Source organism: Hemicordylus capensis, chromosome 6 (assembly GCF_027244095.1).
Source record: "Hemicordylus capensis ecotype Gifberg chromosome 6, rHemCap1.1.pri, whole genome shotgun sequence".
Taxonomy (NCBI): Eukaryota; Metazoa; Chordata; class Lepidosauria; order Squamata; family Cordylidae; genus Hemicordylus; species Hemicordylus capensis.
The window spans coordinates 30,975,580-31,047,306 of NC_069662.1; the positions used below are offsets into that span (position 1 = coordinate 30,975,580).

At 43.9% G+C, this 71,727-nt stretch overlaps 5 protein-coding genes and 1 pseudogene across 5 annotated transcripts; all 6 read left to right on the top strand.

The window, feature by feature from the left end:
• The first annotated feature begins 4,821 nt into the window (after positions 1-4,821).
• LOC128331149 (olfactory receptor 1509-like) lies at positions 4,822-5,743 on the top strand (annotated as a pseudogene).
• An 11,469-nt stretch (positions 5,744-17,212) lies between these two features.
• Positions 17,213-18,151, top strand: LOC128331150 (olfactory receptor 5A1-like). The gene has a single exon (XM_053264501.1). The coding sequence runs from the start codon at positions 17,213-17,215 to the stop codon at positions 18,149-18,151; it is 939 nt and encodes a 312-aa protein (XP_053120476.1).
• A 13,601-nt stretch (positions 18,152-31,752) lies between these two features.
• On the top strand, positions 31,753-32,685 carry LOC128331151 (olfactory receptor 5A1-like). The gene has a single exon (XM_053264502.1). The coding sequence runs from the start codon at positions 31,753-31,755 to the stop codon at positions 32,683-32,685; it is 933 nt and encodes a 310-aa protein (XP_053120477.1).
• Positions 32,686-38,736: 6,051 nt separating this feature from the next.
• On the top strand, positions 38,737-39,675 carry LOC128331152 (olfactory receptor 5A1-like). Its single transcript, XM_053264503.1, has one exon. It carries the CDS (start codon positions 38,737-38,739, stop codon positions 39,673-39,675), a length of 939 nt encoding a protein of 312 aa, XP_053120478.1.
• A 7,780-nt stretch (positions 39,676-47,455) lies between these two features.
• On the top strand, positions 47,456-54,027 carry LOC128331153 (olfactory receptor 5A1-like). Its single transcript, XM_053264504.1, has 3 exons — positions 47,456-48,369; positions 51,448-51,484; positions 53,986-54,027. Exons 1-3 carry the CDS (start codon positions 47,456-47,458, stop codon positions 54,025-54,027), a joined length of 993 nt encoding a protein of 330 aa, XP_053120479.1.
• Positions 54,028-57,363: 3,336 nt separating this feature from the next.
• LOC128331154 (olfactory receptor 5A1-like) lies at positions 57,364-58,308 on the top strand. Its single transcript, XM_053264505.1, has one exon. The coding sequence runs from the start codon at positions 57,370-57,372 to the stop codon at positions 58,306-58,308; it is 939 nt and encodes a 312-aa protein (XP_053120480.1). The 5' UTR covers positions 57,364-57,369.
• Positions 58,309-71,727: the final 13,419 nt, after the last annotated feature.

The following is a 71,727-nucleotide window of genomic DNA, read 5'->3' on the forward strand; positions in this document are numbered from 1 at the left end:
GCTTGATGCCCCCCTATCTGTGCATGCCTGACAGCCTGCCTCTTCTGAGCCCAGCATTGCTCACTAATGTCCCTCCCCACTTTTTCCATCCCCATCATGGGCCATGACTCACTACTTGATTGGTAGCAGCAGCATCCTGGAGGATGGCCTGAATGTATATCAGCTCATAATTAATAAGTTTTTCTAAAAGTTAGTGGCTCCCTCTTGATGGAGTGTGTGTGTGTGTGTGTGTGTGTGTGTGTGAGAGAGAGAGAGACAGAGAGAGAGAGAGAGAGAGAGAGAGAGAGACAGACAGACAGACAGACAGACAGACAGACCGGAGAAGACCTGTGGAGGGGCAGCTGGGCTCCCGCATCTGTCTCCATTGGACCCAAATGTCTGCCTCTTCTTGGGAGAGCTAGACTACCCATAGGTTTTCTTAGAGAGCAGGTCCACCCATTGAACCCAAATGGTAGATCAGCTCTCCCAAGAAAAACAGTACTTGAACTGCACTTAATTGATTCAATTTGAATTAGGGTCAAGTCTATTCAACCTCTACAATTGCCATTGAGATCAATGGTTATTTGATTTGAGGTTGAATCCACCTAATTTGAATTGAATTGATTCATCCTCAAATTGTGGTTCACATCCACACTCCTTTGGGACAACCCAACATTGAACTGTCATGGGCTGCCTCATAGTTGAGAGAGGGAGAGGATCTGCCTTTGCATTGGGGAAGCGGATTTATCATTGTATTCCCAAGAGGTAGACACTGGACATTGCATTTCATCTGGTGGGTGTGCATGTGTGTGTGTGAAATTCAGCATCAGGGAGAGGGCAATCCTTCTGCAAGGTATTGATCTAATAATGACAATTTTGGTTATATAGTGAGCATCACATCTCTAAGGCACTAAACCAGGAACCAGAACTTTTAGTCCAAAGTAGTGTGCATGATAACTTGAAGCAGAAATGATGTTTCATCTAAATGAAGTAGAAATAACTAAAAAACATACTGTATATTTTTATTTCTCCATATTTCCTAGGTGAAGGACACATTTTCTCACACTTCTGGACTCTGTCATGAGAGGATTTTGTTTTTGTCTTAGAGAAAACCAATACAGGTCCTACTTGTTTGGTGTCCACATAGTCCATCCAATTTTAGAGTTGACTACTAACTCAGTTGTTATAGGAAGGACTAGAAATGATGGTACCAAGACAAGCACTACTTTTTATTTCCAACTGTGTTTACCAGATTTCAGAAAGGGGAAAAAATGGAAATCTCTGGCCTTGTATCCATAGTTTTTGTGAGGCAGGAAATTTTATATCTAAAGTATTTGCCCCAAAAGACATTTCATGTTAGGAGCCTATGACTGATGAAGCAACTTTACAGCACAGCCATGGATAAAGTTGATAAAACCTGGGACTAGAATTGCTTATTAATTTCAGCTAATGTGGATTTATGTGGCAAATGTAGAGGGGCAGCAGAATAATTTTAAGAAAAAAAACAGGGAGAGAATAGTGTTTTGATCAGATCAGCAGTATTTATTGGCAGGAGAGAGGTTCAGTTCATTCCTGCTTCACAGCAGAAAGATAAAAAAAGTGAGACAAATGGCAAACCAATTGTCAGTAAGTTTTCATTGGGCTCCCCAGCTTATGAGATTTCCAGGCATTCATGGATGGTCGGAGCCATAGTGCTGAAAGATCTGTGCTCATGATTTTATCCTGGAACTATTCCCATGTTCAGCCTGCCAATAACCTTGAGAATATTCAGCAATGATGTCTAGCTGCTCAGAAGAGCCTCAATAATCATCCAGGCTTTGTGGTGTCTCTCAGTATGTCTGGAGAAACAGCACTCAAGGGTTAACACAAGTTCTCTGATGCAGGATTAACACACATTCTATGAGGCCTGCAGCAAGATTTAAAGGTTCTGTTCCAGAAGGCAGAACTTTAACCTCTAGGGCAGTTACTAGGGGTCAAGAGAGTTTGTTTGGGAAGCTGGTGGTAGCAGTTGGAGGTTAGATAAGGAAAAGAAGAGATGGTATTAGGTTAAAGGTTTTGACACAGGGTAGTAAGTACAGGTGAAACTCGGAAAATTAGAATATCGTGCAAAATTAGAATATCGTGCATCTGATATTTTATATCAGATTTGTTTTCATATTTTTAGCTTAATATTTTTAACTGTAATTTTTATTATATATTTTTTAACTTTTGTAAACTGCATTGGGATTGTTTTTAATAAAAGGCGGTAGATACATTTAACAATAGATAGACAGACAGACAGACAGATAGATAGATAGATAGATAGATAGATAGATAGATAGATATCAGAGTGCAGGTAAGAGTTTGACAAGAAGAGCATAGCTGAGAGTGTAGTGATTTAATTGTTTATATAAATTTATGCAGTCTGTGGTGGAAATCTACCCTCAAATCTGGATGAAGGCTAAAAAGCATGGGAGACACAACCGATCCCTGTGGAACTGTATAGAACAACTCCCATAGTGGGGACAGCTATGGCCCGGCCCCTGCTTTGGAGATCTTATCTCAAGAAAGCCTCCAGACCCTGGCAAATATCAAAATATGTCACCACTTCAAGCCAAGGCCGATCAGAAAACATGACACCATAGAGGTTTTTCATCCAGACCTAATTCAGAATGCAGCTTTCTGAATTTCCTTTGTACGGAAGATGCTTCAGTGGCTTCATGGGGTGAAGAGCAGAAAGGAAACTGCTGTGATGCCACATCCACAAGAGGGAAAGAGGAAATTGCTGATTTAAAAAATCAGTTGTAGAAATTACCTCCTTCCCTTGTGTAAGAACTTGAAGTTGATCTTTGAAGAAATAATTGGCTTCAGAATTTAATATATTTCTACCTATCCGCCCTATGCAAAGTGATCGATACCTTGCGGACATGCCTGTCTTTTATTTTTTAAATGCTTACATCAGTACAAAAGGTGTTCTTTTCTGATCACTTTAATTGCCCTGTTACAATGAGCATTTCAATGTCACCTACAATTTCTCATACTGGAAAAGATCTCTCCAGGGCTGATTCCAGCTAGGAGAAAAACTTCTTACATTTGGTTCTTAGAGAGCAGGAGAATCCTATTGCAGCATATCAGGTACCTTTTCATTCCCTTCCCCATTATTATGATCTGTGCAGGGTAATCAGATGCAAATTCAGACAGTGTTTGTAATTGCTTAAGATGTATAACTTCTGAATAATCAACCAGCAATTGGTCCACCTAGCTGTCTGCACTGACAGGCACTGACATTCTGGGGTCTCGTCCAGCCCGATTTGGAGATCTCAGGGTCTGAAATTCAGTCCTCTGAATGCACAGTATGCATTCTACCACTGAGATACAATATCTTGCATATTAGTTTGTCTGATGCCTAGAATGGACCCAAGGTTGAGAATCCCTGAACTAGATGGCTCAAGCAGATGAGCCAATCAGCATACTTCAGAATAATGAAATCAGTAAGAATAAGAATATCTCAGGACCCTGGGAACAAGATAGACAATCCAGAGAGGGAAGATGAGTCAGCTTTCTGGAGAAGAGAGAAAAGACAGAAGGGAGAATGGTCAGCAAAAGCAAAGCTTGCATTGAAAGGGGTGGAAAATCCCTCTATACAGACAATAACTACATTTCACACTACATTTCAGCTACAATAACTAAATATCTGTTTTGGTACTCAACCCCATTGAAATCAGTGGCTGATATCCAAACCAAGTTATTCAGTAGCACTACTTGGGAGTTACTTTAAAGTTACTCTAGTAAATATCAGTACATCCTCTTCTATCAAATTTAGGCAGGAGGTCAGCCAGTAGAATTTGCTTCTTATCTAAGGCAACATACATAGGAACAGGCTACAAATTCCACTGATTTCCCTGGGTGAAACCTATCACAAATTGGCCTTGGTTGGGGATTATGAGACTTGTCCATCAACATCTGGGGACCCAAGGTTGAGAATCCCTGAACTAGATTGCTTTACAAATCCATTTAAAAAGGGGTTAGTAATACCTTTAGGGATACATCTGAAATCCTCATTCAAATTTCTCCCTGGATTTGGAATTGGTGTGGTTTTCCATGTGAAACTTGTTCATTTTGAATTCTCTATTGTTCAGCTTTTCTACAGAGCATTGTGCATGCAGTTTCTCACAGATTTAAATTGATTTCACACATCTATATCTCTACGCCACCTCTGCAGTACTAATGTACATGTGCACACTGAGAACAACAGCACAACAAAAAAGCAATACTGATGTTCTTATATAAATGATTGCATCAAGATTATCTTTGTATGACCACCACTGCCTAGGTCCACATATGCACATAGATAAAATGGCTACTACAAAAATGCACTTCTTATATGACTGCACATATAGTAGTATATCAAATTTCTTTTTGTTTTATTAATGTGCAGGATTATACAATTATATGTATACATTGTATACAATTATACAATGTGCAGGATTATACAATTAGTAAAACACTGCACAATCATAATGATGATGCTATCATATCAAGTTATATCAAAATCTTGACAAAGGAGCAGTGAAATAAATAGGAGTTAAGTTTGCTAGAACTACCTTGTCACAATTATTTGGTCAGATACTATTTCTTCGGATCCAACTCATCGCCAGCAGATGAACTCTCCATCACTATCACTGTATTTGTGTAAGAAGCTTCTAGTATGTGAGAAACATTCCTCCCTCAGAACACACACAGAAATCATCAGTTGAGACTATGACGGTGTTAATCAGACAATTCTTTTCAAAGGGATGTAGAAAATGGAATTTTGTCACATGAAGCCTTTCCCATCTTTGCAGGACAACTCTGGAAAAGGACATGGAAAATCAGACTCGAGTGACTTATTTTGTTCTCTTGGGATTTTCCCACAATCTGATCATCCAAATATCCCTCTTCCTGGCGTTTTTAATTATTTATGCAATAACACTGATGGGGAATATGTTAATCATGATAGTGGTAAAGAATGACAGCCGCGTTCAGAGCCCCATGTATTTCTTCCTGAGTCAACTGTCTTTGCTGGATATCTGCTACTCTTCAGTCACAGTGCCTAAGGTGCTGGTCAATTTTTTTTGTCAGGCAGACAATTTCATACAATAACTGTATTACCCAGACATTTTTCATCCTTCTGACACGATCTGCTGAAGTTTTCATTCTTACAGCAATGGCATATGATCGATATTCTGCCATATGCCACCCACTGCATTATGTTGAAACCATGAACATTCCATTTTGTAAACAATTGGTGGGCGGTGCATGGGCGATTGGTTTCTTCTATTCCACAGCAAACACGCTGCCTATCTTGAGACTAATGTTCTGTGGCCCCAACATTATTAGACACTTCAGTTGTGAGCTTCCATCCCTCCTTGCCTTGTCCTGCACAGAAACATTCATGAGTAAAATTATGTTCTTCATTACTGGTGGTGCTGTGGGGGGCTTCTCATTCTCTCTTACTCTGGTGTCTTATGTGAACATCATCTCTACTATCCTGAAGATTAACTCGGCAGAAGGAAGGAGGAAAACCTTCTCCACTTGCAGTTCCCACCTCATTGTTGTGTTTCTCTTTTATGGGACTGGCTAATTTCGGTATCTAAGGCCCAGGTCAGCCTCTTCAATAATTCTGGATGAACTCTTTTCTATCCAATATAGTATTACTACACCTATGTTAAACCCCATTATCTACAGCCTGAAGACCAAAGAGGTGAAAGAGGCAATTAGGAAATTAATGAGGCAAAAACTTTGATTAGTCCCATTCACTGAAACTTTTGACTGTGAAGCAAATCAAACCATAAGTTGCCTTTCAAAATCTTTTTTCTTCAGCTTAAACTTGTTTGAAGGATCCCAGAGTTAGTTCATTTTAGTTAAGGCAACAGTCACTTAAGTGTATTTAAGTCGAATAGATATTTTCCACCCTGTTCCGATCAGCTTATTGGTTAATCAGGTCCTTCCTGTTCATGCAAAAAAAAACCCAACAACCAATAAAGTCATTTCATTTATTATTTTTTAAGGACAGATTCGTATGCTTCAGGCAATTGCACTGGAAGTTTGATGTCTGTTGAGAAGGAAACCCATTTGGTTGTCTTTGTGCACTGAAATTCATTTGCACATAGTAGCTTCTACAGGTTTTTGGGACATCACAACTGTGCAAGCTCCCTAAAGGGGGAAAAGGATATACTGTTAAAATTCCAATAGACAACTTTCTGGGAGCTATTTCACACAACCAACTTACTGGGGTCGTAGGGATAATTGAGGGATGGGTTCAAATAACCCAGGCTTCCCAACTCCTGAGGGTCCCAAAGCTCCACTCCTCCCTATTTTCTTGATTATCTCCCTCACTCTGAGGGGCTACTGGGGAGGGGGCAAAAATGAGCCCCCTCTCCCCTAGCTATGCCCCTGCAATTTACAATGTTAAACACACACACACACACTGTGTGCTCTTGACAGCAATGATACCCTTCTTCTGCATGATTCCCACCACACATTAAGATCATCAAGAGAGGTCCACCTCCGTATACTGCCAGGTCATCTGGTGGTGACTTGGGAGCGCTCCTGGGCTGGGGAATGCACCCCCTATAGATATTTGTGGCTTAACGTCTTTACCAGCCTTTAAAAGAGCCCTTAAGTCACACTTTCTCAGCCAGGCTTTTAATAATCTCTGAATGTTTTAAACTTTTCATTGATGTTTAAATTTTGTAATTGTGATAACCTTTGAATGTTTCAAATTTTAATTGTTTAATCATTGGTTTTATTCTGTTTTTATTGTGTTTGTTTTTATAAACCACCTAGGTCCTTTGGAGTTAGGCAGTATATAAATTAAATAAATCGATAGATTTTTTAAAAAAATTGAACTGCCAGCATGATGTCAAGGTCGAGGCAGTGAAAACTTCCAGCCATTTGGATTGTGGTAGGTGTCAATGGAACTGGCCAGAGGTGTTTGGTCAGCACCCCAATGTTTGGACGTTGTGGGGAATTGGTTCTTAAAGGGGTCAGCTCCACCAGTTTTAATTTGTGCAAACGTTTGGACAAAAAAAATAACTGGATTGGGACAAGTAGTTTGTAGTTTCAAAATATAAAAGAAAACTCATTTAAAATAAAGGGGATACAGGAAAAGAATGGTGTGATGAGAGCAATAAAAATGTTAGGAACATAGGGAACTGCTATATACTGACTCAGAATATAGGTCCATTGTCCCCAGACCCTAGGTCCAAGAAGTCACTGACAACCAAATAGTGAGTATAAAGGGCCACAACTTTATTAATCAAATATTTTGAGTTAGTGGACTGTAGGAGGGTAAGCACTCCCCCCAGACAGTGCAGACCTGAAAAGACTGGGTTCAGACTTCACAGTCCTTCCCTGTGCCTTGCATCGGTGACACACTCGGACTCTGGAAGTAAGCAAGTAAAAACCCACTCCTTTCTCTTCATAGTCAACTCCAGAAGGGTCTGGACACTTCTAGGCCTTCACACACCCCAGATTGCTCAGCCCTAGGATTTGTGAATTCCTGAAGAAGGTTCCATTGCAAATCATCTAGGGGTGTGCAATTCGGATTTTCAGTGTTTTGATTTGGATCCAAACCGAAACACCCCCGTTCTGTTTTGAATCTGAATATTGCCCATCCGAATCACCCCTGATTCGATTCGGATCCGAATTAATCCGAATCCAAATCTCAATTGATTCAGATTAAAAAAACATGTCCTGGGGCCAAAAGAGTGGGGTGGGGTGGTAGTGCCGAGTGGGTGGAGGCTACCACCCAAATTTAAGGGGATTGGGCAAAGGGCTGATTTTTGGTGAATTTTTAAAATTTTAGTGTCTTTGGGGCAGATTGGGGGCAGAAAGTGGGATCTGGGGCAGAAGAGTGGGGTGGGGTGGTAGTGCTCAATGGGTGGAGGCTACCACCCCAATTGCAGAGTGATTGGGCAGAGGGCTAATTTTTGGTGAATTTCTGAAGTTTACGCGTCTTTAAGGTTGCCCCCCATTAGGTATAATGGAGGGTGTATCGCTTCACGTCGGGGGGAAAGGGGTGGCCTAGAGAGGTGTGGGGTTGGTGGTAGTGTCGGGTAGGGGCAAGGAAGCTACCTGAATTTTTTCAAAGGATTTGGGCAGAGGCTGATTTTTGGTGAATTGTTGAAGTTTACGCGTCTTTAAGGTTTTTCCTCATAAGGTATAATGGAGCTTTCAGCAGCCCCATAAGTGCACTTGGGGGGTGCTGGGGTGGCCCAGAGCAAGTGGTGGTGTAGTGCACATAGGGTGCCAACCACCCCCATGGGTTTCTAACCCATGGGGTACAGGGTTCTGTTGTTTCTGAGGTAATCTGAGTGTAGATTCTATGATAGCAAATGAGATTTTCAATGAGACACCATGAATCCACTCTAATTTGCTATCATAGAATCCCTGATGTCCAAGATCAAGTTCACCCAAAATAAACCTAGCTAACACTGCTTAAGCAGTCCCGCCTCAGTGACGGGCCACGCAGGGATTACAACCGTTGAATCCCTGCTCCCACCATTCCGCCCCATAGCCCTAACGACCAAGAGGGGCATGAGGAATGGTCGGCTAGTTTAGGGGCTTCTCCTCCTCCATGTCTATACATGCCTCTGTGACCCCTCTACAAAAGAAAGTACTCAAGCTCGCACTCTGCTTCTACCCCAAAATGCCTCCATCCCTCTCTCTGAGCACCATGCCTTTATGGGTCACTCTCTGCGCCGCCCAGGCAGCCAAAATTTAGGTACAACACCTTTCCTATCATTGACCACCTTGAATACCATAGTGTAGCTTAATTACCTGAATTTCTATGCCAAACCTTTAAAAGCTGTTGCTCCCGAGAGCTCGCTAACTGCCACAGCAATGGGAGTAGGTTGACCCTGAAAAACACTCTTGCTATACAAGAAATTTCTCTATCCACAACAGCAGAAGCAGGTGAAGGCAGCACATCCAAAGAGTGCCAGCACTCAGTGCCATCCCTCAGGGGTAGGGTGTATAGGCCATCAGTCTAGCAGCCTCCCAATGTGAGACAGACATGGTATCCCTCCCAGTGCCGAAATGATACCTGGCAGGCAATGTTACCTGCTTAATTAAGAACGCTGCTAAGCACTGGCAGTGCTGAGAATGGATGCAGCTTAATATCCACCTCCTCGCACCCCCTACCCCCATTCAGGCAATGTGAGGCATAGATGAGCTAATCTTGAAGTGTCTGACCTCTGTAGGTTGCTGACCTGCTTCCCACCTCTCATCAATGCCATCCGTCCAACCATGCAGTTTATGATGGGTCCAGATGGAATTACAGGGACAGTGGACATAATTTTCCCCCGTGTTTGCATATTGAGCTCCTATAAAGCAACATTTATTAAAAGGGAAGAAACCCTCAGTGATGCTTAGCTTAAAAGCAAGAACTCCATCACAATGGCAAGAATGTCCATTACAAAATGGATGTGGTCCTTCTATTACTTATCACTTCAGTGGACACCAAGCCAGGGCTGCATGCTTCCAATATTTAACAACCCTTTTTGGCTCCTTATCCTAAGTGTATTATCCAGTTAATCACTGGGCTGATACCAAACTAAGCTCTGGTTTATGGAAATGCATTAATGTAGGGATGTGAGCCTCCCCTCATGCTACATGACAGGCAGTTTAAAGAAAGGATGCAATATATCAACTGGATCAACACTGGTGTAAGGCAACCCTCTATGTCCATCCCAATTTCTAAGCTAACTGCCTGGGGAGTCCCTGAACAGGGTGGAAAATAGCATTTGTGTACCGGGTCACCTGAGCTGTATGGTGTAAGCTGCCCCAGCGCACCTGCATCCCATACTCAAGAACCTGGGGGAAGCCCCTGGGGCTGTGGGCCCATGGCACCAGAAAACCCAGGGGATACTTGCCCAGCCAGATGCACTGGAGATGAGGCCACCCCCTCAGTTGCCTATGTTAAGGCGTGGGCCCATCTGCACCACCAGTGGGTCCATCGTCATTGTTGTGGGTCCAGGCTTGTCTGTCTCAAAAGGCCGCCCCCACCTCCGATCCAATGTCCTGGTCCAGGTTTCTGCTACATGATTCAGAGCATACTGCAGGGGCATTGAGCGCAGTGATAGTGAGTAAGGGGCTCCCTGTTGTTGTTCTATGACCTCTGATATTTCCCCAGGTATTTCCTGGTGTGTCACACCCCCTCCTTTCCTCCTAGAGAGCCCATGGAAACATCTCCCTCTCTCTCTCTCTCTCTCTCTCTCCCTCTCTCCCTATCTATTCCCTATGTAGTTCTTTAGATTAGGATTAGCCTTTCCCATCCCAAATGTACTTCACCCCCAAATGCTTGGAATTTAGTTCTAGAACGATCCCCATGTGTTTTCTTCAAATATATGCAATAACTAGACTCCACCAACTGCCCTGGAACTGGAGTGTGTGCTCTGCCTTAGCTCTGCTGGTTACTCCTGAGGGTAAAATCACAACCCCAGTCAGCCAGATGCCAGCCAAGACCCTGCCCTCTTGCCTTTGACGCTAACCACAGTTGTCGTTCCCAGCATGGAAACTGCCCCATATGGAGTCAGGCCCACCAGCCCACTACTGTCTGTACAGACTGGCTGTGCTATGTCTTTAGAGTGGCCAAGCAACTTGTCCCGATCACTCATTAACCTTCCCCTTGCATTCTGAAGCCTCTGAGTTTATTTATTTGTTTATTTTTACATTTCTATACCGCCTTTCATTAAAGGCGGTTTACAAAAATTAAAACATACAATAAAAGCAATAAAAACAAGCAATAAAAACACCAAGCTAAAATCATATCAAACAAGCATAAAAAACAAGACAACAGATAAAAACACACAGAAGCAGCAGTAAAAGACGATTATGTAAAAGCCTGGGTAAAAAGCCAAGTCTTTAAAAGCTTTCTAACAGCCGTGATGGAGTCTGAGGAACGAATGGCCACTGGGAGAGCATTCCAGAGTCTAGGAGCAGCAACAGAGAAGGCCCTGTCCCGAGTGCACGACAGCCGGGCCTCCCTCATTGTCGGCATCCGGAGCATGGCCCCCTCAGATGTCCTCATCAAGCGGGCAGCAACCCTTGGGAGCAGGCCGTCCCTCAAACACCCCGGCCCCAAACCGTTCAGAGCTTTTAAGGTCAAAACCAGCACCTTGAATTGGACCCGGAAACGAAGTTATCCCTGTAGACATGATAGCCAGGCCTATCTCTGTGGAACTTGCGCCTTCTTTACAGGCAAAAGAATGCCTTTTGTTTCCTGAAACCATTGTACTTGGTTTCCAGCTCACAAATAAAATAAAATAAAATAAAATAAAATAAAATAAAATAAAATAAAATAAAATTGTCCCCTCCTTAAGCTAACTTCCTCATAGAAACATAGGAAGGTGCCACATACTGAGTCAGACCATTGATCTATCAAGTTCAGTATTGCATTCACAGACTGGCAGCAGCTTCCCCGAGGTTGCATGCGGGAGTCTTCTCACCCCTATCTTGGAGATGCTGCCAGGGTGGGAACTTGGAACCTGCATGCTCCCCGCAGAGTGGCTCCATCCCCCAGAGGGGGAACATCCTACAATGCCCACCCTTCTAGTCTCTCACCCATATGCAACCAGGGCAGGCCCCACTCAATTAACTGTAGCCAGAGGCACAAAACCTGACCTGCAGCCTCACTTGTAAATGCAAACCAGGGTACACCCTGCTTAGCAAAAGGCTGCAATGCATGCCAGCTACCTCAGGGCCAGCTATCCTTCTGCACTTATCTTTGCTCTGATCCAGGGCACCCCCAGGCGGCATGTGGGATTATGTTTTACTGCACAACCACCCTGCAAGGCAGGCCACTTATCTAGTATTGGGAACAGCAATTGCAAACTCTGATAGAACACTTACTCAGCACACTAGCATTTCACATTGCACACCACGAACAATAACCCAAACCAAATTCTTCCACTTGACTCTTAAGAATCAGCAAGTACCCTCTGCTGCAAAATTAGGCCAAAAGAAACTTCGGTAAAGGTCTTCCGTTAGGAAACCTAATACCACATGGAACATGAGCCCAGGAGCCTCTAAGGCTCAGTCATAGTGTCTTAAGGCCAAAGCCCCCAGTCACGCAGCTTATCACCCAAGGAAAAATGGGGGGCACCCTCTGCAATCCTTAAGGGCCCCCAAACGCCCTAGGAATAGGCCAGGCACATCACCCAAGAGGCTGTCACCCCCTCTGTGCCTCTGCCCACCTGCACCAAAGCAAAAGCCTATACAGCCCACCACAGTGGGCTGCTGCACCCATGGGCCTCCCTGGCCCTTGCACCATCAGGCCGCGGCCCTGGCCAGCCCTCCCACTGGAGGCTCTCCCCTTTATTTGGCCCCCATGGTCTGCAAGCAACTGGGCTGAAGCCTCAAACCGGGGTGCCACCGCACCAATCGAAGGAACTTCCTTAGAGCTCCACCGCCACCGCTGCCTCCTCCATGCTGCTGCCAAGCCTGCAGGCAGGTGTGCTATCACGCCTCAGGCCGCCTGGTAACTGGAAGAGCTGCACAAACGAGCTCCTCTCTGAATGAAAGCAAATGCTGGACAGAATGTTTGGGGCGGAGAGCTGCTGGAGCAGCCATGCTAGCCCCGCGCCCATCAAGGCCCCTGGCCAATATGGCCACACATTGAGATCATCAGGAGAGGTCCGTCTGCATTTGCCACCGGCTCGTCTGGTGGCAACTCAGCGAAGGGCCTTCTCTGTTGCTGCCCCGAGGCTTAGGAGTGCACTCCCTAGTGAAATAAGAGCCTCCCCATTTCTGACAACTTTTTAAAAGTCTTTAAAGATGCATCTGTTCACCCAGGCATTTAACTGATATTGTTTTAATTGTTTTTAATGTTGTTTTAGAATATTGTTTTTAAAACATTTAAATGGTTGTGTTTTAAATTTCTTTTTTTTGTGTTTGTAACTAATGTTTTACTTTTGTTTTTATCTTGTTGTAAACCACCCAGAGACATAAGTTTTGGGTGGTATGGAAATGTGTTTAAAAAAATCAATGTGTTAAATAAATAAATAAATAAATAAATAAATGCAATCTCAGCCTGGAGATGCAAGCCAACAGGAAGGAAGACAGGCAGAATAAGCATGGCTGATAACGTTTCCCTCCACTGATGCCTCAGCACTCTGGAGGCATCACCTTTAGAGAGGGAGTTCTGTGGACTTATGAGAGCGCACTTTAAGGTCCTGCCAACAAGCAGGTGAAGCCAATTACTATTCAAATCTCTTTACACACATCTGTTTACTCTCTAGCAGGTACCTGTGAATTCTAGACCTATGTGTGAGGTATGTGTGAGTGGAGTTCCTGTAATGGCAGGAGGGGGTTAATATCAAGAGGGACAGTTTAGTAGAGAGGAGGATTATTAGCAAAGGGATAGCACATTTCTCTGAGAGATAAATGTGAGAGATAAATATTTTGGTCTCTAACTAATCATACTAACAAAATACTAACCAACTACTAATTTAAAAGTTTAAATTAATATAGGTGTTAAATAACAAATATTACACATTTATAATAATTACTAACACTTTTAAGGTAACTTTTCGTAAAACTAGGCTTCTCCCACACCTGCATGAGGGAGAATTCTTCTATAAAATAAGGCATAAGGTTCAACCCAGCCTGGTTCTTCTTGTGATTACAGCTCTTCTTACAGCCCCAGCACTGATTCTCTCCACCTCTGCTAGCAATTCCTCAGCTCTAGTTCATCAGTTATGTCTTCAGAGAGATCCTCCCTCCTCTTTTCCAAACTGCACACTGACTTTCGCCAGGAATCTAACTTCTTCCAGGCCTCTCCTGAGGACTGACTCTCTCATACTCTCTCTATATACATATTTTTGCCCCCCAAGTTTTTCAAACCACCCAATTAGAACAATTCAAGCTTCCTTTCATTTTTGATCATATCCTTTCCCTCCAAAACCCAACTGTCAACTGATATTCTAAATGTGAAACCAAAACAAAACACAGGCATGAACTTTGGCCCAACCAACCAGCATTCTAACACATTTTGAGGTGATTCTCACAATCACCAAAAAGTGGGCTAAGGGAGCCGAGCCCAGTTGTTTTCAAGCGGGTCATCTGCTAAAACAACCCTCCCCTTAGCCGAGGTTAGGGGAGCAAGTGCTCTGCTAACCCCTCTTTTTTAATTGTGAGTTGCCACAGCGCGGGTCCACACCACAGCAACTCATGAGGAAACCCCCTGTGGGGAGGCTAAATGCAGCCTCCTGGCTCGAAGATCTCTCTAGCATGCTCTGTGCAATCACACAGGGCATGCTGGAACTTCTGGGGGGCCGCAAGCCCCTGCTGGCTCCGTATCGTGGCTGGCAGTTGTGTGGGTGGCCGGTTTGGCCACCCACAGCTGACTGACAGGTCGTCTGTGAGAAGAGCGGGCTAAGCCCGCTCTCCTCGCAAGCCCCATCTAGGCAGTTCCCACTGATCGTGGGAACCGCCTCTTTATCCACAATACCGGAAGTGGTTTGTGCCTTATTCCTGCACACACCCTCACCTCTTGCCTGTGGGCTTCTCAGAGGCATCTGGTGGACTACTGAGTGAAACAGGATGCTCAACAAGATAGGCCTGAAAGCATCCAACGGAGCTCTCCTTATGATCTTATGAGTGTTTATGCTCATATATTGAATGCTGAAATAGCTGGAATTACTCCCAATTTCTCTATGCAAAACTGCAACTTATGTTCTCTCAAGAACAGCAGAGTAATGGTAAAACATTTCCTGACATGTAAAGACACCAAATTGTCATGTGGAAAGCTCCTTTTGTGCAGTCGGGGTGGAGCAGAGTAGAATCTGTACATATAGTAAAATAGCATTTAAGTGACAAGAATCCATCTAGATCTCTCCCTGGGATATTTTATTTCTATGAACACTGATCCCCCACCCCAGAGGCGTAACTAGGGAAAACGGCGCCCGGGGCAAGCACTGAAATGGCGCCCCCCCCCACGCCCCCAACATACTACATTATACTTAGGTTTTTCCTCACAAGCGCCCGCCGCCACCGCCAAGCCAGGCCACTGACTGGCCGCCAGGCAACAGCAAAGCAATGGGGGGGCGCGGGGGGCACGGAAGGGACCGCTCATGGGGGAGGGGGCGCCGACGCGCTCCCTTGACTGCTGCAGCGCTGCTGCACGGAGCAGGAAACATTTGTATTAACAAAAAAATAACAAAACAAAAATATATATATATTTTGTCATGGCGGCGCCCCCCACGTGACCAGAAAAGATGGCGCCCGGGGCACGTGCCCCCCCTGCCCCCCTATAGTTACGCCTCTGCCCCACCCCCTGCCCCAGTGGAAGGGCATGCAACTCTCACCTACAATGAGAAGTTCTCCCATCCAAGAGTAGCTTAATGGAAGTTGTAGCATCTCAAAATTCCCAGCACTGATGGCAACTTCTCATGTAATGAATATTAACTCATTAAGCATGGTTTAGTTCACTAGTAACCCATATATCTCACTATAGATTTACTGGTAATTTTAATAGTAATAATTAATAGGTTTTTTCAGCTCAAGATGGGCTGAGGAGGGGAAAATCCAGGGAAACATTTAACAGGTGCAGCTTCCCCCATCACTTCTTCTAGATGCTCCTGTGGATTTTCTGCCTGATGAATCATTGCAGGTCACAGGGCTATCACAAAATGCCACTCATGTAGTAAATATCTTGCCTGAAATGCATTATTCCTGATAGAGGAAATTAGTTTCCTATAGAAAGACTATGCCTTTCCTCTGGCTGGATGCTTTATTACTGTTTAAATAATTTTCCCCAAAGGAAACAATTAAATATTTCAGATGGAATCCCAGGATATTAATTTGTATTTTAAATTTTATTCTGTATACACTTTGCATCCAGGGACAAATAGCATTATAAAATGAAATAAGTCTTCTCAGGAATCCAGTTGATCTTTACTTCAGGAAGGTATAAGTTTCTTTCTTTAAGTATCTAGAAAGAGGGCTGGGAGGGAGATTAAAGGAGAAATAAGCTGTGAAAACAATATTCCTCATTCTTTTGATTGCATTCATATGTATGAAGGAATTTTATACAGACCAAACCAAGTTGAGAATCAGAGTGTAAACAGTTTAAGGTAAGTTTACTGGCAATAAAGAGGTTTCTGAAAAAATATTGTCTCTCTTCCAAAATTTGGAGAGCAAGGGGAGAAAGGAAAAAAAGTATCAATTTGCTGTGCAAGCTGTTGAACAAATAAGACAGGTTGACAGAATGGGAGTCCAGAATAGATAGTAGATGTCTGGCTTGAATAGGAAACATGATAAGCAATAGATAGGATGAATGAGTAATAGGCAGCTGGTTTGTTTGCATCTGGAACAGTGATGAATATTCTTAAACTAGATGGATGCTCAATAGCTATCCACTCTTTAACTTTAAAGGGGAATATATTGTCTCCAACACAGTAGACTTCAGTGTGATTTTAATCACACTCCACAAACAGAGCTTGATGACTTGCCAACCACAATCTCCTGTATATATGGTGTACATCTCTTGCAGAATTCTGTTCTCAGTTCTATGAAGTCCGACTTCTAAATCAAGTGGTGAAATCTCTGAATATACTAAAAAAGGAAGATTATAGGCAGTCACACATTCTGTACACTTACGCCACACTCTTCTGCATTTGAATCCCACCAGTGTACAAAAAGGTCAGGAAGTGAACTAAAATATAAGATAAGATGAAAGAAGTGGATCATAAAAGTCTACGATTCTAAGAAAGACATCTCTACTTCAGGCAGATAACTCTCCAAAACATGTGATGCCACTTGGACACAGTGCATGCTTTCTCATAAAAATTGTACCCCAAGAGAGACACTGAGTACCTGAGATGGGGAGCCAAATACCCTCCCTGCAAACTATACTCACCACCACCTAACCTGCCATCTTCTCCCTCCTCTTCCTCCTCTCCGGAAGCCTTGCCATCCTGTCCTCCAATCTCTTTGCTCGGCTGCACCTAGTAGTGAGCAATTCCCTCTCCTCTTCCAAGACTTCCTAGATCTGAAAGGAAAGAGGATAATGGAGCTGAAGGGGAAATTTGTGGAGGAGAGGAGAGGAGAGGAGAGGAGAGGAGAGGAGAGGAGAGGAGAGGAGCATTTTGGGTTAAAACTGGGCTAGCTTTCTAGGGGATGAACTATCACACAGATTAACCCATACCCTCTGTTTGACTTCATGGTAATTTCTTTTTTCTTGCAGTATACACTTTTGCTGAAAAGAAAAATGGAAAATCTGACCACAGTGACTTATTTTGTGCTCCTTGGGTTTTCATACAGCCCACCAGTCCAGAGTTGCCTCTTCTTGGTGTTTTTGTTTATATATGTGGTAACCCTAATGGGAAATATTGTGATTATGATGGTAATAAGGGGCAACAGTCACCTCCGCAGCCCCATGTACTTCTTCTTGGGTCATCTGTCTTTTCTTGATGTCTGTTTCTCTTCAGTCAGTGTGCCAAAGGTCTTAATGAACTTAGTTACAAGCCGGACAATTTCATACAGTGGCTGCATGGTCCAGACGTTTTTTATCTTTCTCACAGGCTGCACGGAAATTTTTCTCCTTGCAGCAATGGCTTACGACCGATATGCTGCCATATGTAAGCCTTTGTATTATGCACAAATCATGAAGGCTGCCTTTTGTAGAGGGCTGGTGGGGGGTGCCTGGGCAATAGGTTTCATACATGGATTAGTAAATACACTGCCTGTACTGAAGCTAAAGTTCTGTGGTCAAAACATTATCAGACATTTCAGCTGTGAGCTCCCTTCGTTGCTTGCCTTATCCTGCTCAGAAACTTTCATAAGCAGGATTACGTTTTTCATTACAGGTAGTGCAATGGTAGGTTCCTCATTCTTCATTATTCTGGTGTCCTATATCCACATTGTCTCTACAGTGCTGAAGATGCATTCAGCAGAAGCTAAACGGAAAACCTTCTCCACCTGCAGCTCCCACCTCATTGTTGTGGTTTTGTATTATGGCACTGGCTGCTTTAGGTATATGAGGCCTAACTCGGCCTCCTCAGTCATTGCAGATGAATTCTTTTCTGTCCAATATAGCATTTCAACCCCCATGCTGAACCCCATTATCTACAGCCTGAAAACCAGGGAAGTGAAAGAAGCCATTAAAAAAATTATGAGGTATACACCACTGATTTCTCATATTTTGTAAAATGGTTGACTGTTAGGGCAATCAATCAGTGCATTGGTGAATTACACACTGTGTGGTTGTATTGAATTCTAGACAAATCTTGTCCCCATCTAATTATTTATATAAACTTACTCTTTCTATGTTCTGCCTTGCGTTTACTCTGGCCCATTTCAACGTTTTACCTTTGGCTGTTTTGGAGGGAAGATTTTGCTGTACTCCATATTCCCAACGGCTCTTCTCCTTCTGTTCAGGCATGATTGAGTCAGTGAAGCATGTATTACTTTACTGTATATTTTATAAAGATATACATCCTCTTCTTATTGGTTCCATTTTGTTACACTATCCAGGCAAGCTGGATGATTATAATTAAATCTCTTTCTTTCTGATTCTGATGCTGAGACTACCTATTGTGTGGCTAAATTTATGTTGTGGTTGACCACCCACAGATGAAAGTTTGGGGAGATGTACGAATTTGACAAATAAATAAATTCTATCCTACTGCCTGCATTATTAGGAAACAATTGGTTATCCCTTATGCTGTGTAAGGTATATTTGTTATTGGGTGGCAGGTTGGTAGTTCTAGTATCATTTAATGTTATTAAAGTACTTTAAGTTGTAACTTCCTGTAACTGTTGATTGTTGTAATTACTGGCTGGTTGTGGACCTTAATAAATGTTGGTGATGACATTGAATCGACAAATTAAAACTGAGTATTTTTGAAATCTTGTTGCTTTGCTAAGAGTAAACTTGAGTTTGTTAATGTTTTTAATTCATACTGATTTAAATGATCGTAAACAAAATTAGAGCCACCGATTCAGTAGAAAAGGCAAATACTACACATATTTAATCATAAATGTAGTACCTATCTCTTCCCTTCCCTAAATTATTCCTGTGCACCTCATGATGAAATTGATATATGTTACAATGCTCATCTGACCCCATTCTTGTGTCCCTTTCAGCATCCTCCCTCTCAAACTTGCTCCCCTCCACATGTTCAGCCAAGATAGCAAGACCTCCTTCATTGGCCTGAGAAGGACTGACTGATACCTGGTTCCTGTTCTCCAAGTTAAACTTTGTTCTCTTGAAGCTATTTTCACCAGGCTGCAGCAAGAGATGAAGGGCAGGGGGAGGGCAAGAGATCAAGGACCCTCCATTGGCCTGAAGGATACTATAAGCCATATACTCTATATGTTTCAGACCTTTGTGCCTCAAAGGTAGGACAGAATTCCCTTAACATAAATAGAAATATGCTTTTCTTTCTACCCAAATTAGAAAAGGAAAGAGTCAGTGTGCTACTATAATGTCCTTAAAGGTGCGTATGTCTGCTCTTAAACCAAAAGCTGTTTTATCTGAGAATTGCCTTTTTTTTAAAAGAGAGAGAGAACGAGAGAACGAGAGATATCTAAATTACACGAGTCTTCTCAGGCAGTGGAGTAGAACTGAGCTTTACCATAAGTCTAGCATACTTAACATTGTCACCAGACCCTAGCCCAAGAAGACACAGACACAAGTGTTGGGTATAAATTATTTAATTGACTTGAGCAGCAGACAATATGAGGGAAACACTCCACCCACCATGACCATGCGGGCCTATCAAGGCAGGGTTCAGACTCCCCAGTCATAGCCCTTGCCCTAAATGGGTGACACACCCTGACTCTGGAAAGAAACAGGTGGAAAACCCACTTCTGTCCCTTCACAGTCAACCCCACGGGGTCTGGGCATTTCCAGGGCTTCACACCTCCTGGACCACCAAGCCTTAGGATTTGCAAAGTCCTGGATCCGGCTCCATGGCCAACCATCCTCCCAGGGCCACACAAACCACAAGGGAGCGACTGACCACCGAACCTATTTAACTGCCCAAGGGTGCTCACTGATGTTAAATCCCTTTAGCTAACCCCCAGCCCGCACTGTCCCTGCCACCCAGGGAGGTTAGCCTAGCTTAACCTACCAGCCCCAAGATCCTCCAACACCAAGACAAGTCCCCTCCTCAAATTGGCCAAATATAAGTCACACCCTTGAACCAACAAATGCACCCCATCAGGCCGGAATAACAGTGGCTGGGAATGAACTAGGCCAGGCTGAAAAATGACCACCCGACCTACTGATGGAGGCCGAGGCTTTACGCCATGCCCGCTCCACATCCCTTAAACTGCGGGTCCTGCACCAAACACAGCGCTGCAGCCACTGAACCCATGCTATACGAACCCCAGGTATCCAATCCTTCAAGACTGCAAAATCTGAGGAGGCCTGCAAGATGATGGAGATCCCGGTCTGCTGACTCAAATCATTCCCCCCCAAATGGAACACCAAAATCTTGGGAGGGTGCCTCCTAGCAAAGTAACCCCCCAACACAGAGAGCAATTGAGACCAAAGCATCCCCCACATCCCCAGCCAGTAAATGCAGGAGCGCTGACCCGGACCCAGTTGGGTCCCAATCTGGGAAGTGCTGGCCCTCTTGAAAGCCCAGAAGACCAACAAGTGGCCGTAGATGAGGACTCGAACAGGAGCAGCTGCCCCGCCAGCACCGGCCAAGAAAATAAACACTTGAAGAACACCAACCACTGCTGGACACCAAGCAACATAGTGCACCATGTACGCAGCATCAGCTGGGAAAGCCCAGGCCCTAACACACATAGCACAAGAACATCCTGGATCATCAGCGGCTGATCCATCTAACATCTGCTTTGGGCAAGCCCAGCTGGCTGGCTGTAGTGGCAGCCCCTATCCTAAAGGAGTGTAACCTAATTCATGCACTGGTTCCCCTAGGGAGGAGAGCACCTTCTTTAGCACAGACCATAATTGATACTGGGTCAGTGGGCCACCATCCTTGTGCTTAAAGAGGCATCCTTTAGAGCTAGGCCACAGTGCCAAATAGCGCCAAAGCACATCAACAGGGCAAACCCTGTGATCCTTGGCTGCAGCAAGCCACACAACATGCCCTAAAGGCCTTGGGTCCATCTTTGAAGACTGCAGGAGCAGTTGAGCTTCCCTCCTCATCAGCTGCACATTCCCAAATTGAAGACAGCATTCTCTAGATGCACGCCCAGTGCGGGGTAACACTTCGCTCAGCCGAAACGTGCCAAAAAAGGAAACTAACATGGCAACCTGGAACAAGACCACCTCCCACTCGGAACTACAAACAGATTGAAACCTCCCCACTAACATGGCCACCAACTCAAAAGTTAAAGGCCGCCTATGATCTGAACACTTGGGGAGCCCCCGAGCCCACCCCTCCAGCATACGACGAACACTGCAATCACCTGTGTTGTCTGGGACCCCCTAGCCTGAGCTGCAAATGACAGTGCAGACATATAACCTGATAAAGTTGAAACTGCCCTGCCTGCATTGTGTAAATGAACCAAAAAATGCATTATATGAGCTGTTGGTACTGGCCAGTCCTCAGACAGACCATGGTGACACGTAAAAACAGAAAAGGCTACTACCTTAGCCGTATAGCCAACCCTGGTGCTGGGTGCTAGCAAGACCTCAATAACCCACCCAGCTTCTATTTGCCAAGCTGCCACAGGGCTTCTGGCATCGGCTCCAGCTCCGACAAAGCGTCTGGCACTAGCTCTCTGAACCTGTCCACCAGAAAATGAGACAGGGCATTGGCTATGTTATTCTGAAGCCCAGGATCATGCCATGCCACAAAAAGAATGTTAAAACAGAGAAAGCAGAGCACAAAAACCTGCAAAAGCCAATGGTGCATGCCGACCAAGAGGTCTGGCATTGTCAATATGCACTACTGCCTGATTGTCACACCAAAAATGCACAGTGGCGTTGGCCAGCTCTGGCACCCACAGGTGCACGACCACAACAATAGGAACAAACTCCAAAAAGGTCAGGTCCCGTGTCACATCCCTATCTGCCCAGTCCTGCGGCCAACGCACCGCGCAACATCTACCCCTAAAATAAACTCCAAAACCCACACCCCCTCCAGCGTCATAATGTACTTGTAGATCAGCATCCAAGAGCTGCTCGGTCCTCCAAAAGGAAACCCCATTAAAGCTCCTCAAAAAGTTCTCCCACACTGCCAGGTCTTTGCAGATGCCCAAAGTAATGCATACCCTGTGGTGGGGGGACCCGAGCCCCGTCATTAAGTCACACAGGAGCCTTAAAAAGGCACGACTGGGTGCCACCCCCTTACAAGCAAAATTAAGGTGCCCCACTACTACTTGCAGCTCCTGAAGCGTGGCTTTCTGTGCACGCCCCATGGTCCCAAGCAACTCTAGCAAAACCAGAAGCTTGTCCTGAGGTAAGCGGGAGCAGCAGGCCACGGTATCCAGCTCAGTCCCCAGAAAGGACAGCTGGGTGGAGGGGCCCTTGGTCTTATCCCATGCCAAAGGGACCCCAACTCCTGGGTTAACTGGGTAAAACAGCTCAATAAATGGTGGCATTCAGGAGACCCTGCCTTGCCTATAAACAGAAAGTCATCCAATAAATGCACTGTGCACTGTATGCCAGCCCGCTTCCTCAGTGCCCACTCCAAAAATGTACTAAATGCTAGGGGTGTGCAATTCGGGATTTCGGGTGATTCGGCTCGGACCCGAACCGAATCACCCCTGTTCTGTTTTGTGCCCGAATCTGGGTCACCCGAATCACCCTTGATTCGGTTCGGATTCGGATTTAATCCGAATCCGAATCGATTCGGGGGGGGTAAAAAGGGGCCCAGGGGCAAAATTTTGGGGTGAGGTGGTAGTGCCCAATGGGTAGAGTCTACCACCCCAATTTCAGGGGGATTGGGCAAAATCCTGATTTTTGGTGAATTTTTAAAGTTTTAGTGACTTTGGGGCAGTTCGGGGGCATAGCATGGGATCTGGGCAAAAGGAGTGGGGTGCGGTGGTAGTGCCTAATGGGTGCAGGCTACCACCCCAATTTCAGGGGGATTGGGCAAAGGGCTGATTTTTGGAAAATTTCTGAAAATTTCATGTCTTTGGGGCATATTGGGGCATATTGGGGCAGAAAGTGGGGCCTGGGGCAGAATAGTGGGGTGGGGTGGTAGTCCCTAATGGGCGGAGGCTACCACCCCAATTTCAGGGGGTTTGGACAAAGGGCTGATTTTTTGAGAATTTTTGAAGTTTTAGTGACTTTGGGGCAGTTTGGGGGCAGAAAGTGGATCTGCCCCAAAAGAGTGAGGTGGGGTGGTAGTGCCTAATGGTGGAGGCTACCACCCCAATTTCAGGGGGATTGGGCAGAGGGCTGATTTTTTGAGAATTTTTGAAGTTTGGGTGTCTTTGGGGCAGATTGGGGCCAGAAAGTGGATCTGCCCCAAAGGAGTGGGGTGGGTTAGGGTTCTGAGGTGTGAATTCTCATTCTATCATAGCAAATGAGATTTTTTTCAATTAAACAACTCTCATGACCCCACTTTCACTTTTTCACACTTTCCTTTACTATGAATAATATGAGGAAGTAATCAATTTAGCACACTTCACCTTATGAAGACAAACCTCATACAAATAAATTCACCATAATTCACCCCCTGCCCAATCACTCTTAAATTGGGGATGGGTGGTAGCCTCCAGCCATTAGGCACTATCTACCAGCCCACCCCACTCCTTTGGGGCAGATCCACTTTCTGCCCCTAATCTGCCCCAAAGACACCCAAACTTCAAAAATTCTCAAAAAATCAGCCCTCTGCCCAATCCCCCTGAAATTGGGGTGGTAGCCTCCACCCATTAGGCACTACCATTCCACCCCACTATTTTGGGGCAGATCCACTTTCTGCCCCCAAACTGCCCCAAAGTCACCAAAACTTCAAAAATTCTCAAAAAATCAGCCCTTTGTCCAAACCCCCTGAAATTGGGGTTGTAGCCTCCCCCCATTAGGGAATACCACCCCACCCCACTATTCTGCCCCAGGCCCCACTTTCTGCCCCAATATGCCCCAAAGACATGAAATTTTCAGAAATTTACCAAAAATCAGCCCTTTGCCCAATCCCCCTGAAATTGGGGTGGTAGCCTGCACCCATTAGGCACTACCACCCCACCCCACTCCTTTTGCCCAGATCCCATGCTATGCCCCCGAACTGCCCCAAAGTCACTAAAACTTTAAAAAATCGCCAAAAATCAACCGTGAACCGAATCACCCGAATTTTTCATGCCCGAAATTTGGGTGATTCGGCTCGTGCCCGAAAAATATCGGGGGACATCGGGGGTGATTCGGTTCAGCCCCGAATCACCCGAAATTGTTCGTTTCGGGCACAGATCGTTCTGTGCCCGAAATTTTTTGCACATCCCTACTAAATGCCTCAAATGCTGCATAGAACACTGAGCAACCCATTGGGAGGGCCCTATCAAAACAGAACTTCCCCCACAATGAAAAACCCAAGAGATCAATATCAGCCAGATGTACTGGAAGGAGACAAAATGCAGATTCTATGTTGCATTTCGCTAATAAGGCCCCGACGCCACAGGAACAAACCACCTTCACCGCCTCATCAAAAGAGGTATAGCGTACTGAGCACAAAACATCGGGTATGCCATCGTTATCCGAGGCCCCCCTTAGGATAGGAGATGTGGTGAATGAGGCAGTACTCGCCAGGGGCCTTCTTAGGAACCACCCCCAAGGGGGACACCCTCAGGTTTGGGAACTGGGGCTGATCGAAGGGGCCCAAAACTCCCCCAGCCGCAACCTCCTTACCTAGCTTATGTTCCACAACTGCCTCCATACCCTCCACAGAACTCAAGTTCTGGGCCATAAAAGCCACCTGCTTAGACTCAGAAGGTATCCTAAAACCCTCAACAACACCCTTACCTAGAAAAACCACAGCCCCCTGTCCGGGTAATCCCACAACCATGACACCAAGACTGGCAGCCTAACTGGGCTGGGCCCCTTTAGCCGCAGGTGGAGGGGGGTTCCCCTTTTTCCCACCCCCTTGCCAGTTACCTGGGTTTGCACCCCACCCCCTCACCCGCGGGCAGGTAGAACTGGGGTGTCTAGCCCCACACAGCCCACATGCATGTCTAAACCTGCATGGGTTCCTAGAGCACCTGCCTCTATTATTAAATTCCCAACAGACCAGGTGGAGTTGAACCCACTGCAGTTTATACAGGAGCTCGGTTACGACAGAGCTCGTACCCAAATTATTCAACACCTAATGGATATTGAGCTGCAGCATGAAATCTCCAAGATACCTAAAAGACTGTTCTTGGGTGATCAACTGAGTGGATTTAATTTGGCCTTCTATCTTCAGGTAGTTACGATTCCTGAATATTATAGACGAGCCATGACTCTGGCCAAGTTAGATGTTCTTCCGTCTACAGTCCTGTTTGGCAGATATGCAGGAATTCCTCTGGCAAATCGTGTTTGTCCTTGTGGCATGGGCTGTGTTGAAACAATAGCACATGCCTTTTTACATTGTAGTTTTTATGATGAAGCCAGAGGAAAGTTACTTTCTCCTCTCTTGATAAATCTTAATGGACAAGAAGATGATGTCTTATTGAGGTTTTTATTTTCTTTATGTGATGAAGTTAAAATTAGAACTGTGGCAAAATATTGTTATATTCTCTGCAAAACACGTTCTAATGTTTCGTTCATGTTTGAAATGTTTGTATTTGTAAAACTGCTGGTCAAATGACCGAATAAATATTATGTATGTATGTAAAGTTTGCTAACAATCAAAGCTCACTAGGTGTGGCCGCTCACTCTAGCAGTTTCTACATCTCTTTTATATTGAGATAACAGTACATTCCACACTTGCCAATTGCATACAAGCCAATACATCCCCCTTTAACTCAAAATGTCCCAGATGCTTTCAAGTTTGACTTCTCTCACCCACACTCCTCGAGGGATAGGCTTGTTTGGCCCCAATCTATTTCTACCCTCCCCACACAGACATAGTCAAGCAGAAGCACCTTCAAGTCAAGGAACAGAATGACCAGATATGAAAGCGCCATCTATCTTAACTAGCTTGCTACTGGATGGGGTCACACTTCTCCAGAAGGAACACGTACGCAGTCTAGGGGTGCTTCTGGATCCAAGTCTCTCCCTGATGTCCCAGATTGAGGCAGTATCCAGAGGTGCCTTCTATCAGCTTTGGCTGATATGCCAGCTGCATCCGTTTCTTGAGATAGATGACCTCAAAACAGAGGTACGTCTGCTGGTAACCTCCAGACTGGATTACTGTAATGCGCTCAATGTGGGGCTGCCCTTGTACATAGTCCGGAAACTACAGTTGGTTCAGAATGTGGCAGCCAGGCTGGTCTCTGGGTCATCTAGGAGAGACCATATTACTCCTGTATTGAAGGAGTTACACTAGATGCCTATATTTTTCTGGGCAAAATACAAGTTGTTAATTATAAAGCAACAGCTTTGGCCCTGGGTATTTCTTCGTTATGAATCCCACCGCTCATCAAGATCATTAGGAGAGGTCCGTCTGCATTTGCCACCAGCTTGTCTGGCAGCAACTTAGGGACGGGTCTTCTCCATTGCTGCCCCGAGGCTTTGGAATGCGTTCCCTAGTGAAATACGAGCCTCCCCATCTCTGACAATTTTTTAAAAGTGTTCAAAGATGCATCTGTCCACCCAGGCTTTTAAATGCTACTGTTTTAATTGTTTTTAATGTTGTTTTAGAATATTGTTTTAATTTTTTAAAAATTGTTGTGTTTTAAATTTCTTGTTTTTGTTTTTAACTAATGTTTTAATGTTGTTTTTATTTTTTTGTAAACCACCCAGAGACGTAAGTTTTGGGCAGTATAAAAATATGTAAGATAGATAGATAGATAGATAGATAAATAAATAAATAAATAAATAAATAAATAAATAAATATTCAAACTACTCTTTTTCGCTGCTCAAGCACATTTTCAAATATCTTCCCACAATAGGAAGCAAGGACCAGGCAAAGAATTTATTTGGATCTGTGGTCTCGGTTGGAAGAGATGTTAGTGGAAGGAGGAAAGTGATGAGCTCCTATTCTGCCCCTCCAGAAACACTTCCAGAGAGAAATACAAATTCATGGAGGGCAGGTTTGCCAATGGCTACTATACTGGTAGCTATAGGTCACCTCCAGCTTCAGAGGCATGATGTCTCTAAATGCCAGTTTCAGGGGGAACAACGCCAGGAGAGAGGGCATGCCTTTACCTCTTGCCTGTGGGCTTCTCAGAGGCATCTGGTGGACTAGTGTGTGAAACAGGTTGTTGGACAAGACAGGCCTTTGGCTTGATCCAGTAGGACCTGTTCTTATGTTCTTATCAGGGTTTATGCTCATACATTGAATGCTGAATTAGCTGGACTTACTCCCAAATTCTTCTATCCAGAATTGCAACATGTGCTCTCTTAAGAACTGCAGAGTAATGAGAAAGCCTTTCCTGAAATGTAAAACACCAAATTGTCATGTGGAAAGTTCCCTTTGTACAGTCAGGAGTGGAGTGGAATAGAATCTGCGCATATATTAGGATGGCATGTCAGAGACATGGATCCATCTAGCTCTCTCCCTCAGATCTTATATTTCTATGAGCACTGACTTTTCCCCCAGTGGAAGGGCATGCAATTCTCACCAGCAACCAGAAGTACTCCCATCCAAGAGTAGCTTAGTAGAAGTTATAGCATCTCGATATTTCCAGCAGTGATGACAACTTCTCATGTAATTAATGTTAACTCTTTAAGCATGTTTTAGTTCACTACTAGTAACCCATATATCTCACTATTGATTTACTGGTAATTTTAATAGTAATAATTAATAGTTTTTTTCAGCTCAAGATGGGCTAAGGAGGGATGCATCCAAGAAAACATTTGTAAGGTGCAGCTTCTGCCATCACCTCTTCTAGATACATCATTTCAGGTCACAGTGCTGCCACAAAATGCCACCTGTGTAGTAAATGCCCTGCCTGAAATGCATGATTCCTTATGGAGGATATTAGTTTCCTGTCGAAAGACTATGCTTTCCCTCTGACTGGATGCTTTATTACACCTTAGATAATTTTCCCCAAAGGAAACAATTAAATATTTTTGATGCAATCCCAGGATATTAATTTGTATTTTAAATTATATTCTGCATACACTTTGCAGCCAGGGATATATAGCATTATAAAATGAAATGGGTCCTCTCAGAAATCGAGTTCACCTTTACTTAAAGAACATGTACATTTCTTCCTTTAGGGACCCAGAAAGAAGGGAGGGAGGTTGGGAGAGTAATGCAGAAGTAGATGTAGTTTCCTACACCTACTATAATCCTTGTTCTTTCTGTTGCACTTCATATGTATGAAGAAATTTCATACTGAGAATCAGAGGGTGAGCAGTTTAAGGTAAGTTCATTGGCAATAAAAAGGATTCTGCAGAATTATTGTGGGTCTTCCAAAATTTGGAGGATGGGAAAGAGAAACAAGTATCAACTTGCTGTGCAAGATGTTTCACAAACAAGACAGTTTGACAGAATGAGAATTTACAATAGACAGATTTGAATAGGAAACATGATGAGCAATAGCTAGGATGAATAATAGCCAGGTGATTTGTTTGAATTTGGAACAGTGATAAATATTCCTAAACTAGATAGATGCTCTATAGCTATCTGTTCTTTAGCTTTAATGGAGAATAAGTTGTAGGCAGTGTTCTCTCTAAGGCGTGTGCACATGCATGCACACACAAGTTTTTTAAATATCTGTTCAGTTAATTTTAGATCCCACTCAGATAGAATCAGGATGGTCCCACTCTGAATATGCATGCACACACATTGCCTTGATACTGCTGCCCAGAACAAAATTAATTCCACACACAGAGGAAAAAAATTAGAGAGAACACTGGTTGTAGGGTAATGTTTCTGGAAGCTTTTGATCTAGAATTGAAAAATTTGGTTATACAGTAAGCCAAACAACTCGGAGGCACTGAGTCAGTAACACCTACTTTTCTGCAAACATTGCAAAACTGCTTGTGCAAAATATGTCCACAAGCATGATGTCACTTTTAATGAAGCAGAAAAAAGTGGAAAACAAATTTTTAAAATATATTTCCATATTTGCCGACTGAAACACTTTATGACATGAGGGAATTTTGTTTTTGTCTTCGTGGAAACCAATGCAATTTGCAATGCAATTTCCTACTTGTTTGGTATCCTCAGATTCCATCCAGTTTTAGACTCGATTGGAAGGAAATCATTATGTTGTTAGAAAATCAGATAATGGTGCTCGCGTGACAAGTTCTAATCTTACCTATTAATTATTTCTCATCTGTGACAAATTTAGGAACGGAAAAAAATGGAAGCCTCTCACCAGTTTTGTGAGGTAGGAAATTTTATATCTAAAGTATTTTCTACAAAATACATGTCATGTTGGGAATCAAATGGCAAATCGATTACCAGTAAGTTTTCATTGGGCTCCCCAGCTTATAAAATGAGCGGGGGTATCTGGATGGTCAGTGTTGGAGTCAGGGTACTGAAATAAGTGTGCCCTTGATCATATCCTTTGACCTACAGTATTCTCATGTTCAGCCTGCCAGTAATCCTGAGAATATTCAGCAATTATGTTTGGCAGCTCAAAAGAGCCCAAATAAGCATCCAGGTTTTGCTGTCTCTCTTAATATATCTGGAGAAACCGGAACTCTGTGGTTAACACACCTTCTATGATGCCTGTTACAATGCTGGAGTTAAAGATTCTGTTCCAGAAGGCAGAACTTTATCCTCTAGGGAAGTTGCTAGAGACAACAAGAGGAGTTCAGCTCCGGAGCTGGTGGTAGCAGTTGGAGGTTAGATAAGGAAAATGAGATATGGTTAAAGGTGAAATGCAATGGGTTTAACACAGTACCTCAGCACAAAACTCACAAAGTTAACAAGGTGACTGTTGCTGGTGTCTTTTAGATTGTGAGTCCTTTGGGGACAGGGATCCATCTTATTTATTTATTATTTCTCTGTGTAAACCACCCTGAGCCATTTTTGGAAGGGCTGTATAGAAATCTGCCAAATAGAATGAATGAATGAATGAATGAATGAATGATAAAAGTTGGTTAGGTTGAAGGTTTTGACACAGGGTAGGAAGTTGTAAGGAAAACCGTAAATAATAATGAGAGACATAATAGAAAGCAAGGACCAGGCCAAAAAATTGTTTAGATCTGTAGTCTCAGTTGGAAGTGATGTTACTGGAAGGAGAACAGTGAAAAGCTCTTATTCTGCCCCTTCAGAACTGCTTCCAGAGAGAAAGAAAGGATGTATGTAACATCCCTGAGTCTGGTTTTATTTTCCAGTGGGATCTGAGGGGATCTGCAAACAAAAGGAATAAAATGTAAGGAACAAAATGTAAGATTTCAATGTTTTGATTAATAAAGGTAATAATAAGGAAATTATCAAATCTCCATATTCCCATTCTTCCACATGCCTTCATCCTCATTACATCAAATGCTGAATTCAGCTGGACTTGATCCCAATTTATGCCATGCAGCATTGGAATGTGTTTAAGAAAAAGAGACCCATTGTGAAAGACAGTGGATCATATGATCTTATGTCCTGGATGCATTTCTCAGTCAATATGGGTGTAAAAAAGACTGGCTCATATTCTGACTAAGGAAGCACTAGTTCAGTAACCTTGTGTTCCATATTAAGGCTGCAGCATGTGGGAAGGATGCAATGATCTACTCTTCCTTCCACAGCTGTCTGCTTCATGAAAAAATATTTACCAGAGCACCAGGGAAATATTTTGTGTAGTACAGGCAGCTGTAGAATGGAGGGGAGATTTCCCCCCTTTCTGTGTCTTCATATAGCCATAGTCAGGAATATTTATTTATGTACATTGACATTGGTATCATAACAGTATTCATTAATTGCTGTGAGTTTTGCTAAGTCATGATGCTACGTTATTGCATCTAAGAACATATTTCAGCCACTAGTGTATAACACCAAAGCTGATGTATCACATCAAAACATCTGTTAACTTTGAACATCTGGAGCCGGGTCTCACGATCCATGAGACCTGGCTTAGTGAGCTGAGTGGGCAGGGAGCCCAGGCCGGCGGGATCAGCAGCTTTTCACCTCCCCTCCAGGGTTCTACTCATGAGTAGAAGCTGCACAAACCACGCCACAGCTACTCACAATCCAGAAAACCAGGTTTGGGGGCAGGGGTTCTTGAGCGGGTTACCCGCTCTAGAACCACCGGGCTAGCAACCGAGCCAGGTGGATCTGATGATAGGCAAAAATCGGACTGGGCTCTCGTAGCCCGATTTTTGCCGATCGTCAGAATAGCCCCCTGCTTTATGTTTGTTTGGGTTTTTTATGCATTAAAGAGAAAGCTTGTGGAATTTGGAAGATGTGTATCTCATAGTCGTTACACCATCGTATTAATTAATTAATTAATTAATTAATTATATAACACTGCTGCAACATTGCTTCCTTAGTCAAGATGCTATCCACTCTGTAATACCAAGACACGGAGTAGGTAGTATTACTAATTACTGAGAGGACTGGGGGAGATGTTTGAGGTCTTCTAGTATATGCTTGGAGATCCAACTAATGCATGCTCTGCATTAATCAGGATGCCAGCCACTTTCCATAATAAAGTCAAGAGGAGAATGATTTAAACCTTAGTGAAATGCAGTGACTTATAAAATTGAGTATGCATGTAAATCAAATGTGAGATGCCTTCTACTCAATTATACAAATCTGTTTGTAACATATTCTAGTTCCCCTACACTTCTGGAAAAGAAAATGGAAAATCAGACCACAGTGACATATTTTATCCTTTTGGGATTTCCATACAATCCACCGATCCAGATGTTCCTCTTCTTCACCTTTGCATTGATCTATGTGGCAACACTGCTGGGGAATATGATGATTATGATTGTGATAAGAAGCAACAGAAACCTCCACAGCCCCATGTACTTCTTCCTGAGTCATCTGTCTTTTCTTGATATCTGCTATTCTTCAGTAACGGTGCCTAAGCTGCTCACAAATCTCTATGGAAGCAAGAGAATTTCATACAATGGCTGCATTGCCCAGGTGTTTTTCATCGTTCTGACAGGAACCACTGAAGCACTCATTCTTGCAGCAATGGCTTTTGACCGATACACTGCCATATGCAAGCCCATGCATTATGTGCAAATCATGAACAGTGTATTTTGTAGATTGCTGATGGGAAGTGCATGGGCAATAAGTTCCCTATATTCAATGTTAAATGCATTATCCCTCTTGAAACTAGTGTTCTGTGGTCCAAACATTATCAAGCATTTTAGTTGTGAACTCCCATCTCTACTTCCCTTATCTTGCACGGAGACATTCCTCAACAGGATTATGTTTTTTATTACTGCTACTACATTAGCAGGTTCTTCATTCTTTGTTATTCTGGCATCTTATATCCAAATCATCTCTACAGTGCTGAAGATGCATTCAGCAGCAGCTAAACGGAAAACCTTCTCCACCTGCAGTTCCCACCTCATTGTTGTGATGTTATTTTATGGCACCAGCTGCTTTAGGTATATGAGTCCAACCTCTAGCTACTCAGCCATTGTGGGTGAATTTTTTTCCATCCAATACAGCATTTCAACCCCAATGATAAACCCCATAATTTACAGCCTAATAACAAAGGAGGTGAAGGAAGCCATCAAGAAACTGATTTGGTACAAGTCTCTGGCGTTATGTTAGATTAAAGAAATCCACAACTGATCGGAACCAAGTTGTAAAATAAGTACACTGATATTTCTCAGACTTGCTTCAAGCCCTTGAATTTATTAAAGTTAATACTCCATAGTAATTTAGGGTATAAAGAGTCAAACTGGATTTCTACTGTTTAGCAAGCTGATTGTTTAATTCATTGTTTTGGGGAAAATCCACTCTTTTTTAATGCATATGGAAAGGATATTGAACTGTAGTGTTATCCCTACAGATTTCCAAAGCCACTTTCTTTGAATTAGGTTATGGCTGGATCAAAATCCACTCCTGTGGGAATACATGGAGTTACAATTTCCCCCTCCTGAATGATGCTAGGTCATGTTGAGTTTCATTCCCCTAGTGCATTCCAGGTCGAAAAAGAATGGCAAAGTGTATGAGCCAGTTACTGAGAAGACCAGCTACACTTTGGCTGCTGTTGCTACCTCCATCGGGTCTGTGGGCTTAGCCCGCTCTCCCTGCAGATGATCAAAGGGCAGCCCTGGGGCAGCCAGATCGGCTGCCCACATGTCACGGAGCCGGCAGGGGCTGCAGGGATCGGGGGCCGCATGAAGTCCCAGGACTCCCTGAGCAAGCAGGTGGGGAATAATGGAGAGACCCCCAAGCCTGGGAAGCTGTTTGCAGCCTCCCGGCGAGGGGTCTCCTCATGTGTTGCCATGGCGCAGAAACATGCCACAGCAGCACACAATCAACCAAATGGGTTTAGCGGAGCTAGTGCTCTGCTAACCTCATTTAAGGGGAGGGGTACTTTTGGTGGTTTGCTGCCAGGAGCCACGCAGCTCCCGAGGCAGCAGATGACCAGTAGGAATCGGGCTAGGCTCCCTTAGCCTGATTTCTTCTGGTTGTGAGAATAGCTTCATTGACAAAAGGTTTAGAGACAGCAGGTTACACCATTCTCTATTAACAAGGTTTAAACATCCGGGCAGACTTTTTTCACCCCACACAAGTCTTATTTAACAGAATTCCTTGACCTCTTAAGACATTTCAGCCATTGGGCTCCATGCCCAAGAAAAGCCTTTTATATTTATGTCAAATAAATATTTTAAAAGATAAATATTTATTTAAACTATATTTATTAAAATATTAAATAAAAATATTTAAGATAAATTTAATAACCTTGGAAGGCCGGGCCAAACAAATAAGTTTTTAGTGCTCTCTTGAAGGCCAACAAAGAGCCCAAACTATCTATCTATCTATCTATCTATCTATCTATCTATCTATCTATCTGCTGGGAGTGCATTCCACAGGCCAGGAGCAGCCACAGAGAAGGCCCTCGTTTATCTCTCCTTCCCCCCTTGGAGCTATAGGTTCAGCCCATTAAGAGCTACAGCAAGGCCCATTGCTCCTCCTCCAATTCTCCAACTCTCCTCAAACAGAATCCCTTCTGAATTGCAGCCAATTAGACTTCATCCACTGGTGCACATTCCAGGTGTGAGGCAGCCACCCCACCCCTGCTGCAAGTCAAGCCCAACATGGCTTCCTCTCCCCAGGAAACCCCCTCTTTTGCCTGCCTAAAAGACTGGCTGTGTCATCCCCCTATCAATATGCACTTTGCCCCCTGTGACAGCTGAAGCCTGGGTGGGCGGGTGGGTAGGTAGAGGGCTTCTCTACTTTGCTAGGTCTGGGTGCAGCTGCCCATGACACAACCAGGATTTGGAGGGAGCCAACCAAGGGAAGGGGAATGCAGCTGTGGTAGAAATCCTGTATCTTAGGACTGGAGGCAGGCAATGGAATGCCTCACTGTCCTTGAGGACTGTGCCTTTTCTGCTGGAGGGAGGACTTAAGCATTTCCAGAAGGAAAGTGGGTGCAGGCAGGCAGTCAGGCAAGGCATGCCTGGAGAATCTTGGGGCTCTAACTGGGACATAGGTAAGGCACACTCAGAGGCATGCTGAGGTTGACCAGAAGTTGGTATCACCTAGAGACCAGGCCAGGGGAAGAAGTACTTTTAATTAGAGACTGTTTGAATAGTTTGGGTTTTAATAGTTTTAACGTTGTTTTGATTTTAAATTGTTACAATGGTTTAACCTTTTTAGTGGCTTTTATTGAGTTGTTGTATACAGCCCAGAGACTTGTGTTTTGGGTGGTATACAAATAAGTCAAATAAAATAAACAAATAAACAAATATGATGTTGGGTTGTGGTGAGAAAAGAGAAGCAATAACAATGGCCCCCACGGATGGTGAATCGTCTGCTCGCCTGAGGGGGGAGCAGGCTTAGCTCGCTCTCCTCTCAAAACCCCTCATGGATCTTCTCATGGATTGTGAGAAGAGCCTCTGTTTGTGTGTGGGTGCACATGAGTGTGTCTGTGTGTGTGTCTGTGTGTGTGTGTGTGTGTGTGTGTGTGTGTGTGTGTGTGTGTGAGAGAGAGAGAGAGAGAGAGAGAGAGAGAGAGAGAGAGAGAGAGAGAGAGAAACCAGGGGAGACCTATGGAGGCCCAGCTAGGCTCCACCATCTACCATTGGACCCAAATTGGACTCCACCATTGGACCCAAATGTCTCCATCTTCGTGGCAGAGCTGGTCTACCAATAGGTTTTCTGGGAGAGTAGATTCACTCATTAAACCCAATTGGTAGACTAGCTCTCACAAGAAAAACAGTGCAGTTCAAACACTGTTTTCTTGGGAGAGATGGTCAACCAATTGAGCCTAATGGGGAGACCTGCTGTACACATGGAAAACCAATAGAAGCAGTAAATTGGGCAAACAAAATGATGGTTCAAATCAATGAATCGCTTAAAAATAAATCAGGGTCAATTTGATTCAACCTCTAGAATCGTCATTGAAGTCAATGGTGATTTGATTCAAAGTTGAATTATTCAAATTGACCTGATTTGAATAGAATCAATTCATCCTTGAATCACATTTCACATCCCTCCCTACTCCTCTGGGACAACTCAACATTGAACTGTCATGATCTGCCTCATAGTTGAGTGGCGGTGGAGAGAAGGCAAGGATCTGCCTTTGCAATGGGGGGAATTAATCATTGCATTCCAAGAGGCAGACACTGGGCATTGCATTTCATTTGTGGTGGTCAGTGAGGCTGGCCATTGCAGTGCTATGAGGATGCTTGAAATCCAGCTCTCAGGGAGTGGAAACATTCCTGCAAATTATTGATCTAGTAATGACAAATTTGGTGATATTTTGAGCAACACATCTCTACGGCACTAAACCAGGAACCAAGACTTTTAGTCCAAGGTAGTGCTACTCAGAAAATCAGCTACTCAGAAAATCCTGCAAAAATTGCAGGTCTACTCATGCAAATTATTACCCAGATACATGACGTCCCTTGAAGCAGAAATGATGTTCAATTTAAATGAAGCAAAAATAACTCCCCAGATTATGAAATTTCCAGGGATGTCTGAATGGTCAGTATTGGGGCCATGGTGCTGAAATAGGTGAGCCCGTGACCTTATTCTTTGAGTTATTCTCATGTTCAGCCTGCCAGTACCCCTGATAATATTCAGCAATCATGTTTGGCAGCTCAGAACAGCCTCAATAAGCATCCTGGTTTGGCTGCCTCTCTCAATATGCCTGGAGAAACAGGCACTCAAGGGTTAAAATTGAATTAATTAATAATAAAACACATTCTATGATGCCTGCGGCAATGCCTGAGTTAAAGGTTCAGTTCCAGAAGGCAGAAGATTAACCTCTAGAGAGTTTGCTGGGGCAAAAAGAGGAGTTCAGTTGGGCAGCTGGTGGTAGGAGTTGGAGGTTAGATAAGGAGAAGGCAATATGGTGTTAGGTTAAAGGTTTTGACACAGGGTAGGAAGGAGAACCCTAAATAAAAATCAGACAGAGGGAAGCAAGGACCAGGCAAAGAACTTGTTTGGATCTTTGGTCTCAGTTGTAAGTGATGCTAGTGGAAGGATGAAAGTGAAAAGCTCCTATACTGCCCCTTCAGAACTGCTTCCAGAGTGAAAGAGATACATTCATGGAGGGCAGGTCTATCAATGGCCACTAGCCTGGTGGCTATTGGCCACCTCCAGCCTCAAAGGAAAGATGCCTCTAAATGCCAGGTGCAAGGGAGCAACAGCAGGAGAGAGGGCATGCGTTCTGTGAAGGAATAGCTGTCTTTCCCACCTATACATTCAATGCTGCCACCAAATAGATCTTGTGTATGGCTGGGTTTTTTATAGCTGGAATCACTCCCACTTACAACAGCCAATATACTTTTGGCTTTTGGCTTAGCCTGCTCTCCCCACACACAAGCAGTCAGTTTGCTCCGGTGGCCGAAGCGGCCGCCCACACGACTGCTGGCTCCTTTATGGAGCCGGTGGGGGTTGGGAGGATAGGGGGCTGCGTGGACCCCAGAAGCTCCAGCATGCCCTGCATGAGCAGGGTCTACTCATGAGTTGCCACAGCGTGGAGCTGCGCCACAGCAACTCATGATCAGAAAGGCCAGGTTAGCGGAGCATTCGCTCCACTAACCTGGGCTTAGGGGATGGTTGCTGAAGCAGATGACCCACTTCTGTGAGACGAGACTCGGCTGCGAGGCCATTGGTTCTCATGATCATGAAAAAACGGGCTAGGCTCCCTTAGCCGGATTTCTTCATGACAGCGAGAATAGCCTCTATGCCTTTCCTCTGGCTGTATGCTTTTTTAACAGTGTAAATAATTTTCCCCAAAGGAAACAATTAAATATTTCAGATGCCATCCCAGGATAAATATCACAGATGCAATCCCAGGATATTAATTTGTATTTTAAATGATATTCTGCATACTCTTTGCAGCCAAGGAAAAATAGCATTATAAAATGAAATGGGTCCTCTCAGAAATCCAGTTGATTTTTACTTCAGGAAGGTCTAAGTTTCTTTCTTTAAGTATCTAGAAAGAGGGCCAGGAGGGAGATTAAAGCAGAAATAAGCTGTGAAAACAATATTTCTTTTTCTTTTTTTGCACATCATATGTATGAAGGAATTTCATACAGACCAAACCAAGTTGAGAATCAGAGTGTAAACAGTTTAAGGTAAGTTTACTGGCAATAAAGAGGTTTATGAAAACTTATTGTGGGTCCTCCAAAATTTGGAGAACAGGGTGAGAAGGGGAAAAAAGTATCAATTTGCTGTGCAAGATGATGAACAAATAAGACAGGTTGACAGAACGGGAATCCACAATAGATAGCCAATGTCTGGCTCAAATAGGAAACATGATAAGCAATAGATAGGATGAATGAGTAACAGACAGCTAGTTTGTTTGCATTTGAAACATTGATGAATATTCTTAATCTAGATGGATGCTCATTAGCTATCCACTCTTTCACTTTAATGAGGAATATATTGTCTCCAACACAGTAGACCTCAGTGTGATTTTAATCATATTCCATGAATGGAGCTTGATGGCATGCCAGCCACACTCTTCTGTATGTATGATGTTCATCTCCTACAGAATTCTGTTCTCAGTTCAACCTGTAAAAATCTCTGTATATTTCAAACAAAGGAAGATAATAGGCAGTCACACATTGTGTACAATTAAGCCACACACTTCTGCATTTGAATTCCACCAGTGTACAATAAGGTCAGGAAATGAACTAAAATGCAAGATATGATGAAATAAGCGGATCATAAAATTCTACAATTGTAAGACTGACACCTCTACTACAGCAGATAACTCTCTGGAACATGTGATGCCACTTGAACACAGTGCATGCTTTCCCCATACTCCAAGAGTGACCACTGAGTACCTGAGATTGGGAGCCTTCCCTGCAAACTATACTCACCACCACCTAACCTGCCATCTTCCCCCTCCTCTTCCTCCTCTCCAGAAGCCTTGCCATCCTGTCCTCCAATCTCTTTGCTCGGCTGCACCTAATAGTGAGCTATTCCCTCTCTTCCTCCAAGACTTCCTAGATCTGAAAGGAAAGAATAATATGGAACTGAAGGGGAAATTTGTGGAGAGGAGAGGAGCATTTTGGGTTAAAACTGGGCTAGCTTTCTAGGGGATGAACTATCACACAGATTAACCCATGCCTTCTGTTTGACTTGATGGTAATTTCTTTTTTCTTGCAGTATACACTTTTGCTGAAAAGAAAAATGGAAAATCTGACCACAGTGACTTATTTTGTGCTCCTTGGATTTTCATACAGCCCACCAGTCCAGAGTTGCCTCTTCTTGGTGTTTTTGTTTATATATGCGGTAACCCTAGTGGGAAATATTGTGATTATGATGGTAATAAGGGGCAACAGTCACCTCCGCAGCCCCATGTACTTCTTCCTGGGTCATCTGTCTTTTCTTGATGTCTGTTTCTCTTCAGTTACTGTGCCAAGGGTCTTAATGAACTTAGTTTCAAGCCGGACAATTTCATACAGTGGCTGCCTTGCCCAGATGTTTTTTGTCATTTTCACAGCCTGCACGGAAATTTTTCTCCTTGCAGCAATGGCTTATGACCGATATGCTGCGATATGTAGGCCTTTGTATTATGCACAGATCATGAAGGCTGCCTTTTGTAGAGGGCTGGTGGGGGGTGCCTGGGCAATAGGTTTCATACATGGATTAGTAAATACACTGCCTGTACTGAAGCTAAAGTTCTGTGGTCAAAACATTATCAGACATTTCAGCTGTGAGCTGCCTTCGTTGCTTGCCTTATCCTGCTCAGAAACTTTCATAAGCAGGATTACGTTTTTCATTACAGGTAGTGCAATGGTAGGTTCCTCATTCGTCATTATTCTGGTGTCCTATATCCACATTGTCTCTACAGTGCTGAAGATGCATTCAGCAGAAGCTAAACGGAAAACCTTCTCCACCTGCAGCTCCCACCTCATTGTTGTGGTTTTGTTATACGGCACTGCCTGCTTTAGGTATATGAGGCCTAACCCGGCCTCCTCAACAATTATGGATGAATTCTTTTCTGTCCAATACAGCATTTCTACCCCCATGCTGAACCCCATTATCTACAGCCTGAAAACAAGAGAAGTGCAAGAAGCCATAAAGAAACTGATGAGGTATACACCACTGGTTTCTCGTGTTCTCTAAAATGGTTAACCGTTAGGCCAATCAATCAATGTAATGGCGAATTACACACTGTGTGGTTGTACGGAATTCTAGACAAATCTTGTCCCCATCTAATTATCTGTATAAATTTAGTCTCCGGAAGTTCTGCCATGCCTTTACTCTGGCCCATTTCAATGTGTAACCTTTGGCTGTTTTGGAGGGAAGTTATGGCTGTACTTTGTATTCCCAATGTCTCTTCTCCTGCTGTTCAGGCATGATTGAGTCAGTAAAGCATGTATTACTTTACTGTATATTTTATGAAGATAGTCATCCTCTTCTTATTGGTCCCATTTTGTTACACTATCCAGGCAAGCTGGATGACCTTCATGTAAATCTCCTTCTTTCTGATTCTGATGCTGAGATTACCTATTGTGTGGCTGAATTTATGTTGTGGTTAACCACCCAGAGATGAAAGTTTGGGGCAAATTCTGTCCCATTGCCTGCAATATTAGGAAAAAAATTGGTTAACCTTTATGTCATGTAAGGTATATGTGTTATTGGGTGGTTGGTGGGATGTTCTAGTATCCTTTAATGTTATTCATTATATTTAGTATTAGATTACTTTAAGTTGTAACTGCCTGTAACTGTTGATTGTTGTAATTACTGGCTGGTTATGGACTGTAATAAATGGTGGTGATGGCATTGAATTGACAAATGAAACCTGAGTAAATTTAAAATCTTGTTGCTTTGCTAGGAGTAGATGTAAGTTTATTGTTATTATTTAATTCATACTGATTTAAATGATAGTAAACAAAATTAGAGACACCGATCCAAAAGAAAAAGCAAATCCTATACATATTTACTCATACATGCAGCACCTATCTCTTCCCTCCTCTAACTGGTTCCACTGCACCTCCTGATGAAATGCATATGTGTTGCAATGCCCATCTGACTCCATTGTCACCATACCCTAGCCCAAGAAGACACAGAACAAAGTGTTGGTTATAAAAAGGGCCACAACTCTATTATCCAATTATTTGATTGATTTGAGCAGCAGACAATAGGAGGGAAACACTCCACCCCCCACAACAGTGTGGGCCTATCAAGGCAGGGTTCAGATGCCACAATCCTAGCCCATACCCAGAGAGCCAGTGTGGTGTAGTGGTTAGAGTGCTGGACTAGGACCGGGGAGACCCGAGTTCAAATCCCCATTCAGCCATAAAACTAGCTGGGTGACTCTGGGCCAGTCACTTACCTCTCAGGCTAACCTACTTCAAAGGGTTGTTGTGAAACAGAAACTCAAGTATGTAGTACTCTGGGCTCCTTGGAGGAAGAGCGGGATATAAATGTAATAATAATAATAATAATAATACCCTAAATGGGCGACACACCCTGACTCCAGCAAGAAGCAGGTGGGAACCTGCTTCTGTCCCTTCACAGTATAGTCCCTTCTCCAACTCCAAAAATTTTCGTCTCCTGAAGCTATTTTCACCAGGCTGCAGCAAGAGATGAAGGGCAGGAGGAGGGCAAGAGATCAAGGACCCTCTATTGGCCTGGGGGATACTCTAAGCCATATACTCTATATGTTTCAGATCTTTGTGCCTCAAAGGTAGGACAGAATTCCCTTAACATAAATAGAGATATGCTTTTCTTTCTACCCAAATGAGAAAAGGAAAGAGTCAGTGAGCTACTATAATGTCCTGAAAGGTGCTTATGTCTGCTCTTAAACTGAAAACCTTTTGATCTGAGAATTGCCTTTTGTCCCCGGCCCCTGGCCCCAAGAAGACACTGACAACCATATGGTGGGTAAAAGGGCCACAGTTTTATTGATCAAATATAAACAGATTAGCAGGCCTTCCTAGCCAACCCCCAAAGGGGGCCAGGACCCTTCTAGGTCTTCACATACCCCGGACCACGCAGCCCAAGGGTTAGTGAGGTCCTGAAGCAGGTTTCATGGTGAATCATCCTCTCTGGGCTGCAAAAACCACAAGGGAGCGATTGATCAATCACCCATTTTAACTGTCCAAGGGTGCTCACCGATGTTCCATCCCATCTACTTACCCCCCAACCCGCACTGTCCCTGCCACACAGGGAGGTTAGCCTAGCTTTATCTTCCTGCCCCAACACTCTCCAACACCTCCACAATGGAGAGTCCAATCTGCTTCTGCCTGCATTGTTGCCAGCCTGAGCCAAGCCTATAGATTCTCTGGTAGCATATGAGATTTTCAATGACAAACCATGAATCCACTCTCATATGCTACCAGAGAATCTACACTCAAAACATCTCAGAAACAACAGAACCCAGTACCCCATGGGTTAGCAACCCTATGTGCTCTACACCACCACTCAATCTGGGCCACTCTGTGCTTTGGTGAGCTACCCAGCTGTGTTCCTGCTTGTTTGACTGTGCTTTGACTCCGGACCATTTGGACTCTGTTTGTGGAATTCAACCTCCACTTGGTTTGACCGACTGGATATTGTAACGACTCAGCCTGGCTGTAGTTTGGACATTGCTTACATTCTCCTTTTGACCCTTTGCCTGCTTCATGTTTCATCTGCTGATATATAGCTCTTGATTAGCCTGACAGGTTTACGACAATCTGTTTCAAATTAAATATTCAGAGTCTTCTCAATCTGATCTACCTTTTACCCCTATATCAAAGCCCTATGGGAAGCCGATCCCTACATATCTGGGTGGGTGGGTGGGGAGAATAACAACAAACAAAAAGGTAATCACATTATACCTCCATTACTAAGCAGGCAAAGGCTGGGCTGAGCTGGCTGGGCTGGGTGGAGGATCTGCAGAGAGCTGCAGTGGGCAAGGGCAGCCAGCACTGGCCACTCTGCCTCCTTCCTTCCTTCCTTTCTGGAGAGCTTCAGGCTTCAGTGAGGCCTACACAAGGCCTCTCTGGAAGCCCCGCCCACCCACCAAAAAGCTGAGAGGTGGGGAGGGAAGGAACTGTAGAATCTTGTAAGCTGCTTAGCTTGCCAGACCAGCAAGCAGGAGGGTGAGCAGGAAAGAGGGTGAACAGGGCAAGGGGGGCTGGCAGAGGAGCCTTGGGGGCCTCTCAGACCCTGTGAGCCTGGGGACAATTTCTCCCCTTGTCCAACGGACCCTATGACCCTGGTTGGAGGTTAGATAAGAAATAGGAGAGATGGTGTTAGGTTAAAAGTTTTGACACAGGGTAGGAAGTTGTAGAGCCACCTAATGGCACAGCGAGGAAATGGCTTGACTACCAAGCCGGAGCTTGGTGGTTCAAATCCCCACTGGTATGTTTCCCAGACTATGGGAAACATCTATATCGGGCAGCAGTGATATAGGAAGATGCTGAAAGCCATCATCTCACGCTGCGCGAGAGGAGGCAATGGTAAACCCCTCCTGGATTATACCAAAAGCAACCACAGGCACAGGGCTCTGTGTGAGCCAGGAGTCGATACCGACTCAATGGCAAACTTTTCTTTAGGAAGATGTAAGAAGAACCATAAATAATAATGAGAGACATGGTAGGAAGCAAGGACCAAGCAATGATTTTTTTTTGGGGGGGGGGGATCTATGGTCTCAGTTGGAGGAGATGGTAGTGGAAAGAGGAAAGAGATGAGCTCCTATTCTGCCCCTTCAGAAATGCTTCCAGAGATAGACAAATTCATGGAGGGCAGGTCTGTTAATGGCTACTATACTGGTAGCTAAAGGTCACCTCCAGCCTCAGAGGCATGTCTCTAAATGCCAGTTTCAGGGGGAACAACAGCAGGAGAGAGGGCATGCCTTCACCTCTTGCCTGTGGGCTTCTCAGAGGCATCTGGTGGACTAGTGTGTGAAACAAGTTGCTGGATGAGACAGGCCTTTGGCTTGATCCAGTAGGACCCGTTCTTATGTTCTTATCAGGGTTTGTGCTCATACGTTGAATGCTGAATTACTTTGATTACTCCCAAATTCTTCTATCCAGAATTGCGACATGTGCTGTCTTAAGAACAGCAGAGTAATGACAAAGCATTTCCTGACATGTAAAACACCAAATTGTCATGTGGAAAGTTCCTTTTGTACAGTCAGGGGTGGAGTGGAGTATAATCTGTGCATATAGTAAGATGGCAAATCCATCTAGCTCTCTCCCTGTGCTCTTATATTTCTATGAGCACTGATTTTTTTCCCCAGTGGAAGGGTATGCAATTTCTCACCAGCAACCAGAAGAACTCCCATCCAAGAGTAGCTTAGTGGAAGTTATACCATCTCGGTATTTCCAGCAGTGATAACAACTTCTGCATTTGAATTCTGCATAACAACTTCTCATGTATCCAATGTTAACTCTTTAAGCATGCTTTAGTAACACTAGTAACCCATATATCTCACTATAGATTTACTGGTAATTTTAATAGTAATAATTAATAGTTTTTTTCAGATCAAGATGGGCTGAGGAGGGATGCATCCAGGAAAACATTTAACAGGTGCAGCTTCTGCCATCACTTCTTCTAGATACATCATTGAAGGTCACAGTGCTGCTACAAAATGCCACTCGTATAGTAAATGCCCTCCCTGAAATGCATGATTCTTGATGGAGGAAACTAGTTTCCTGTAGAAAGACTATGCCTTTCCTCTGACTGGATGCTTTATTACAGTTTAGATCATTTTCCCCAAAGGAAACAATTAAATATCTCAAATGCAATCCCAGGATATTAAGTTATATTTTTAATGACATTCTGCATACTCTTTGCAGTCAGAGACAAGTAGCATTATAAAATGAAATGGGTCCTCTCAGAAATTGAGTTGACCTTTAGGGAATGTGTAAGTTTCTACTTTTAGGCACCCAGAAAGAAGGGAGGGAGGGAAAGTAATGCAGAAGTAGGCGTAGGAAACTATAATCCTTGTTCTTTCTGTTGCACTTCATATGTATGAAGGAATTTCATACTGAGAATCAGAGAGTGAAAAGTTTAAGGTAAGTTCATTGGCAATAAAGAGGATTCTGAAGAATTATTGTGGGTCTTCCAAAATTTGGAGGGTGGGCAAGAGAAAGAGAAACAAGTAGCAACTTGCTGAGCGAGATGTTTCACAGACAAGGTGTTTTGACAGAATGAGAATTCACAATAGATAGCCAATATCTGGTTTGAATAGGAAACATGATGAGCAATAGCTAGGATGAATGAGTAATAGCCAGGTGATTTGTCTGAATTCGGAACAGTGATATATATTCTTAAACTAGATAGATGCTCAATAGCTAGCAAGTTTTAATGGGGAATATGTTGTAGGCAGTGTTCCTTCTAAGGCGTGCACACACAATTTTTTTGATGTCCGCTCAGTTAATTTTAGATCTCACTCAGATAGAATCAGGATGTTCCCACTCTGACTATGCGTGCACACACGTTGCCTTGGTACTGCCACCCAGAACAAAATTAATTCTGCAAACAGATTTAAAAAAATTAGAGAGAACACTGGTTGTAGGGTAATGTTTCTGCAAGGTTTTGTTCTAGTAATAAAAAATTTGGTTATACAGTTAGCCAAACAACTCTGAGGCACTGGATTAGTAAAACCTATTTTGTGTCTACAATATTTTGCATGATAGCTATTCAGAAAATTCCGCAAAAATTGCAAAACTGCTTCTGTAAACTATGTCTCCAAACATGATGTCACTTTTGATGAAGCCGAAATAAGTGGAAAACAAACTTTTTAATATAGTTCCAAATTTGCCAAGTGAAACACAAATTTTCTTACAGTTTTGGACTATGTCATGGGAGGATTTTGTTTTTGTCTTCAGGAAAACCAATGCAATTTCCTACTTGTTGGGTATCCTCAGATTCCAACCAGTTTTAGAGTCGATTGGAAGGAACAGAGGCGTAACCACCTTGATTGTATCCTTTGACCTATTCCCATGTTCAGCCAGTCAGTAAGCCTGAGAATATTCAGCACTTATGTTTGTCAGCTCAGAAGAGCCCCTATAAGCATCCAGGTTTTGCTTTCTCTCTTAATACATCTGGAGAAACAGGAATTATGTGGTTAACACACTTTCTATGATGCCTGCAGCAATGCTGGAGTTAAACGTTCTGTTCCAGAAGGCAGAACATTACCCTCTAGGGAAGTTGCTAGAAACAACAAGAGGAGTTCAGCTCAGGAAAATGAGATATGGTTAAATGTTAGTTATGTTATGGAGAGGAGAACTGGTCTTGTGGTAACAAGCATGACTTGTCCCCTCAGGGGATGAAGCTGCTCTGGGAAGAGCAGAAGGTTTCAAGTTCCCTCCCTGGTTTCTCCAAGATAGGGCTGAGAGAGATTCCTGCCTGCAACCTTGGAGAAGCCGCTGCCAGTCTGTGAAGACAATACTGAGCTAGACAGACCGAAGGTCTGACTCAGTATATGGCAGTTTCCTATGTTCCTATGTAGTACCTCAGCACAGTACCTCCAGTGACTGTTGCTGGTGTCTATCTTATGTTTCTTTTAGAGTGTGAGCCCTTTGGGGACAGGGATCCGTCTTATTTATTAATTATTCCTCTGTGTGAAGCGCCCTGAGCCATTTTTGGAAGGGCAGTATAGAAATCAAACGAATGAATGATAAAAGGTTGTTAGGTTGAAGGTTTTTACACAGGATAGGAGGTTGTAAGGAGAACCATAAATAATAATGAGAGACATAATCGGAAACAAGGACCAGAAAAAATAATTGTTTGGCTCTGTAGTCACAGTTGGAAGTGATGTTACTGGAAGGAGGAAAGTGAAAAGCTCCTATTCTGCCCCTTCGATCTGCATACAGAGAGAAAGAGAGGATGTATGTAACATCCCTGAGTCTAGTTTTACTTCTCAGTGGGATCTGAGTTGATCTGAAAACAAAAGGAACAAAATGTACGGAACTGTAAGATCGCAATGCTTTGATTAATAAATGTAATAATAAACAAATTATCAATTCTCCATATTCCCATTCTTCCACACGCCTTCATCCTCATTACATCAAATGCTGAATTCAGCTGAACTTGATTCCAATTTATTCCATGCAGAATTGGAATGTGTTTAAGAAAAAGAGACCCATTTCAAAAGACAGTGGAACATATGATCTCATGACCTGATTGTATTTCTCAGTCAATATAGGTGTAAAGAAAGACTGGCTCATTCTTTGACTAAGTAAGCTCTAGTGCTTGTGTTCCATACCTTGTGTTCCATACTAAGGCTGCAGCATGTGGGAAGGATGCAATCTACTCTTCCTTCCATAGCTGTCTACTTCATGCAAAAATATGTCCCTGAGCATCAGGGACATATCTTGGGCAGTGCATTTCAATTGCTGTAAATTTTGTTGAGTCATGATGCTATGTTATTACATCTAAGAACATATTTCAGCCACTAGGATATAGCACCGAAGCTGATGTTTCACATCAAAACGTCTGCTAAAATTGAACAACTGCTTTATTTTGGGTTTTTTATGTATTAAAGAGAAAGATTGTGGAGTCTGGAAGATGCGTGTCTCATAGTCATTACACCATCTTATTTATTTATTTATTTATAATATAACACTGCTGCAACATTGCTTCCTTCGTCAAGATGCTAGCCACACTGTAATACCATCAAGACACAGAGTAGGTAGTATTACTAATTACTGAGAGGACTGGGGGAGATGTTTGAGGTCTTCTAGTAAATCCTCACAGATCCAACTAATGCATGCTCTGTATTAGTCAGGATGTAAGCCACTTTCTGTGATAAAGTCCCAAGGAGTTCGTTTTACAGATTAGTGAAATGCAGTGACTTATAAAATTGAGTATGCATGTAAATCAAATGTGAGATGCCTTCTACTCAATTATACAAATCTGTTTGTTTGTAACATATTCTAGTTCCCCTACCCTTCTGGAAAAGAAAATGGAAAACCAGACCACAGTGACATATTTTGTCCTTTTGGGATTTTCATACAATCCACCAGTCCAGATGCTCCTCTTCTTCACCTTTTCATTGATATATATGGCAACGCTGCTGGGAAATATGATGATTATGATTGTGATAAGAAGCAACAGAAACCTCCACAGCCCCATGTACTTCTTCCTGAGCCATCTGTCTTTTCTTGATATCTGCTATTCTTCAGTCACAGTGCCTAAGCTGCTCACAAATTTCTATGGAAGCAAGCTAATTTCATACAGTGGCTGCATTGCCCAGATCTATTTCATCTTTTTGACTGGAACTACTGAAGCTTTCATTCTTGCAGCCATGGCTTTTGACCGATACACTGCCATATGCAAGCCCATGCATTATGTACAAATCATGAACATTGTATTTTGTAGATTGCTGGTGGGAAGTGCATGGGCAATAAGTTCCCTATATTCAATGATAAATACATTATCCCTCTTGAAACTAGTGTTCTGTGGTCCAAACATTATTGAGCATTTTAGCTGTGAACTCCCATCTTTGCTTGCCTTATCTTGCATGGAGACTTTGCTCAACAGGATTAGGTTTTTTCTTACTGCTACTACATTAACAGGTTCTTCGTTCTTTATTATTCTGGCATCTTATATCCAAATCATCTCTACAGTGCTGAAGATGCATTCAGCAGCAGCTAAATGGAAAACCTTCTCCACCTGCAGTTCCCACCTCATTGTTGTGGTTTTATTTTATGGCACTGGCATCATAAGGCATATGAGGCCCACCTCAACCTCCTTAGGCATTGTGGATGAATTCTTTTCCATCCAATACAGCATTTCAACCCCGTTGTTAAATCCCATAATCTACAGCCTAAAAACCAAGGAGGTGAAGGAAGCCATCAAGAAACTAATTGCATACAAGTCACTGGCATTATGTTAGATTAAAGAAATCCACAATTGATTGGAACTGAGTTGTAAAATAAGTGCATTGACATTTCTCTGACTTGATTCAAGCCCTTGAATTTATTAGAGTTAGTACTCTGTAGTAATTCAGTCTATAAGAGCCAGGCTCGATTTGTGTATATCTGTTTCTTCTACCGTTCAGCAAGGTGATTGTTTTATTGATGTTATTGATTGTTTTATGAGAAATCTCCTTTTTTTAAATGGCTACGGAAAAGGATATTGAACTGTAGTGTTATCCCTACAGATTGCCAAAGCCACTTTCTTTGAATTAGGTTATGGCTGGCTCAAAATCCACTCCTGTGGGAATACATGGAGTTACCATTTTCCCCTCCTGAATGATGCTAGGTCATGATAAATTTCATTCCCCTAGTTCATTCCAGGATAAAAAAGAATGGCAAGGTGTAGGAGCCAATTACTAAGAAGACCAGCAGCACTTTCAGCTCTGTAGCTGCTGCCACCACCTCAGTTTTTTCTAGTTAAAATAGAAGAATTCTTTTGGGGGCAAGGTTTACAATAAGATACGAAAGTTTGGGCAGTAAAAAAGCTTAAAATAAATAAAATAAGCCAACCCACAACAAAAAATATCAGCTATTTCTTAGCGTCCCCAGAATACTACTGTAATTTCTTCCACCCTTAGACTTTGCACTTCACCTCTGTGCTAGGCATTCTTCTTTATCCTTTTTTATTTGTGAAGAACAAAAAGGAAATTTGCATCTATAATGTGTATAGATGCAGACTTCCTTTTTGTTCTTCACACAGTCTACTGTCACGGGAGTGCCAGTATCGTTAAGATGTGGAGTACTTTCAACATTCCACCATTATGAGCCCTGAACAATTTCCACCATTAAACGCCCAGAGATGAGAGTTTGGGGCGGTATACAAATTTGATAGATAGATAGATAGATAGATAGATAGATAGATAGATAGATAAGATAACTGCTGCTTATTATATTTATTGGTAATTTTAATAGTAATAATTAATAGGTTTTTTTCAGCTCAAGATGGGCTGAGGAGGGATATATCCAGAGAAACATTTAACAGGTGCAGCTTCCCCATCACTTCTTCTAAATGCTCCTGATGATTTTCTGCCTGATGAATCATTGCAGGTGACAGTGCTACCACAAAATGCCACTCGTGTAGCAAACATCCTGCCTGAAATGCATGATTCCTGATGGAGGAAATTAGTTTTCTGTAGAAAGACTATGAGGCGGTTCCCACGATCAGTGGGAGCCGCCTGGGGATGGTAAGCGGGTAGAGCGGGCTTAGCCCACACGACTGCTGGCTCCGTTATGGGGGCTGGGGGGATTGGGGGCTACGTGGCCCCCAGAAGCTCCAGCATTCCCAGTGCGAGTGGGCAGAACATGCTGGTTAGACCCCTGAGCTGGGAGGCTGCTTTTTAGCCTGCCGGCCGGGGGTCTACTTGTAAGTTGCCGCAGCATGGAGATGCGCCACAGCAACTCACAATCAGAAAGCCCAGGTTAGCAGAGCGCTCACTCCGCGAACCTGGGGTTAGGGGAGGGTTGCTGAAGCGGGTGACCCGCTTCCACCATTATAACTGCTGAACAGTCTATTGCTTATATAATCAAAACCACTTGTCCAGTCTGTATGACCATTTGCATACATCAGCTAGGTGTCATGGGTAAACATCCATCCAAAGTTGGTGCAGGCACATTGACAAATGGTTTAGATACTGAAGGTGAAACTTTTTCTCTTTTAACAAGGTTTAAACATCCTGGCAGACCTTTTTTTCACACCACACAAGTCATATTTAACAGAATTCCTGGACCTCTTAAGACATTTCGGCCATCAGGCTCCATGCCCAAGTCGAGCCTTTTATATTTATCTCAAATAAATATTAAAAATATAAATATTTATTTAAACCAATTAAAATACTCAATAATTTTTTTTAAGATAGATTTAAAAACCTTGGAAGGCCAGTCCAAACAAAAAAGTTTTTAGGGCCCTCTTGAAGGCCAGCAATGAGCCCAAACTCTGTGTGTGTGTGTAAACCTTTTTGTTTGGCCTGACCTTCTTATCTTAAAATTTTTTATTTCGTATTTTAATTGGTTTAAATAAATAATAAATATATTGGTTTAAATCTCCAAATCTCTCTCTCTCTCTCTCTCTCTCTCTCTCAGAGATATATATATATATCTGGTGGGAGTGCATTCCACAGGCCAAGAGCAGCCACAGAGAAGGTTGTCTTTTCTCTCTCCTTCCGCATTGGAGCTATAGGTGCAGCCCATTAAGAGCTACAGCCAGGCCCATTGCACCTCCCCCAACTCCCCAACTCTCCTCCAGCAGAATCCCTTTGCAACACCAGCCAATGAGACTTCACCCACTGCTGCACATTCCAGGAGTTTGGCAGCTACCCCACCCCTGCTGCAAGTCAAGCCCAACATGGCCTCCCCTCCCCAGGAGACCCCCTCTCTTGCCTGCCTATAAGACTGGCTGTGTCATCACCCTATCAATATGTACTTTGCCCCCTGTGACAGCTGCAGCCTGGATGGGTGCATGGGTAGGTAGAGAGCTTCTCTGCTTTGCTAGGTCTGGGTGCAGCTGCAAATGCCACAACTAGGATTTGAAGAGAGCCTATTATTATTATTATTATTATTATTATTATTATTACATTTATATCCCGCTCTTCCTCCAAGGAGCCCAGAGTGGTGTACTACATACTTGAGTTTCTCTTTCACGACAACCCTGTGAAGTAGTTAGGCTGAGAGAGAAGTGACTGGCCCAGAGTCACCCAGCTAGTTTTATGGTTGAATGGGGATTTGAACTCGGGTCTCCCCGGTCCTAGTCCAGCACTCTAACCACTACACCACGCAATCCTGTCTCTTAGCACTGGAGGCAGGCAATGGAATGCCTCACTGTCCTTGAGGACTGACCCTTTTCTGCTGGAGGGAGGACTTATGCATTTCCAGAAGGAAAGTGGGTGCAGGCAGGCAGACAGGCAAGGCATGCCTGGAGACTGTTGGGGCTCTAACTGGGACATAGGTAAGGCACACTCAGAGGCATGCTGAGGTTGACCAGAAGTTGGTATCACCTAGAGACCAGGCCAGGGGAAGAAGTACTTTTAATCAGAGACTGTTTGAATAGTTTTAATGTTGTTTTGATTTTAAATTATTATAATGGTTTAAACTTGTTAGTGGTTGTTAGTGATTTGTTGTAAACAGCCCAAAGACTTGTGTTTTGGGTGGTATACAAATATGTCAAACAAAATAAACAAATAAACAACAAACAAGCAAATAATAAAGTTCCTGGCAAGGGGGAAGAGGCATGATGGTGAATCGTCTGCTCACCTGCGGGGAGAGTGGGCTTAGCCCGCTCTCCTCGCTACCCCCCTCCTGGCTCTTCTCACGGATTGTGCGAAGAGCCTCACTGTGTGTGTGAGAGAGTGAGTGAGTGAGTGTGTGTGTGTGTGTAAGAGAGAGAGAGAGAGACCAGGGGAGACCTATGGAGGCCCAGCTGGGCTCCACCATCTACCTCCATTGGACCCAAATGTCTCCATCTTCGTGGCAGAGCTGGTCTACCAATAGGTTTTCTGGGAGAGTAGATTCACTCATTAAACCCAATTGGTAGACTAGCTCTCACAAGAAAAACAGTGCAGTTCAAACACTGTTTTCTTGGGAGAGATGGTCAGCCAATTGAGCCTAATGGGGAGACCTGCTGTACACATGGAAAACCAATAGAAGCAGCAGACTGGGCAAACAAAATGATGGTTCAAATAGATGAATCGCTTCAAAATGAATCAAGGTCGATTTGATTCAACCTCCAAAATCGTCATTGAAGTCAATGGTGATTTGATTCAAAGTTGAATTATTCAAACTGATCTGATCTGAATTGAATCCAATCATCCTTGAATTGCAGTTCACATCCCTACTCCTCTGGGACAACGCAACATTGAACTGTCATGATCTGCCCCATAGTTGAGTTGAGGTGGAGAGAAGGAAAGGATCTGCCTTTGCAATGGGGGGAATTAATCATTGCATTCCAAGAGGCAGACACTGGGCATTGCATTTCATTTGTGGTGGTCGGTGAGGTTGGCCATTGCAGTGCTATGAGGATGCTTGAAATCCAGCTCTCAGGGAGAGGGAAACATTTCTGAAAAGTATTGATCTAGTAATGAGAAATTTGGTGATATATTGAGCAACACATCTCTAAGGCACTAAACCAGGACTTTTAGTCCAAGATAGTGTGCATGATAGCTACTCAGAAAATCCTGCAAAAATTGCAGGTCTACTCATGCAAATTATTACCCAAATACGTGATGTCCCTTGAAGCAGAAATGATGTTCCATTTAAATGAAGCAAAAATGACTCCCCAGGTTATGAAATTTCCAGGGGTGTCTGGATGGCCAGTATTGGAGCCATGGTGCTGAAACAGGTAAGCCTATGATCTTATCCTTTGAGTTATTCTCATGTTCAGCCTGCCAGTAACCCTGAATTTTAATATTCAGCAATCATGTTTGGCAGCTCAGAAGAGCCTCAGTAAGCATCTAGGTTTTGCTGCCTCTCTCAATATGCCTGGAGAACCAGGCACTCAAGGGTTAAAACACATTCTATGATGCCTGCGTTAAAGGTTCAGTTCCAGAAGGCAGAAGATTAACCTCTAGAGAGTTTGCTGGGGCAAAAAGAGGAGTTCAGTTGGGCAGCTGGTGGTAGGAGTTGGAGGTTAGATAAGGAGAAGGTGAGATGGTGTTAGGTTAAAGGTTTTGACACAGGGTAGGAAGGAGAACCCTACATAAAAATGAGAGACAGAGGGAAGCAAGGACCAGGCAAAGAACTTGTTTGGATCTGTGGTCTCAGTTGTAAGTGATGTTACTGGAAGGATGAATGTGAAAAGCTCCTATTCTGTCCCTTCAGAACTGGTTCCAGAGTGAAAGAGATACATTCAGAGAGTTGGTCTTGTGGGAGCAAGCATGACTTGTCCCCATATCTAAGCAGGGTCTGCCCTGGTTGCATATGAATGGGAGACTTGATGTGTGAGCACTGTAAGAAATTCCCCTCAGGGGATGAAGTCGCTCTGGGAAGAGCAGAAGGTTTCATGTTTCCTCCCTGGCATTTCCAAGATAGGGCTGAGAGAGATTCCTGCCTGCAACCTTGGAGAAGCCGCTGCCAGTCTGTGAAGACAATACTGAGCTAGATAGACCAATGGTCTGACTCAGTATATGGCACTTTCCTATGTTCCTATTCCACCTCCAGCCTCAAAGGAAAGATGCCTCTAAATGCCAGGCGCAAGGGAGCAACAGCAGGAGAGAGGGCATGCGTTCTGTGAAGGAATAGCTGCCTATCCCACCTATACATTCAGTGCTGCCACCAAATTGATCTTTTGTATGGCTGGGGTTTGTATGGCTGGGGTTTTTATAGCTGGAATTACTCCCATTTACAACAGCCCATATACTTTTGCAAAAAGAACAACCCCAGAAACCAAAAACTCAGTAGAGTGGAAAGGCTTATAGGCATTGGGTGGAGACTATTAAAGAAGCTCCTAATCTTTATATAATAAGCAAGTTTACTTGGGGGGGAAATTGCTCAATTAAAACTTTAACTGTTTAATTTCTTTACACAGAAAAACCTACACAAAACAAGTACCAAAGATCATGGAAGATAAAAGCAATGTTTGGGGAAATGCATAAACTGGTCCCTACAGAGTCCCCTGCAGTTACCTTCTTCTCAGCAACTGGCTTGTTCTGCAGTCTCTAATCCTGTCACAGTTCAGGCCTGGGGTTCAACCCAGCCTGGTTCTACTTGTGATTACAGCTCTTCTTACAGCCCCAACACTGATTCTCTCAGCCTGTGCTAGCAATTCCTCAGCTCTTGTTCGCCGGTTGTGTCTTCAGAAAGACCCTCCTTCTCCCTCTTTTCCAAACCGCACACTGACTTTCCCCAAGAATCTAACTTCTTCCAGGCCTCTCCTGAAGACTGACTCTCTCTCCTCTCTTATACTCTCTCTATATACATATTGTTGCCCCCCAAGTTTTTCAAACCATCCAATTAGAACAATTCAAGCTTCCTTTCATTTTTGATAATATCCTTTCCCTCCAAAACCCAACTGTCAACTGATATTCTAAATGTGAAAACAAAACAAAGCAAAATACAGGCATGCAACTTGGCCCAGCCAGACATCATTCTAACACATTTTATTCACAATACCCAAAGTGGTTTGTGCCTCAGTCCTTCACACCCTCACCTCTTGCCTGTGGACTTCTCAGAGGCATCTGGTGAACTATTGCGTGAAACAGGATGCTCAACGAGATAGGCCTGAAAGCATACAACAGGGCTGCTCTTATGGTCTTATGAGGGTTTATTCTCATACATTGAATGGTGAAATAGCTGGAATTACTCCCAATTTCTCTATGCAGAATTGCAATGTATGTTCTCTTAGGAACAGCAGAGTAATGGAAAAGCATTCCCTGGAGTGTAAAACACCAAATTGTCATGTGGAAAGTTCCTTTTGTGCAGTTGGGGTGGAGTGGAGTAGAATCTGTACGTAGAGAAAAATAGCATGTAAGTGTCAAGAATCCATCTCGATCTCTCCCTGGGATATTTTATTTCTATGAACACTGATCCCCTGCCCTCTGCCCCAGTGGAAGTGCATGTAACTCTCACCTACAACGAGAAGTTCTCCCATTCAAGAGTAGCTTAATGGAAGTTGTAACATCTCAAAATTTCCAGCAGTGATGGCAACTTCTCATGTGACCAATGTTAATGCATTAAGCATGGTTTAGTTCACTAGTAACCCATATATCTCACTATAGATTTACTGGTAATTTTAATAGTAATAATGAATAGGTCTTTTCAGCTCAAGATGGGCTGAGGAGGGGAAAATCCAGGGAAACATTTAACAGGTGCAGCTTCCCCCATCACTTCTTCTAGATGCTCCTGAGGATTCTCTGCCTGATTAATCATTGCAGGTCACAGTGCTACCACAAAATGCCGCTCATGTAGTAAACACCCTGCCTGAAATGTATGATTCCTGATGGAGGAAATTTGTTTCCTGTAGAAACACTAGGAGGTGGTTCCCACGATCAGTGGGAGCCGCCTGGAGCTGGTGAGCGGTCAGTCTGCTCCGAGACAGACGTGCAGTCAGTCTGCTCCGGTGGCCAAAGCGTCCGCCCACACGACCGCTGGCTCCATTATGGAGCTGGTGGGGGCTGGGAGGATCGGGGGCTGGGCGGCCCCCAGAAGCTCCAGCATGCCCTGCACAAGCGCGCAGGGCATGCTGGTGAGACCCCCAAGTTGGGAGGCTGCTTGTTAGTCTCCCGGTCGGGGGTCTACTCATGAGTTGCCGCAGCGCAGAGCCGTGACAGAGCAACTCACGATCAGAAAGCCCAGGTTAGCGGAGTGTTTGCTCCACTAACCTGGGTTTAGGGGAGGGTTGCTGAAGCGGGTGACTCTCTTCTGTGAGACCAGACCCGGCTGCGAGGTCGGTGGTTCTCACGGTCATGAAAAATTGGGCTAGGCTCCCTTAGCCCATTTTTCATGACCGTGAGAATAGCCTCTATGCCTTTTCTCTGGCTGTATGCTTTTTTACAGTTTGAATAATTTTCCCCAAAGGAAACAATTAAATATTTCAGATGCAATCCCAGGATATTAATTTGTATTTTAAATGATATTCTGCATACTCTTTGCAGCCAAGGACAAATAGCATTATAAAATGAAATGGGTCCTCTCAGAAATCCAGTGGATTTTTACTTCAGGAAGGTCTAAGTTCCTCTCTTTAAGTATCGAGAAAGAGGGCCAGGAGGGAGATTAAAGCAGAAATAAGCTGTGAAAACAATATTTCTTGTTCTTTTTATTGCACTTCATATGTATGAAGGAACTTCATATAGACCAAACCAAGTTGAGAATCAGAGTGTAAACAGTTTAAGGTAAGTTTACTGGCAATAAAGAGGTTTCTGGAAAATTATTGTGGGTTCTCCAAAATTTGGAGAATAGGGGGAGACGGGGGGGGGGGAGTATCAATTTGCTAAGCAAGATGTTGAACAAATAAGACAGGTTGACAGAATGGGAATCCAAAATAGATAGCAAATGTCTGGCTTGAATAGAAAACATGATAAGCAATAGATAGGATGAAAGAGCAAAAGCCAGCTGGTTTGTTTGCATCTGGAACAGTGATGAATATTCTTAAACTAGATGTATGCTAAATAGCTATCCACTCTTTAGCTTTAAAGGGGAATATATTGTCTCCAACACAGTAGACTTCAGTGTGTTTTTAACTATATTCCAAAAATAGAGCTTGCTGGCATGCCAGCCACAGTCTCTTGTCTGTATGATGTTTATCTCTTAAAGAATTCTGTTCTCAGTTCTATGAAGTCCAACCTGTAAAAATTTCCGTATGTATTTCAAACAAAGGAAGATTATAGGCAGTCACACATTCTGTACAATTAAGTCAGATTCTTCTGCATTTGAATCCCACCAGTGCACAATAAGGTCAGGAAGTGAACTAAAATGTAAGATAAGATGAAAGAAGCGGATCATAAAAGTCTACGATTGTAAGAAAGACATCTCTACTTCAGCAGATAACTCTCCGGAACTTGTGATGCCACTTGAACACAGTGTGTGCTTTCCCCATTCCCCAAGAGAGACCACTGAGTACCTGAGATGGGGAGCCAAATACCTTCCCTGCAAACTTTACTCAGCACCACCTAGACTGCCATCTCCCCACTCCTCCTCTTCCTCTCCGGAAGCCTTGCCACCCTGTCTTCCATTCTCTTTTCTGGACTGCACCTAGTAGTGAGCTATTCTCTCTCCTCCTCCAAGAGTTCCTGGATCTGAAAGGAAAGAATAATATGGAGCTGAAGGGGAAATTTGTGGAGGAGAGGAGAGTTCTGGGTTAGAACTGAGCTAGCTCTCTAGGGGATGAACTATCACACAGATTAACCCTTGCCTTCTGTTTGACTTCACTGTAATTTCTTTTTTCTTGCAGTATACACTTTTGCTGAAAAGAAAAATGGAAAATCAGACCACAGTGAATTATTTTGTGCTCCTTGGGTTTTCATACAGCCCACCAGTCCAGAGTTGCCTCTTCTTGGTGTTTTTGTTTATATATGCGGTAACCCTAGTGGGAAATATTGTGATTATGATGGTAACAAGGGGCAACAGTCACCTCCGCAGCCCCATGTACTTCTTCCTGGGTCATCTGTCTTTTCTTGATGTCTGTTTCTCTTCAGTCAATGTGCCAAGGGTCTTAATGAATTTAGTTACAAGCCGGACAATTTCATATAGTGGCTGCATTGCTCAGATGTTTTTTATCCTTCTCACAGGCTGCACGGAAATTTTTCTCCTTGCAGCAATGGCTTATGACCGATATGCTGCCATATGTAAGCCTTTGTATTATGCACAAATCATGAAGGCTGCCTTTTGTAGAGGGCTGGTGGGGGGTGCCTGGGCAATAGGTTTCATACATGGATTAGTAAATACACTGCCTGTACTGAAGCTAAAGTTCTGTGGTCAAAACATTATCAGACATTTCAGCTGTGAGCTCCCTTCATTGCTTGCCTTATCCTGCTCAGAAACTTTCATAAGCAGGATTACGTTTTTCATTACAGGTAGTGCAATAGCAGGTTCCTCATTCGTCATTATTCTGGTGTCCTATATCCACATTGTCTCTACAGTGCTGAAGATGCATTCAGCAGAAGCTAAACGGAAAACCTTCTCCACCTGCAGCTCCCACCTCATTGTTGTGGTTTTGTTATATGGCACTGGCTGCTTTAGGTATATGAGGCCTAACTCGGCCTCCTCAACAATTATGGATGAATTCTTTTCTGTCCAATACAGCATTTCAACCCCCATGCTGAACCCCATTATCTACAGCCTGAAAACAAGAGAAGTGCAAGAAGCCATAAAGAAACTAATGAGGTATACACCACTGGTTTCTCGTGTTCTCTAAAATGGTTAACCGTTAGGCCAATCAATTAATGTAATGGTGAATTAAGCACTGCGTGGTTGTATGGAATTCTAGACAAATCTTGTCCCCATCTAATTATTTGTATAAATTTAGTCTCCGGAAGTTCTGCCATGCCTTTACTCTGGCCCATTTCAATGTGTTACCTTTGGCTGTTTTGGAGGGAAGTTTTGGCTGTACTTTGTATTCCCAATGTCTCTTCTCCTGCTGTTCAGGCATGATTGAGTCAGTAAAGCATGTATTACTTTACTGTATATTTTATGAAGATAGACATCCTCTTCTTATTGGTCCCATTTTGTTACACTATCCAGGCAAGCTGGATGACCTTCATGTAAATCTCCTTCTTTCTGATTCTGATGCTGAAATTACCTATTGTGTGGCTAAATTTATGTTGTGGTTAACCACCCAGAGATGAAAGTTTGGGGCAAATTCTGTCCCATTGCCTGCAATATTAGGAAAAAATTGGTTAACCTTTATGTCGTGTAAGGTATATGTGTTATTGGGTGGTTGGTGGGAAGTTCTAGTATCCTTTAATATTATTCATTATTATTTAGTATTAGAGTACTTTAAGTTGTAACTGCCTGTAACTGTTGATTGTTGTAATTATTGGCTGGTTGTGGACTGTAATAAATGGTGGTGATGGTATTGAATTGACAAATGAAACCTCAGTAAATTTAAAATCTTGTTGCTTTGCTAGGAGTAAACGTGAGTTTATTATAATTTTTCAATTCATCCTGATTTAAATGATAATGAACAAAATTAGAATCCAGTAGAAAAGGCAAATCCTACACATACCCTCTCATAAATGCAGCACCTATCTCTTTCCTCCTCTAACTGATTCCTGTGCACCTCATGATGAAATAGATATGTGTTGCAATGCCCATGTGACTCCATTGTCACCAGACCCTAGCCCAAGAAGACACAGAACAAAGTGTTGGGTATAAAAAGGGCAACAACTTTATTATCCAGTTATTTGATTGATTTGAGTAGCAGACAATAGGAGGGAAACACTCCACGCAACACCACAGTGCAGGCCTATTAAGGCAGGGTTCAGACTCCCCAATACTAGCCCTTGCCCTAAATGGATGACACACCCTGACTCCGGAAAGAAGCAGGTGGAAACCCACTTCTGTCCTTTCACAGTCAACCCTTGCAGGGTCTGGGCATTTGCATGACTAAACACCTCCTGGACCGCTGAGCCCTAGGATTTTCAAAGTCCTGGATCTGGTTCTATGGCCAACCAATCTCCCTGGGCCACACAAACCACAAGGAAGCATCTGACCACCGAACCTGCTTAACTACCCAAGGGTGCTCACAAATCCCTTTAGCTAATCCCCCAGCCCACACTATCCCTGCCATGTTGGAACCAGCTAACCACTAACTAACAAGGCCTCAGAATGGGGTAGGTGAAAAACCTCCAAATCCAAGCCAATGCGTTGGAAGCCAAAAATTTCTACCCGGCCCCCACAAAGACGACCAGCAGAGCCCGTTGTGAGTCTAGGGATGGGAGGGAGGAAAAATCTCGGCTCTGAATGAGAAGTGGGGAAGGGAGCAGCAGTAGCTGCTCTCCAAACCCCGCCCCCAGCTGCGGCCCTGGCCGTTCAGGTGCCTTCCAGTGCTCGTGCTCAGGTGGGGCTGGGACAAACTCCCCTCCTACAGCACGGGACTTTAGGAGGGGCATTCTTGTGTCCCTTTCAACATCCTCCCTCTCAAACCTGCTCCCCTCCACATGTTCAGCCAAGACAGCAAGACCTCCTTCATTGGCCTGAGGAGGACTGACTGATATCTGGTTCCTGTTCTCCAACTCCAAGTTAAATTTTGGTCTCCTGGAGCTATTTTCACCAGGCTGCAGCAAGAGATGAAGGGCAGGGGGAGGGCAAGAGATTAAGGACCCTCCATTGGCCTGAAGGATACTATAAGCCATATACTCTATATGTTTCAGACCTTTGTGCCTCAAAGGTAGGACAGAATTCCCTTAACATAAATAAAGATATGTCTTTCTTTCTACCCAAATGAGAAAAGGAAAGAGTCAGTGAGCTACTATAATGTCCTGAAAGGTGCTTATGTCTGCTCTTAAACCCAAAACCTTATGATCTGAGAATTGCCTTTTGTCCCCAGATTCTGGCCCCAAGAAGGCACGGACAACCATATGGTGGGCCACAGCTTTATTGATCAACTATAAGCGGATTAGCGGACCTTCCTAGCCAACCCCCAAAGGGGGCCAGGACCCTTCAAGGCCTTCACACACCCCAGACTGCGCAGCCCAAGGATTAGTGAAGTCCTGAAGCAGATTTCATGGCGAATTGTCCTCCCTGGGCCGCAAAACCTACAAGGGAGCAATTGACCAATCACCCATTTTAACTGTCCAAGGGTGTTCACCGATGTTCCATCCCATCTACTTACCATCCAACCCGCACTGTACCTGCCACACAGGGAGGTTAGCCTAGCTTGACCTTTCTTCCCCAACACCTCCACAATGGAGAGTCCAATCCGCTTCCGAAATCATCTTCCCCTCAAATGCAGAACCATAACATCAAGAGGGGGATGCCTATCTAACAAGCCCCAAACAGCCGGGAGCCACTTACTCCCAGCCATACCACAATCTCCAGCCAGTACATCCTGGCTCACAGCCCCCAAACCAAGTTGGGTGCCAATCTGAGAGGTGCTGGCTTATTTGAACGCCTTGACAACCAATGCTGGCAACCAATGCTGGCAACAAATGCTGTAAGTACACACACAGGAGCCTCTGCTCTGCCAGGACCTCCGCGGGAACTGCAGGATTGCCCATCCTGCTGTCTGTCCAGCACATGCCGGCCTGCTGCACCCAAACTGAGTTGGGTGCATGACCACTAGGAGCTGGCCAGAATGCAGGCCCGCCAAAGACCATGGCACGGCCCCTAGATCAGAACCTGCACAGGAGCTGCTGCTGTGCCAGCACATGCCAAAAGAACAAAAGGGATCTAATGCCTAGGAAAAAGCCAGGTGGGGTACACCACCCCGCTTGATGTGCATATCGCAGAATGCCCCAACTCAGCTGCCCCCTTCGCTTTGAACCACCACAGCATCAGGGCCCTGTGCAGTGCCAAGGGCCAACTAAGGCAGCGAGCAGGTTCACCCTGTGAATAAACATCTTGCGCTGTGATGTCTTAGCTGACATGCCTCAGAGGCTGGCCGATGCTGGCTTGAGAAGCCCCCCCCCCGAGAGTGGCAGTATCATGGCTCACCCCAACACCCCCGAAATGGGTGTAAGGTGTCACCTTCAGCCTTAACACTCCCATGCTCATGGCCCTAACACCTCTGATCAGTTGTTGGCTGGCGCAGCCGCGGCCACCCTCCTAACACTAGCAAGGAAGGTCAGGAATGGTCTGCACAAGCAAGCACCCTCCCTGGGCCCTGGCTGCTGGGAAGGATGCCAGAGATGTAAGGTGGGCTCCAAATAACACAGTTAAATCTGTCCCGCCTCATGACGGGACATTCGGGGATCCCAACTGCTGAATTCCTGCTCCCACCCTTCAGCCCCATAGCCCGAACGACCAAGAGAGGCATAGGGCGGAGTGAGCTAATTAGGGGCATCCTCTCTTCCATATCTATCCTTGCCTTTGAGACACCCCCCCCCATTAATAAAGTACTCAATCCTTCCATGGGAGTGCTCGTGCCCTGCTGCCTACCCAAAATGCTCCTATCTCCTTCTGAGCATCCTGCCTTCTGTGGGGCACCCTCAGCTCCCTACACAGCCCAAATTAAATACAGGCTCCTTCCTATCATTGTGCATCCCTGAATACCATAGAGTAGTTTAACCTTACCAGAATCTTTATGCCCAGCCTCTTAAAGCTGTTGCTCCCGAGAGCTCGCTAACTGCCACTGCAATGGACATAAGTTGACTCTGGCAACCCCTCTTATATGAGCCAAGTGATCTATCCATGACAGTGGAAGCGGGTGATGGCTGCCCATACAAAAGTGTTCAAGCACCTTCAAGCCCTGCCTCAAGGGCCGGGTGGATAGGCCACCCATCTAGCTGCCTCCCAATCTACGACCAACAGGGTATCCCTTCCAGCGCTGAAATGAAACGCGGCAGCCCGGTGTTACCTGCTTAATCAAAACAGGGCTGTAAGGTGTAAGCTGCCCCATTGCACCCAGATCCCAGCTCAGGTCCCTGGTCTGCACCACTTTCTCCCACTCCCTACTTGTTCCCTATGTAGTTGTTTCAAATTAGGATGGGCCTTTCCACTCCCAAGTGAACTTCACCACCAAAAGCTTGGGATTTGTTTCCACAACGATCCCCATGTGTTCTCCCCAATTAGTTGCAACTAGACTCCGCCAGCCACTCTGCAACTAGAGTGTGTGCTCCGCCTTAGCTCTGCTGGTTACTACTAAGGGAAACTTACAACCCCCAGGCAGCCAGATGTCAGCCAAGATCCTAACCTCCTTCCATCAACAATAACCTCCTTTGTTTGCTGGAACCATTACACTAGTTTCCAGCTTGCAAATATATCCTCTTGTTAATCTAAACTCCTCCCAGGTACATAGGAAGCTGCCATAAACTGAGTCAGACCAGTTAGTCTACCAAGATCAGTACTGCCTACACAGACTGGCAGCAGCTGCCCCGAGGTTGCAGGTGGGAGTTTTCTCATTCCTATCTTGGAGATGCCAGGGAGAGAAATTAGGAACCTGTCTACTCCTGCAAATTGGCTCCTTCCCCAAAGGGGAACTTCCTATAGCACCCACTCTTCAGGTCTCTCACCCATATGCCACCAGGGGAGACCCTGCTTAACTAAATGAAGCGGGCATGCTGGCTTCCCCAAGCAAGGAAGACCACGGCACAGGCCACCTCAGGGCCCTGACTGGCTGGTCACCATATTTTTCTTTGTAAAGATAAAATATGCTGTCAAGTCGATTTTGACTCCCAGCACCCACAGAGCCCTGTGGTTTTCTTTTGGTAGAATACAGGAGGGGTTTATCATTGCCTCCTCCCACGCAGTATAAGATGATGCCTTTCAGCATCTTATATCGCTGCTGCCCAATATAGGTGTTTCCCATACCAGCGGGGATACAAACCGGCAACTTTCTGCTTGTTAGTCAAGCATTTCCCCGCTGCGCCACTTAAGGCAGTGCAAAGTACAAGATTCACTAGGTCAGGAGATGGTATGCATATTCATTCTCCTAGAAAATAAAGACAATAGTTGGCGGATGATAATTAATTATTTCAGAACCACCATGGAAGAAAGTGTGGGATATGAAAATTAGCTGGGCGCAGGAGTCAAAGGATGGAAATTGTGAGAATACTGGTGAGGAATCTAAATGGTTTGGAGAACTACTCAGTGAAAACCTGAGGTTTCTAGTGTTCCCTTTCATTGGGAATTCTCTCTGGTAAGAGATACCCTTCTAATATAGCAGAGTGCACAGAGGCACAACACAGCGGAGTCTGCCTAGGCATGCGTGTATGCTGAGAGTAAAATAACTTGTAGCCAGTTCATAGTTTCAAATCAAGTTTGGGAGGACCTAAGAATTAGTTTAACTGTGGTAGTCACTGTACCTCAGTAGAGAAGAGTGCATTTTGTAATTTTTCTTCATTTTAATTCCATAACTGGGTGGTCAGAAGTCCAACTTTCACACCAGCAGACGGGGGGAGGGGAATTAGTGATCTGGTACAGTGAAGACCATTATCTAATGTTGTCATACAATAATCAATTTTAGTCATAATACAAGAATATTTTAATTGTGTCCCACCAGTGAGAGCCAGTGCTTCAAATACATTACATAATTATCAATGATGAATGGGAAACTTAAGTTTGAAATCCCAGACAACTAACAGGGTAGACGTTTGGCTAAGGTAAGTGCATCAGTTAATGACTTCATGTTCTTTTCTACTTACGAATATGAATACAAATTCGAATAATATTTACATACTGCTTTTCAACAAAAGTTCCCAAAGTGGTTAACAGAGATATAAATAAATAGATGAATAAAATGGCTCCCTGTCCCCAAAGGGCTCACAATCTAAAAAGGAAAAATAAAGGTAGATGCCAGCAACAGCCACTGGAGGGATGCTGTGCTGGGGATAGACAGGGCCCCTTGTTCTCCTCCTGCTAAATAAAAAGAATCACCACTCTAAAAAGGCACTTCTTTGCTCAGTTATGAGTTTTCACCATTCATAAAATGCATTACAAATACTAAGCTAGAAGATTATAACCTCTTGGGAGATTTGTGTAATTCTGACCAATCAAGTCATTAGAAAGGCAATGACTACCAATCAGCAACAGGCATGCAGCCGATGTACAACTACTCTTTATTTTTGAAGTATATTTTTAAATAGACGTTGACCCTGTTTATACTGGTTCCATTGATAAGATACATACCATTTTACAATCAGGAAATCCTTATCCTCCTCTCTAATATTATTGTCAAGTCTGTATCCATGATTGTCCCCAATATTTTTCAGCTGTGTTACAAATATGCCCCATTTCCAGCCATCAAGGCTTGTCACACCAAAAGGAGCACATTGCAAGTGCAGATTGAAAGCCTTTTTTTAAAGTCATAGATAGTCTTTTTTTAAGTCAAAGATACATTTTTTGAAGTTAAAGAACACTGAAAAATATATTAAAGAACATAACATATACAAATCAGAAGCGTCTTAATATAAAATAGCAGACACTGGGTAGTTTCTAGATTTTAATAATTCAGGATTTTGCTTTATTTTAGGATACAACACAGTTTTACAAAATCCTCCTGGATTGTACACGCGAATTTGTTTTCGTTTGTCTGATTTGTCCAGAAGCCTGATGGCTGTTTGTTTACTCCGGACTACTGATTATAAATGTCTCCAGAAAGGAGCATGTCCCATCAGAAGAGAACATGTCCTTCCCACCAAGGTGTGTGTTGATAAGCCGGTCCTTGTCTGGCTGGTGTTATGCCAATCACACACGCACACAGCGGAAAAGCTTCAAGAGTTTATTTCTGCAGAAAGTAAGGCTATCGGGGTCTTACCCAAATCGAAAGCAAAGACCCCTTGCTACAGGCAAGTATTTATACACTAAACACTGATTGATTTATACACTAAACACTGATTGAAGGTAATTACAATACCTTCAAGGTGACAAGAGAGTCAATACTTACGCAGATCCATCTCTATTTACATCAAACATTCAGCAATTGACAACATCAGTGACATGTAAAAGTCCTCCAACATCTGCAATTTACAGTCTGTTCTGTTCCCCTTTTGTTTGTTCTCTTTCCTTATCTCCCTTCTTGGTGTCAACAATGCTATGATTTGTGATGCTGGGGGCCCTCGCTTATTGCTATCTTCAAGGCTGAGATCTGTTCCTTGTAGGAGTGTGAAACAAGCAATAAAGGCTACAAATTTACATTTCAAGAAATCAGGAAACTGCTATAGTGTGAGAAGGTATGCAGAGGGGGCGCATTTGGGGCTTGGTTGCATCCTTCTTCTAGAAGCAGCCAGGAGTTCACATAGGAGTCACCAAGATGGCTAAACTTTGGTTCAGGCTTTAAACATTGTCTTGAACACATACTAGCTATGTTTGTGCAATGGTCTGCATGGGTATATCAGTGTGTCCCTCCACTCATCTACAGCCAAACTCAAAGAGTGAAGATGCCTTTTAAAAATCTGAATCAGTAGTTTCTTCTTAGCCTTTCCTAAAGATATGGTAGACATTCCGAGAAACTATTTTGTGTCAAGCACACTGGTAATTGGACAGGAAAAGCTAAAGGCCAGAACAGCAGGAGGATGCTTTGCTGGCTCAGCCATGTCTCTCTTTCCCATGAAGAATATGGATTTGAAGCTGTCATGAACTCTACGCAGGTGTTCAAAGAAAAACTGCTCAACACAGCCACCATCTTGAAATGGATTCTGGAATTCATTTAAGGGACATCACGGTTCAATCCTACTCTGAAGTCATGATTATTTACACATGAGTAGGACTAGCTACTCCCACTAGTCCCATTGAATACATTGGATGCCCCCCAGCTTCTGCAGACCACAGAACCCACTAACATTTCACTCCAGGGGAGTGCAGTAGTGACAACCCACCCCCATCCCAAGTATAGCACTCTGTCATGGGTGTTGCACCCACTGGACAAACAGGGCAAAATGTCACTGGGCCCAGAGGGGCCCCCAAGCAGGCCACTCCTGCCCTTCTCCACCTCTGCCCCTTCCCCACTGCCACTATTACTGTTGGCCATCTGGGGGGTGGGTTTTTTTAATCTGAGCTGTGGTGGTGGGTGCTGTAAGCCAACAGGCGGCAGCAGGTGCTGTGGCTGGCTGATTGGCTGGCCTCTGGACTCTCTGGTTGAACTGCACATGTGTGCAGTTTAGATATGAACATCGCATGCCTGTCACGCCGCATGTCACGGTTGGCCAGCTACAGCGCCTGCCGCTGATGCTCGGTTATACACTGCCGCTGCTCACACACACACACACACCCCGAGGTCAACAGAAATAGTGGCGGTGGGGAAGGGGCAGTGGCAGAAGGGCAGAGCAGGGGCAGTGGCGGGGAGATGTTCATTGCCTCGCCCCTTGTGCCTGATGTCAGATGTGGGGGGCATGGCTTAGGGTGATGGCGAGGCCACCAAAGATGATTTTGTCCCCTGGCCCCTGGGGGTCTCACTATGCCCCTGCACACTTTGTGACATGCATGACTCTCTGAGAATGTGAGCTGTTAGCAAAGAAATATGAACATTTCAAACCCCACTTTATTGAGGATCCATACTTCAACATCTCAGTCCTCAGCATTTCAGCTGAAAGGACAAAATGTGAATAACCTAAACGCTATCTGGGAGCTCATGAAGTACATTCTGCAGATCAGTCACCCACAATCATCACATATTTGCTTTCTTTCTTGTCTGCTGTCCTTGGCCTAAACTTCCTGGGTACACACAATACCAAGATCTTCTGTCCATCCAAGCCAAACACAGTTGACTGTGAGACTATTCTCACACACAGGAAAGTGGGCTAAGGGAGCCCAGCCTGCTTTCCTGTGGCCGTGGGAATCACCCAGAGCAGCACAGCTCCTGGCGGTTATCCTGCTTAAGTTACCCCCCACTTACACGAGGTTAGCAAGTGCTATACTAACCCTGTTTTGGTGATCGTGTTCAGCTGTGCCATAGCAACACATGAATAGATGCCCAGGAGGCTACAAGCAGCGTCCTGGCATGAGCCCCACCACCCCTACCGGCTCCATGATGGAGCCAGTGGTTGTGTGGGCAGCCGATCCAACCACCCAGGGATGGCTCCCTGCTTGCCTACAGGGAGAGTGGACTAAGCCTGCTCTCCCCACAGAGGCTCCCCACACTGCTTGTGTGGAGAGCCTCAGTGTTTCCCTTTGTGAATGTTGTTGCATATCTGGGGGGTGTCTGGCTTATTGTATCTCATAGTGTCTACGTAGGTCAACACCTTGCTCAGGAGAGAATCTGGCAGCTCTAAACTGGGCCGGTGAGGGTAGTTATTCCACACCACAAATTGTCTTTGGCCTACTTGTCTTTTTTGCAATCCTCTGGCTTGCTTCCCAAGGTAAACATCTCCTGTCAGTGGGTAGGATGTTTATGAATCACAGCACCACCATAATTTCAAACTGTACTTCTTTGATTTGCTTGGAATGTGTTGCCAGAAGGAACAACATCTCAGAAACCTAACAGAGGCTCATTAATTGCTGGTCAAATCCAGGAACATAGCTGTGCTGCAGCCCCTGCACAAACAAGGTCCAGATACCTGAAATGGTTGCCAGCCAGGTAATCAATCTTCTCTTCTGTCATGTGGCTTCGTCACTGAACCTTAAATTACTTGTGATGTCCTCAAATCTTCTCAGTTGCATTGCAGCACAGAAGTGGGAAGATCTCAAATTTACTGCCCACAGTCCCTCCAGCACTGCCTGATTGGCATGAAACACACCAGCCAGTTGCTTTACTCACAGCGTCCTCCTACTGGACTAAACTTCTCTTGGTCTTACCTTTTGCCATTTCTGCTTGTCATGTAACTAATTATCTTGGTACCATCACTGGTAGGTGAGTGAGGTTCAGCAAAAGGTTCAGGGCTGCACATTCCACCTCTATATCTTCTCACTCTCTCCACCTGAAGCCAAGCTCTAATCTCTCCCACCCACCACCCACCCTTTCTGGGCTGTATCCCAGTAGGAGAAATGGGAATAGAGCAGAGATGTACTGCAGATGGTTGAAGCATTGATGAAAGTGAATGCACCTCCAGGGGGGGACCGGGGGGGGCTTTTTAAAGTGTAAATGGAGCCGGTGCTCTGTGCTGCCCAGCAGCCCCCGTGGCGGGGAATCGCCTCCGGCACTCACCTGGCTCCCACGGAGGCGAGCCCCCACCAGCGGCCAGGTGAGTGGCGGAGGCGGTTCCCTGCCGATGGGGTTGCTGGGCGGCACGGAATACCGGTTCCATTTACACATAAATAAGCCGCCCGCCACCCCCCCCCCGCCCCGAGGCATGTTCATGAGCCGCCCCTGATGCCAGGCTGACTGCAGCTTACATGTTGTGGTTGCTGCTTTGTGATCCTTTTGCATTTGTTCTGCGGGCTGAAATCCCTGCTTTTGCAAAGTCAGATATTTCTGAATGCTTTACTTGCTCCAAACACTAGGCGTGACATTGTGGGGGGGCTGGTTTCATCTGCCCTAGCTTGGGAACACAGACTACACAGTGACTCAGACTAGTTTTAAAATATTTTCATTATCTGGGGAAACAAAACTGAAGTTTCTAAAGAGAAACAGGGTGTCATCCCCCATTCCATAGAACTTAAAATGGGCACGGGATAGAAACCATCCCACCATAGACAGTCCATTCATTTTGGGGTTTTTTTCTACCCTGCGTCATATTTTTATACTAATAACATAAATATCATAACTGGTGAGCGCCCATACTTGTGGATACATCAAACACAAGAGTGCAGGTAAGAGTTTGACAACAAGATCATAGCTGAGAGTGCAGTGGTTTGCCTGTTTATATACCTTTATGCAGCCGGGGGTGGAATTCTACCCCCAAATCTCAATGAGCATGGGAGACACAACTGATCCCTGAGGAACTGCATAGAACAACTTCCATGGGGGGTGGAAGCAGTGTCCCAGCCCCAACCCTAGGGGTCTTTATCTCAGGAATGACTCCAGACCCTGGCATATAACAAAAGATGTCACCACTTCAAGGCCTATCAACAAACATGACACCATAGGGTTTCATCCAGACCGAATTCAGAATGCAGCTTTCTGACTTTCCTTTGTAGGGAAGATGCTTCAGTGGCTTCATGGGGTGAAGAGCAGAAAGGAAATTGCTGTGTTGCCACATCTGCAAGAAGGAAAGAGGAAATTATTGATTTAATATGTGGTAGAAATTACCTCTTTCCCTTGTGTGAACACTTGAAGCTGATCCTTGCAAAAACAAATGGCTTCAGAATTTAATATATTTCTGGCTATCTACCCTATGCAGGGTGATCAATACCATGAGGACATGCCTGTTTTTACAAAAAATAAAAAATGCTTACATCAATACAAAAGGTGTACTTTCCTGCTTACTTTAATTGCCCTGTTACAATGAGCATTTCAATGTCACCTACCATTTCCCATAGTGAGAAAGATCTCTCCAGGGTTGATTCCGCTAGTATAAATATTACTTACATTTGTTTCTTAGAGAGCAGGAGAATCCTATTGCAGCATATCAGGTACTTTTTCATTCCTTTCCCCATTATTAGGGTCTGTGCAGGGTAATCAGATGCAAAATCAGACAGGACTTGTAACAGTTGAACATTTATAACTGTCTAATACTGAATCAGCAATTGCTCCACCTACCTCTTAATGGTCTGCACTGACTGATCTCATCCAGCCTCATTTGGAGATCTCGGGGTCTAAAATTCAGTCCTTCTGTATGGACAGTAAGCATTCTACCGCCGAGATTCAATACCCTACATATCAGTTTGTTTGTCTGTTGCATAGAATGGAAACGGTGACAGATGGAGTTCGCCTGAAAACATCGGAAAGGCTTAATGTGGAAAAAATCCCATCTTCTACATCCCTATGATTAAGATAGTCACAGTCTCAAGTGGTGATTTCTGAGTGTTCTGAGGGAGGAATCTTTCTCCCATATTAGAAGCTTCTTAAAAAAATACAGTGATAGTGATGGAAAGTTCATCTGCTGGTGATGAGTTGGATCCAAAGAATCTGTATCTGACTAAATAATTATGACAAGGTAGTTCTAGCAAACTTAACTTCCATTTATTTCAATGCCCCTTTGTCAAGATTTTGTTGTAATCATGTGTTTAAGCACATCAATATTGGTTTTTTTGTTGTTTATGTTCTCATTTTATACATGTATATTAGTAATGTAGAGGTAGTGGGGAGATACAAATGGATGAAATCATTTGAAATCTGTGGCAAACAGCATGCACAATGCTTTGTACAAAACTCTGAAATAAAAAGGTGAACAATGAAGAATTCAAAATGCACAGATTTCACCTGGAAATCCAAACCAATTCCAAATGCAGGGGAAAATTAGGATGAGGATTTCAGATGCATCCCTAAAGGTATATCTAAACTCCTTTGAAATTTGTTTGTAAAGCCGTCCAGAAGATTCAAGCAGATAGGTCAATCAGCATACTTCAGAAGAATGAGATCAGTGATAATATCTTAGGACCAGTGTCCCTCTATTTTTTTTAATACAACAGACCCGATAATTGTCCTTCAACATATGGCTGAAAAATATGCAGGGAAATCTCCAGGAGTACTTTTCTCTGCCTTTATTGATTTCAAACAAGCTTTCGATCAGATTTCCAGGAGCAAATTATGGGAGAGGCTCGCTCAAACAAATATCGACAGGAGACTTCTCCTGTTGATGGTTCAATTACATGAGAATACCTCCCTCAAAGTTAGGCTAAACAGGAAAGGTCAGGTGACCAATTCAATTTCAACTAGGTCTGGGGTTAGGCAAGGGTGTATTTTGGCCCTGGCATTATTTAATTTTTATATTAACCCCCTTGTGGAACGCATGAGGAAATTGGATTTTCATTCACCTAAATTAGCTCATAAACACATAAATGTCCTATTGTATGCTGATGACGCGGCGTTGATTTCTAGGACGAGAGTAGGACTTAAGCGAATTTTAAAGGAGTTGTCCAACTTTTGCAATGACCATGAACTGTCTTTGAACTATGATAAAACCAAAATCATGGTCTTTGCACCTAGACCTAGGATGTTTACATGGATGCTTGATGGGCATACTTTAGAGCAGACCACACAATTCAAATACCTTGGAGTTGTGTTACAGGCCAACAGAAGCACCTTTGCTCATAGGGATTATGTTGTTGCCAATGCCCAGAAAGCTGCTTCAGCAATTTGCTCATTGCATATAAAGAAACAAGCTCATTCGCTGCAAGTAGCTTTAGGGCTCTTTAAGGC

Excerpts from the sequence above, each read along its gene's own strand:
- LOC128331150 (XM_053264501.1), top strand. The coding sequence starts at position 17,213 with ATGGAAAATCTGACCACAGTGACTTATTTTGTGCTCCTTGGGTTTTCA.
- LOC128331151 (XM_053264502.1), top strand. The coding sequence starts at position 31,753 with ATGGAAAATCAGACCACAGTGACATATTTTATCCTTTTGGGATTTCCA.
- LOC128331152 (XM_053264503.1), top strand. The coding sequence starts at position 38,737 with ATGGAAAATCTGACCACAGTGACTTATTTTGTGCTCCTTGGATTTTCA.
- LOC128331153 (XM_053264504.1), top strand. The coding sequence starts at position 47,456 with ATGGAAAACCAGACCACAGTGACATATTTTGTCCTTTTGGGATTTTCA. Across the intron at positions 48,370-51,447 it reads AAGAAACTAATTGCATACAA|AAGTTGGTATCACCTAGAGA; the intron begins GTCACTGGCATT and ends GAGGTTGACCAG. Across the intron at positions 51,485-53,985 it reads AGACCAGGCCAGGGGAAGAA|AAAAACCTACACAAAACAAG; the intron begins GTACTTTTAATC and ends TTCTTTACACAG.
- LOC128331154 (XM_053264505.1), top strand. The coding sequence starts at position 57,370 with ATGGAAAATCAGACCACAGTGAATTATTTTGTGCTCCTTGGGTTTTCA.